The 60,948-nt window shown below is 47.6% G+C and overlaps 1 protein-coding gene across 1 annotated transcript; it reads left to right on the top strand.

Moving 5' to 3' along the window:
- The first annotated feature begins 12,597 nt into the window (after positions 1 to 12,597).
- slc1a5 (solute carrier family 1 member 5) lies at positions 12,598 to 59,981 on the top strand. Its single transcript, XM_080218345.1, has 8 exons — positions 12,598 to 13,345; positions 30,263 to 30,305; positions 32,650 to 32,736; positions 33,527 to 33,693; positions 47,038 to 47,271; positions 49,125 to 49,319; positions 49,828 to 49,962; positions 52,782 to 59,981. The coding sequence occupies exons 1-8, from the start codon at positions 12,792 to 12,794 to the stop codon at positions 53,017 to 53,019; spliced, it is 1,653 nt and encodes a 550-aa protein (XP_080074471.1). The 5' UTR covers positions 12,598 to 12,791; the 3' UTR covers positions 53,020 to 59,981.
- The last annotated feature ends 967 nt before the right edge of the window (positions 59,982 to 60,948 follow it).

The following is a 60,948-nucleotide window of genomic DNA, read 5'->3' on the forward strand; positions in this document are numbered from 1 at the left end:
GACCTCACTGCAGGAGGCGCGTGGCGTGAATGGTTGGTGGGATTGCAGCCTCGCTCTTTGACCAAGTTTTGGGTCACCTTTCTTCTCATCTGGCTTAGTGTCCCGATGTTGTCTGATTACTGTGAGTGTGAAGCGCCGTGCGTACTTTGTAGAACAATACAGCACCAGAATCAGCCGACTCAAGAACAGCTTCTTCCCTGCTGCTGTCAGACTTTTGAATGGACCCACCTTGCATTAAGTTGATCTTCCAGCTTCTTCCGTCGGGAGAAAGATACAAAAGTCTGAGGCCAATATCAACCGACTTGAGAACAGCTTCTTCCCTGCTGCTGTCAGACTTTTGAACCCTAGAAACTTTTGAATGGACTTATCTCGCATTAAGTTGATCTTTCTCTACACCCTAGCCATGACTGTAACACTACATTCTGCACTCTCGCCTTTCCTTCTCTATGAACGGTATGCTTTGTCTGCATAGCGCGCAAGAAGCAATACTTTTCACTGTAAGTACATGTGACAGTAATAAATCAAATCAAACAGGCCCTTTGGCCCATGAGGTTGTGCCAAACATGACCCCAAATTAAACTAATTCCTTCTGCCTGCCCCTGTTCCATATCCCTCTATTCCTCGCACATTCCTGTGCTTGTCTAAAAGCCCTCTTGTGTCTAAAGGTGCTGCAGAAATACAAGTTGTTAGTGTTTATGTTTGCTTGCAGCCTCAGCCGTTTTGCACACGTTCGGACCCACATGAGGTCCGTGGAAACCAAGCCTCAGAAAAATGTCAGAGACAAGAAAAACATTAATAAGACTTGCTGGAAGGGAAAAGAGAATTGGCCAATGCCGTACGTTCAGGCAACAACACCTCAATTATATTATTATTGGATCGGGTTTCTGTGCAGACTAGCTCTGTTCCTCAAACAGCTGTTTATAGAATGTATGACGCACAAAGGGTCAATCCTGTGGGTGTGTTCCTAGGTTGTGCCTGGGGAGGAAGTGGGGGTGATGAATTGCTCGAAATAGCCACCATGTTATGTCAGAAACAGAATATGAGACGTTATTGGCTGCAGTTCCGCATTACTCTGAGGATTATTGTCACATGTATCAACATATAGTGAAAAGTATTGTTCCTGGGTGTGCCTTACAGACATAGCATACCGTACATAGAGAAGGAAAGGAGAGGGTGCAAAATACAGTGTTACAGTCATGGCTAGGGTGTAGAGAAAGATCAACTTAATGCAAGATAAGCCTATTCAAAAGTCTGGCAGCAGCAGGGAAGAAGTTGTACTTGAGGTGGTTAGTACGTGGCCTCAGACTTTTGTATCTTTTCCCTGATGGAAGAAGGTGGAAGAGAGAATGTTCGGGGTGTGTGGGGTCCTTAATTATGTTGGCTGCTTTGCCGAGGCAGCGAGAAGTGTAGACAGAGTCAATGGATGGGAAGCTGGTTTGCCTGGTGGATTGGGCTACGTTCACAATCTTTTGTATTCTTTGCAGTCTTGGGCAGAGCAGGAGCCCAGACCAAGCTGTGATCCAACCAGAAAGAATGCTTTCTATGGTGCATCTGTAAAAGTTGGTGAGAGTCGTAGCTGACATGCCAGATTTCCTTAGTCTTCTTCTGGGCTTTCTTAACTATAATGTCGGTATGGGGGGACTAGGACAAGTTGTTGGTGATCTGGAGACCTAAAAATTTGAAGCTCTCAACCCTTTCTAGGCAATGGCTCAGTGGTATTATCCCTGGACTATTAATTGAGTAACTCAGCTAATGTTCTGGGGACCTGGGTTCAAATCCCACCATGACAGCTGGTGGAATTTGAATTCAATTATATACATCTGGAATTAAGAATCTACTGATGACATAAAACCAGATTTACCAGGATGTTGTCTGGTCTTGGGAGGTATTAACTATGAGAGAGAGGTTGGAGAAACTTGGTTTGTTCTCACTGGAATGACAGAGGCTGAGGGGTGACCTGATAGAAGTCTACAAGATTGAGGGACATGGACACAGTGGATGGTCTGAAGCTTTTTCCCAGGGTGGAAGAGTCAATCACTAGGGAGCAGAAGTTTAAGGTGCGAGGGGCAAGGTTTAAAGGAGATTTACGAGGCAGGTTTTTTGCACAGAGTGGTGGGTGCCTGGAACTCGCTGTCGGGGGAAGGTAGTGGAAGCAGATACAATAGTGACTTTTAAGGGGCATCTGGACAAATACATAAATAGGATGGGAATAGAGGGATATGATCCCTGGAAGGGTAGGGGGTTTTAGTTCAGACGGGCAACATGGTCGATGTAGGCTTGGATTTTCTTTGTTCTTTGTTCAGTGTCGATCGTTGGGAAAATCTACCTGGTTCACTAATGCCCTTCAGGGAAGAGGAATCTGCCGTCCTGACCCGGTCTGGTCTACATGTGACATCAGAGCCACCGCAAAGTGATTGACTCTCAACTGCCCTCCAAGGGCAGCTAGAGATGGGCGATAAATGCTGGCCCAGCCAGCGGGACCCATGTCCCACAAACAGAAAAGGAACAGAGGTCACGTGACAGGATTTAGGATTGGGACCTGAACTGATTCTTCTCTTTCTCCAAAACTCCCACACCCCAAACCTTGAGTCCGACCCCATAGCCATTCTGGCCCAGGAATACTATGCCACTTGTAGAATAACACAGGAGGAGGCAATTTAGCCTATTGTGCCTACACTATCTCTTTGAAAGGGCCATCCAATTGTGTTGTGTTAGGGGCGGCGTGGTGGCACAGTGTTAGCACTGCTGCCTCACAGCGCCAGGGACCTGGGTTCGATTCCCAGCTTGGGTCGCTGTCGGTGCAGATTTTGCACATTCTCCTTGTGTCTGTGTGGGTTTCCTCCGGGTGCTCCGGTTTCTCCCACAGTCCAAAGATGTGCAGGTTAGGTGGATTGCCGTGCTAAATTGCCCCTCAGAGTCTACAGATGTGCGGGTTATGTGGATTGGCCATGCTAAATTGCCCCTTAGAGTCTAAAGATGTGCGGGTTAGGTGGATTGGCCATGCTAAATTACCCCTTAGTGTCCAAAGATGTGCAGGTTAGGTGGATTGGCCATGCCAAATTGACCCTTAGTGTCCAAAGATGTGCGGGTTAGGTGGATTGGCCATGCCAAATTGACCCTTAGTGTCCAAAGATGTGCGGGTCAGGTGGATTGGCCATCTAATTGCCCTTTAGTGTCCAAAGATGTGTGGGTTAGGTGGATTGGCCATCTAATTGCCCTTTAGTGTCCAAAGATGTGTGGGTTAGGTGGATTGGCCATGCTAAATTGACCCTTAGTGTCCAAAGATGTGTGGGTTAGGTGGATTGGCCATCTAATTGCCCTTTAGTGTCCAAAGATGTGTGGGTTAGGTGGATTGGCCATGCCAAATTGACCCTTAGTGTCCAAAGATGTGCGGGTTAGGTGGATTGGCCAAGCTAAATTGTCTCTTAGTGTCAGGGGGACCAGCTAGGGTAAATACATGGGGTTATGGGGTCAGGACCTGGGTGGGATTGTGGCAGGTGCAGACTGGATGGGCCAAATGGCCTCCATCAGTACTGTAGGGATTCTATGATTCGATACCCCTGGCATACCCTAATTCATTAGGCCTCTGGGACAGAATCTGGGGCTGTCCTTCCTTGTTTGACAGGAAAAACTCCCCTGATATCAGAGCAGAAATATCATCTAGTTTCCTGGTCAGAATTCCAGCCTTAAATTCGTCACCAAAGTGCCCGATTAACTGGTTACTTGTGGTTGGAGGGACCTTGTAAACTGACTGCTGTGTTTGTCAGTTGACACTTCCTTCAGAAACAGCTTACTGGCAGGAAAACATCCTGTGGATGTTCTTATTCCGATCAGTGCAGACTCTGTCTTTCCACAGTGATGGAAAATTAAACAACGAAACAAGGAAAAGCAGCACGACTGGCCAGTTTGAGGAATCTGCGGAATGTTTTCACACTGGTATGTTCTTTCCGAACAGCTGTACCTCTGTGGTCTGTCCAGGAGTGAGCTCCATAACTGCTCTGCGCACATTCAGTGGGATAAATCTGAACCTGGACACATTGCTCTAACACAACTCCCTCCTCCTCCTCAAAGCCTCAGCCACAGCTCAGCCTGAGGCCTAGTGTGCCAGATGCCCAGACTGTCCCACAGCTACAAAACATTCCAGACCCCGTTCCCCCCAGAACATATCACAAACCCCAGAGTATACCAAATTCACTCCCAGAATATCCCAGACCCCCCTCCAGAATATCCCAGACCCCTCAGAATATCTCAACCCCCCCAAGATATCCCAGACCCCTCAGAATATCCCAACACCCCCAGAATATTGCAGACCCCTCAGAATATCTCAACCCCCCCAGAATATCGCAGACTCCTCAGAATATCCCAACCGCCCCCCCCCCCAGAATATCCCAGACCCGTCAGAATATCCCAGACACACCAGAATATCCCAGACTCTTCAGAATATCCCAAACCCCTCAGAATACCCCAGACCCCCCAGAATATCCCAAACCCCTCAGAATACCCCAGACCCCCCAGAATATCCCAGACCCCTCAGAATACCCCAGACCCCCCAGAATATCCCAGACCCCTCAGAATATCCCAAACCCCTCAGAATACCCCAGACCCCCCAGAATATCCCAGACCCCTCAGAATACCCCAGACCCCCCAGAATATCCCAGACCCCTCAGAATACCCCAGACCCCCCAGAATATCCCAGACCCCTCAGAATATCCCAAACCCCTCAGAATATCCCAGACCCCTCAGAATATCCCAAACCCCTCAGAATATCCCAAACCCCTCAGAATATCCCAGACCCCTCAGAATATCCCAGACCCCTCAGAATATCCCAGACCCCTCAGAATACCCCAGACCCCCCAGAATATCCCAGACCCCTCAGAATATCCCAAACCCCTCAGAATACCCCAGACCCCTCAGAATACCCCAGACCCCTCAGAATATCCCACACCCCTCAGAATATCTCAGACTCCCAGAGCAGCAAGGACCCCTGACATTGGAACACCATTGGAAACTGTTTTCCATTTGCAAAAACATCCATTGGCCTTTACCTTTTCTTTCCTCTTCACTGAACTAATTTTGGATCCAATCTGCCAACTTCCAACTTCTGCAAGGATGGCAGATTTCCTTCCCTAAAGGACATTGGTGGGTTTTTCCAACAATGGGTCATCAGTAGATTCTTAATTCCAGATATTTATTATTGAATTCAAATTCCACCAGCTGCTCTTGGCAGGATTTGAACCTGGGTCCCCTAGAACAGATACATGAGTTTCTGGATTAATAGTCCAGCGATAATACCACTAAGCCATCAGCCTCCCCACTCAACAGCTGGGGATACAATCCATCCAGCCCTCGTGATTTATCCACCTGTAAGGATGACAGTTCCTCCTACACCCTCTCTCACTCTGCGCACTGAAAGAGAGCTGATGTAATAAAAGGGCTGGGTTGCAGCATGATTGAGAAACCTGAACCAGTTGCATTTGTGTTCTAAAACATCAGCCTCTCTAGCATAACAAAACACCCTAAAGCGTTTCACAAAGAGGATTATCAAACTAAATTTGACCCAGAGCCACGTAAAGGAATATATTAGCACAGGTGACCTAAAGCAGATTAGTGGAGGAGGGGTGTGACCACAGTAAAAAGTCTGACAACACCAGGTTTAAGTCCATCCGATTTATTTGATAGTAAACTCACTAGGGGTTGGGCACAGTGATTAGTACTGCTGCCTCACAGCCCCAGGGACCTAGGTTCGATTCCCAGCTTGGGTCACTGTCTGTGTGTGGATTTCTCCCCGTGTCTGCATGGACTTCCTCCAGGTGCTCTGGTTTCCTTCCACAGTTGAAAGATGTGCAGATTAGGTGCATTGGCCGTGCTAAATTTTCCTTCAGTGTACCTGAATGTGCACCAGAGTGTGGTGACTAGGGGATTTTCACAGTAACTTCATTGCAGTGTTAATGTAAGCCAACTTGTGACTAATAAACTTTATTTTCTTTTAAAGAGAGTCTTAAGGGAGGAGATGTTTCTTTGGAAGGAACTCTTCAAATGCATACGATAAAAATATAACAAAATTTACTCCAACTTATAAATCAAAGAAAGGGTTTAATAAAGAAACTTCATTACTCCAAACTTGGGGCCTCTGATTTCCTCACAAGTCCCAACAGGTTCTTATTTATAGTGAGTCAGCTGACCATCACATCATTGGTTCCACGGTTACTGGGTCAGCTGAGCCTCATAGCTTGTTACCATTGGTCACATTACATCCACTCCAAGTTGTCACCGGTCACATTTTAACAGGAGAGGGAGGTGAAAGGTTTAGGGACACAATTCCAGAACTTGCAGCCCAGGATGCGAGGATGGAAACAAGGCCACCAGTGCTGGAGCCATAGGCATCAAGGATGCTCAAGTGGCCGGAATTGTAGGAGTGCAGAGTTCTCAGAGGGTTGTAGGGCTGGAAAAGGGTGACAGAGTTGTGGAGGGGCAAAGCCATGGAACTTGAACGCAGGGATGGTCATTTTACAATCGGGGCATTAGACGTGTTGACAATCACTGTTTCAGATGAAAGACATCCTCAGAGATGGATTGAATTCATCGATTGAGAACAAGAATTCCACGGTAGGAAATATTCACGGAATCATAGAATCCCTACACTGCAGAAGAGGCCATTCGGCCCATCAGGTCTGCACCCACACTCTGACAGAGTATCTTACCCAGGCCCTCTCCCTGAGCTTATCCCCCACTACCCCACACATTTACCCATGGGTAAATCATCTAACCTACACATTTTTGGACACTTTGGGCAGGGTTTTCCCGTCCCACCCCCCACGGGAATTGTAGCGAGCGGGGGACGGACCATGCAAAGATTTGTGGACCTCAGGTGGGATTTTCTGTTTTTGCGGCGAGTGTGGCCAGAAAATCCTGTCATACAGGATAATTTAGCTTGACTAATTCATCTAGCCAACACATCTTGGGACTCTTAAGGGGCAATTTAGCATGGCCAATCTACCTAACCTGTACATCTTCAGACACCAATGGGCAATTTAGTATGGCCAATCCACCTAACTTGCACATCTTTGGATACTAAGGGGCAATTTAGCATGGCCAATCCACCTAACCTACATATTTATGGACATAAAGGAGCAATTTAGCACGGCCAATGTACCTAACCAGCATGTCTTTCTGACTGTGGGAGGAAACTGGAGCACCCGGAGGAAACCCATGCAGACACGGGGAGAACGTGCAAACTCCAGACAGACTGTGGCCCGAGGCTGGAATTGAACCTGAGTACCTGGCGCTGTGAAACAGCAGTGCTAACCACTGGAAAGCTACTTTACTTCATGCTAAGTGTGATGCAGAAACAGGGTCTTTGACCCCACAACGAGTGGAGGTATCAGTCAGTGTTCATGTCTTGAGGGTGAACTTGGAGCGGGAGTGTGGCTGTAACCAGGATGCCCCTGGCAGAGAGTCTGTGGGGAGTCACTGTGGAATAATGCATGTAAAATGCTGACTGGCTGCCGGGCAGCGAATGAAAAGTTTATTTATTAGTCATAAGTGTGGCTTACATTAACACTGCAATGAAGCTACTGTGAAATTCCCCTAGTCGCCACACTCCGGCCCTTGTTCAGGTCAATGCACCTAACCAGCATGTCTTTCAGAATGTGGGAGGAAACCAGAGCAGCCGAAGGAAACCCACGCAGACACGGGGAGAATGTGCAATCTTCACACAGACAGTGACCCAAGCCGGGAATCAAACCTGAGTCCCTGGCGCTGTGAAGCAGCAGTGCTAACCACTGTGTCACCATGCCACCCCAGGAGAGGAGAGGAACCAAGTTCGGGAGTAACTCTTGCCTCACAAAGTCAGAAAGGAAGCAGCTGGATTTGCTACTGTGACCATGAAGCAGTGCCTGGCAAAATCAACCCAAATCCTTCCCATAAGGGAAAGTTGTGAAAGTTGTGTGAGTGTGTGTGAAAGGAAAATTATGAATTTATCTCACACCGAAGCATTTTCAAGGAGCGTGTGATGGGTTGCAATGGTGAGTTGATCAACTCTGCCTGCTTTCCCCAGGCACCAGACTCTAGACTGAGTAAACCTCCTGAAAGGGAAGTCGCAGTGTCAATTTATTTCCTTCTTCGCCACCTTCTTCCCTCCTCTGTTGCAGGTTCCGCCTCTTGCTGGGTCAATGTCTTTCAGGCTGTGGTTGGAAGCTGGAAGAAACCCACGCAGACATGGGGAGAACATGCAGACTCCACTCAAACAGTAACCCAAGCCGGGAGTCCGCAAGATGCCATTCACTACCTGTAAGTTTTAGTATCATTGAATCCCTACAGTACAGAAGGAGTGTGTTAGTGTGTGTTGAGTGTGTGAGTGTGTGTGAGTGTGTGAGAGTGTGTAAGAGTGTGTGAGTGGGTGAGAATGTGTGAGAGTGAGAGTGCATACGTGTGTAAGAGTGTGTGAGTTTGAGAGAGTGTGTGTATGTGTGTGTGAGTGTGTGTGAGTGTGAGCGTGAATGTGTGTGTGAGCATGTGTGTGTGTGTCTGTCTGTGTGAGTGTGTGTGTGCATGAGCATGTGAGTGTGTGTGTGTGTGTGTAAGTGTGTATGTGTGAGTGTGTGTATGTGTCTGTTTGTGAGTGTGTGTGAGCGTGTGACTGTGTGTGTGAGTGTGCATGAGCATGTGAGTGTGTGTAAGTGTGTGTGTGTGCGTGCGTGCGCATGTGTGTGTGAGAGTGTGTGTGTGTATGTGTGTGTGTGAGAGAGTGTGTGTGTGAGTGTGTGAGTGTTATATGTCTTTGTAGTGCCTCATGTTTCTCTTGCAGAGATTCACAGTGAAGGATGGTTGCGATGCTTGTTGCTTGCTCTGTAATCTACCTCACTGAATATAGAGTCTGTTACAGTCTCCAGATTAGAGTTAATAAAGTATTGTTATCCTCCGCTCCATTATTCAATCAGGCGACAGTGTTCAAGGCCAATCTGTAAAATTGTTTATCTTCAGCAAATATACATTCATGCAATTAGATAAGGAATTGAATGGATATTTTGTGGCACAGTGGGTTAGTGTCCCTACCCCTCAGCCCCAGAGATTCCCAGTTCGAGTCCCACCCCAGGGCTTGATGGCCAAGGAAGGTGTGCTCATAATGTGGCCAAACAAGTTGAGTCTCACCAAACTTTGCCTGAAGAAGGAAACCAGATGGTCAAGTGTGCCACAAAAACAGAGGAGACTGGGAAAACTCAATCATTTGGGCAGCGTGGTGGTTAGCACTGCTGCCTCACAGCACCAGCGACACGGGTTCGAATCCCGGCTTGGGGTCACTGTCTGTGCCGAGTCTGCACATTCTCCCCATGTCTGCATGGGTTTCCTCCGGTTTCCTCCCATAGTTTGAAACTAGATGGGATTGAGGTATGTAAGGAGGAGGTGTTAGCAATTCTTGAGAGTATGAAAATAGGTAAGTCCCCTGGGCCGGATGGGATTTACCCTAGGATTCTCTGGGAGGCTAGGGAGGAGATTGCAGAGCCTTTGGCTTTGATCTTCATGTTGTCATTGGCTACAGGTATAGTGCTGGAAGACTGGAGGATAGCAAATGTTGTCCTCTTGTTCAAGAAGGGGAGTAGAGACCATCCTGGGCATTACAGACCGGTGAGCCTTACTTCTGTTGTGGGCAAAGTTTTGGAAAGAATTATAAGGGATAGGATTTATCATCACCTAGAGAGAAATAAATTGATTAGGGATAGTCAACACGGTTTTGTGAAGGGTAGGTCGCGCCTCACATACCTTATCGAGTTTTTTGATAAGGTGATCAAAGTGGTGGATAAGGGTAAGGCAGTTGACGTGGTGTATGTGGATTTTAGCAAATTGTTTGATAAGGTTCCCCATGGTAGGCTACTGCAGAAAATGCAGATGCATGGAATTGAGGGTGATTTAGCAGTTTGGATCAGGCATTGGCTAGCTGATAGAAGGCAGAGGGTGGTGGTTGATGGGAAATATTCAACCTGGAGTTCAGTTACAAGTGGTGTACCTCAAGGATCTGTTTTGGGGCCACTGCTGTTTGTCATTTTTATAAATGGCCTAGATGAGGGTGTAGAAGGATGGATTAGTAAATTTGCTGACAACACCAAAGTTGGAGGATTTGTAGACAGTGAGGATGGATGTTACAGTTTGCAGAGGGACGTAGATAAGCTGCAGAGCTGGGCTGAGAGGTGGCAAATGGAGTTTAAAGCGGAAAAGTGTGAGGTGATTCACTTTGGTAAGAGTAACAGGAGTATAGAATATAGGGCTAATGGAAGGACGTATGGATAACATTGGCATAGTTTAGGTTAGACGGTCATTAGATTGGTTCCACTGGTCAGCGCAACATCGAGGGCTGAAGGGCCTGTACTGCGCTGTAATGTTTTTATGTTCTATGAAAGATGTGCTGGTCAGGGTGCATTGACCTGAACATGTGCCGGAGTGTGGCGACTTGGGGAATTTCACACTAACTTGATCACGGTGTTCATGTAAGTCTGACTAAGAAATAAACTTCAACTTTAGGTCTGGCAGAAACTGTAAGGAGAGAAAACAGAATTCAAAACAAAATGTTTTTGGGTCCTGGAGTCGAGGAGGGAGAGGAAGGTGTGTTGGATATCAAACAGTAGCTGGGAGGGATTCCAACAAGGTGTAGCAACATTAAGAACAAGAGGCAGACAGCCCATTGTGGGGGTGGGAGGACTGCATTGAGGGAATAAATGTTTGACAAAAGGGTTTAAGATGGAGGAGGCAGGAGATGCTGCTCGCCCAGTTTGCGATGAGCTTCACTGGAGCACTGATAGCTTGGTACGGCTCCTGCTCTGACCAAAACTGCAAGAAACTACAACGAGTTTTGAATGTAGCCCAATCCACCACGCAAACCAGCCTCCCATCCATTGATTCTGTCTACACTTCTCACTACCTTGGAAAAGCAGCCAGCATAATTAAGGACCCCACTCTTCCCGGACATTCTGTCTTCTACTTTATTCTGTCAGGAAAAGGACACAAAAGTCTGAGGTCACGCACCAACTGACTCAAGAACAGCTTCTTCCCTGCTGCCGTCAGACTTTTGAATGGACCTACCTTGCATTAAGTTGATCTTTCTCTGCACCCGAGCTATGACTGTAACACTACATTCTGCACTGTCTCCTTGCCTTCTCTATGAACGGTATGTTTTGTCTGTATAGCGCGCAAGAAACAATGCTTTTCACTGTATGCTAATACATGTGACAATAATAAATCAAATCAAATCACCTCCACAGCAGAGAAGCAAAGAGGCCCTGGTTTTAGTAACTCCTGCAAACTGCAGCGCTGGGTGTGTCAGCACTCAGAGTGCCTGAAGCCACAATCTTCTGACTTGGACAAGTATGTTACTCGGTAAACTGTGGCAACAGGCAAAGTTCAATTAAAGACTTAAGAACTCCTCATGACGCATTCATGACCTATTTATTTAAGAATCGATTGAAGTAGAGGAGAGATCCTGTTAGATTTGTTGACATCCGTGTAAGTCAGGACTTGCCACCATTAACTCTCACACACCTTCTCATACTTTAAATTCAATGTGTGGTTTTCAGTTCTCAGGGTAGGTTGGTTAAAAGTTTAAAGTTTATTTACTAGCTACAAGTAGCCTTATATTAAAACTGCAATGAAGTTACTGTGAAAATCCTCTAGTTGGCACACTCCAGTGCTTGTTCGGGTATGCTGAGGGAGACTTTAGCACGGCTAATCCACCTAATCAGCACGTCTTTTGGACTGTGGGAGGAAACCGAAGCACCCGGAGGAAACTCATGCAGACACGTGAGAACGTGCAAACTCTACACAGTGACCCGAGCCAGAAATCAAACCCAGGTCCCTGATGATGTGAGGCAGCAATGCTAAAACTACCCCCCGCACCATTCTCTCTGAATCAAGAAATCCCCACAACACCAGGTTAAAGTCCAACAGGTTTATTTGGTAGAACGAGCATTCGGAGCGCTGCCCCTTAAGGTCAGCACATCTGTTGGCCTGTGAGAAGAAACCGGAGCATGTGGCGGAAACCCACGCAGACATGGGGAGAATGTGCAAACTCCACTCAGTGACCCAAGCCGGGAATCGAACCCGGGTCCCTGGAGCTGTGAAGCTCTTGGACTTTAACCTGGTGTTGTGAGAGTTCTTACTGTGCTTATCCCAATGCTGGCATCTCCACATCATGTCTGTGAGGCAGCAGCGCTAACCACCGTGCTGCCCACAGTCTCCACACTTCAGCACCTGTTAGGGAGCACCGAGGGAGAATTTAGCACGGCCAATGCACCCAATCCTTAGGAGACAGCGCTCTGATTCCTTGTGCTACCAAGTAAACCTTGTTGGACTTTAACCTGGAGTTGTGAGACTTCTTACTGTGCTCCCCCCCCCCATCCAACCCCAGTCCAGCCACCTCCACATCAAGCCTGTGTAATCCTGTTGGAATTTTATGCGATTGTATCTTGTTGAGAACAGGCCTTTTGTGAAGCAAGAAACATGAAGCGTGTCTCTCAGGCTCCACCTCTGCTTTTGACTGATTGGGCTCCAGTACACACACACACACCTCCAAAGCGACGACATAAGGCGGTGTTATCGGCCAGCCCCACCTCCTCCCTTGAAATGTAACCCACGAGGCACAAGCCTGTGGATTTTATCCATGTATTTCCGACTCTTCAGTTACCACCTCTGGCTGTGGGATTTCACTCTGGACCGAGAAGAGGAAAGCGTGAAGAGTGAAATATATAAAAAAGAATCGTCTTGGTAATCAGCCGGTGGCCAGAAGAGAGTGGATCAAGGAAGTCATGGCCGCGTTAAGAGGTGATGATTTGAAAGCTACATCGAATGGCGATGTTCACCTGGCTACAAATGGCAAGAATGTATCCGGTTCCAGTAACAATGTATCCAGCCCCGGCAAGCAGCCCCTAGCCAAGATGCACAAGTTCCGGCGATGTGTCAGATCCAACCTGCTGGTCATCTTAACCGTGGCCGGGGTGATTACCGGCGTGGTGATGGGTCTCTCGGTCAGGAGCCTCCAGCTGAGCCGCCTCCAGATCCTCTACTTCTCTTTCCCGGGCGAGCTGCTGCTCCGGCTGCTGAAGATGATCATCATCCCCTTGGTGGTTTGCAGCCTGGTGTCGGGCGCTGCCAGCCTGGACCCCCGCGCCCTGGGCAAACTGGGCGGCTGGGCCATGCTCTTCTTCTTCCTCACCACCCTGCTGGCTTCGATCATCGGGGTGACCATGGCGTTCATCATCCAGCCCGGGGAAGGGGCCGAGGCCAACCCCACGCTGCCGGGCTTAGAAGAGGCGCTGCCCCCGCCCAAGGAAGTGACTGACTCATTTCTGGACCTGGTCAGGTAAGTAAAATCTGCAGCCAGATCACCGAGGGCAGAGGGGGGGGGGAAGCACATGCTGACCGCGGACGTTGTACCCAGCTCCGATTAGAAAAGGTTACCTAATTGAGTAGCAACTAATAAAAATATCTGCCGGGGTTTAGGTTGTAAATTTAAAAGCCAAAATCCTGTTAAGTTGTATCTCTTTAAGCGGCGTAAGGTGGGGAGAAGGGAGGGAGTTGAAAAAATTTCAATCTTGGAACTATTTGGTGCCCCCCCGGTGTGAAATTGACCACATGCTGGGCTGTGTGTTTTTTTGGGTCGGGGGGGGAGGAAGGTCCTTTGCTCTCCCACCTGAATTGTAAAGGGGAAACTGAGTGTCTGATGCAATCTTGTGTCACGTGATTCAGAGGATTGCCAATATCTTGCCTGCACCGTCACAGTGTGGTGGGAACATCACTATCCTAGAATTCCCTACAGTACAGGAGGAGGCCATTGAGTCTGCACCCACCACAATCCCACCCATCTCCTGTTCCCACAACCCTGCATATTTACCCTGCTAATCCCCCTGACACTAGGGTCAATTTAGCATGATCCATTGAGTCTGCACCGACCACAGTCCTACTCGGACTCTATCCCTGTAACTCTGCATATTTACCCTGCTAATCCCCCTGACACTAAGGGGCAGTTTAGCATGGCCAATCCACCTAACCTGCACATCTTTGGACTGGGAGGAAACTGGAGCACCCGGAGGAAATCCACACAGACACGGGGAGAACAGAAGTGACTCGAGGTCAGAATTGAACCCAGGTCCCCGGCACTGTGAGGCAGCAGTGCTAACCACTGTGCCACCCTTATTTTTCAGTTTATTTTAAGGAAAGTTCATTATTTATTAGTCACAAGTAGGCTTACATTCACACTGTAATGAAGTTACTGTGAAAATCCCCTAGTCACCACACTCCGGTGCCTGTTCAGGTACACTGAGGGTGAATTTAGCACGGCCAATACACCCTAACCCGCACGTCTTTGGACTTGGTAGGAAACCCACGCAGACACGGGGAGAATGTGCAAACTCCACACAGACAGTGACCCAAAGCCGGAATTGAACCTGGGTCCTCGGTGCTGTGGGGCTGACCACTGTGCCACCATGCTGCCCTCAGAACATCTGGCCCCTTGAGCCTGCTCCGCCATTCAATAAGATCATGGCTGATCTTTTCGTGAACTCAGCTCCACTTACCATAACCCTTAATTCCATTACTGTTTAAAAATTTATCTATCTTTGCCTTAAAAGCATTCAGTGAGGTAGCCTCAACTGCTTCACTGGGCAGGGATTTCCACAGATTCTTTGGGTGAAGAAGTCCCTCCTCAACTCTGTCCTAAATCTGCTCCCCTTATTTTGAGGCTATGCCCCCTAGTTCTACTTTCACCCACCAGTGGAAACAACTTCCCTGCTTCTATCATACCTACCCTAAAAGATCCTCCTTCATTCTTCTGAATCCCAATGAGTATAGTCCAAGTTTACTCCCATCTCTCCTCATAAGTCAACCCTCCCAACTCCAGAATCAGCCCAGTGAATCTCCTCTGCACCTCCTCCGCCAGTATATCCTTTGTCAAGTAAGGAGACCAAAACTATACATAGTACTCCAGGTGTGGTCTTATCAGCACCTTATAAAGCTGCAAGATAACCCCCCTATTTTTAAACTCTGTCCTTCTAGCAATGAAGGACAAATTTCCATTTGCCGCTTTAATTATCTGGTGCACTTGCCAATCTTTTGTGATTCTTGCACAAGAGGCACGCAGGTCCCTCTGCACAGCAGCCTGCTGCAATTTTTTACCATTTAAATAATAGTCCATTTTGTTGTTATTCCTACCAAAATAGATGACCTCACATTTACCAACATTGTACTCCATCTGCCAGACCCTCGCCCACTCACTTAGACTATCTATATCCCTTTGCAGATTTCCAGCGTCCTCTGCACACTTTGCTGTGCCACTCATCTTAATGTCATCTGTGAATTTCGACACACTATGCTTGGTCCCTAACTCCAAATCACTAATGTAAATGGTAAACAATTGCGCTCTCAACACAATCCCTGAGGCACACCACTAGTCATTGATCGCCAACCAGAAAAACACCCATTTACTCCCACTCTTTGATTTCTGTTAGTTAACCAATCTGCTACCCATGCTAATACAGTACCCGTACACCTTTATCTAATGTAGCAGTCTTTGGTGCGGCACCTTATCGAATGCCTTCTGGAAATCCAGATACACCAGATCCACAGGTTCTCCATTGTCCACCACGCGCTTAATGTCCGTAAACAATTCCACCAAATTAGTCAAACATGACCTGAAACTAGAGCACACACCGAAGATGGGCCATTCGGTCCATGGTGCCCATGCTAACCCTTTTTTTTTGAGAGAGCTATTTAATTTAGTCCCACTCTTGGTCATGGTCGGCCATATTATTGAATGGCAGAACAGGTGAAATAGAACTTCCTTGCTTGCTCTAATATGATCATGGCTGATCTGATGACATAGGAGCAGAGGCAGGCCATTCAGCCCACTGCGTCTGCTGCACCGTTTAATGAGATGATGACTGCTTCACTTTCCTGTATACCTTCTATACTTTGATCTTATGCCAATTAAGAATTTGACCAACTTAACAGTCATGATGTGGAAATGCTGGCGTTGGACTGGGGTAAACACAGTAAGAAGTCTCTCAACACCAGGTTAAAGTCTAATAGTTTTATTTGGTAGCAAACACCACTAGCTTTCATGGCTCTGCCCCTTCATCAGGTGAGTGGGGAGTTCTGATCACAAACTGGACATATAAAGGCACACACTCAGTTTACAGAATACTGATTTGAATGTGAGGCTTTACAGCTAATCAAGTCTTAAAGGTGCAGACAATGTGAGTGGAGATAGCATTAAGCATAGGTTAAAGAGATGTGTATTGTCTCCAGACAGGACAGTTAGTGAGATGTTACAAGCCCAGGCAAGTCATGGGGGTTACAGATAGCGTGACATGAACCGAAGATCCCGGTTGAGGCCATCCTTGTGTGCGGAAATTGGCTATCAGTCTCTGCTCAGCAACTCTGCGCTGTCTGCACGAGGAAATGCGTAGGTTAGAGGGATTAGTAGGTAAATGTGTAGGGATATAGGAGTAGGGCATGGGTGGGATTGTGGTCAGTGCTGACTCGATGGGCCAAATGGCCTCTTTCTGCACTGTAGGGTTTCTACGCTTCTATGGCCGAGCTAAACTCTCCCTCGGTGTACCTGAACAGGCACCAGACTGATGTCTAGGGGAATTTCACGGTAACTTCATTGCAGTGTTAATGTAAGCCTTACTTGTGACCAATAAATAAATAAACTTTATACACAGTCCAAAAGACGTGCTGGTTAGGTGCATTGACCTGAACAGGCGCAGAGTGTGGCGACAAGATTTTCACAGTAGCTTCATTACAATGTAAGCCTTACTTGTGACTAATAGATAAACTTTTAAGATTGAGGGATATGGACAGAGTGGATAAGGAGTAGCTGTTCCTCTTAGCTGAAGGGTCAGTCACGAGGGGACACAGGCTCAAGGGAAGGGGCAGGAGGTTTAGGTAGGAATGTGAGGAAAAACCTTTTTTACCCAGAGGGTGGTGATGGTCTGGAATTCATTGCCTGGGAGGGTGATAGAGGCGGGTTCCCTCATATATCCTTTAATGAGCACTTGGCACAGTGGTTAGCACTGCTGCTTCACGGTGCCAGGGACCCAGGTTCAATTCCTGGCTCGGGTCAGTGTGTGGAGTCTGCACATTCTCCCCGTGTCTGTGTGGGTTTCCTCCAGGTGCTCCAGTTCCCCCCCCCCCCACCCACACTCCAAAGATATGCAGGTTAGGTCGATTGGCCATGCTAAAATTGTCCCTTAATATCAGGAAGGCTAGCTAGGGTAAATGTTTGGGGATTGAGGCTGGGTGGGATTGTGACTGGTGCAGATTCGATGGGCCGAATGGCTTCCTGCTGCACTGTAGGCATTCTATAATGATTCAGGGCAATGGGCCAAGTGCTGGGAAATGGGGTTAGGTGGGAGTTTAGGTGTTTCTATCGTGTCAGTACAGACTTGATGGGCCAAAGGGCCTCTTCTGCAGTGTGTGATTCCACAAAGCACTTCAAGTATTTGCTTAGTTATAGGAGTGTTATGTCAACAGCTTTGGGGTGTTTTGAAAGTTGCATTTTTTTTCTTACCCACATAATTCTCTTCCAAATGTTACTGAATGAGTAACTGTATCCACAAGCATGTTCCAGATCGTAACAACTGTCTCCATTAATATAAATTCATCTCATTGTCCTTTGCCGATTGTCTTATAACTTATTCATTGGCCACACTAAACCAACCCAGTGTGGGGGTGGTAAAGGAGAATTTACAGTCTGATTTGTGAGCAGGCAGGTGACTGTTAGAACTAGTCTCTGTCACGAGGTTCCTGGTGCAAGTACCATTATAGATACCTGACCTCAACCGAGGCAGGCTGAGGGAATGCTGCTCTGTTGGAGATGCTGCCTTTTGAATGGGGTGTTAATCTGGTTAATCTGTCACCCACCCTCCACCCCCTCCCCTACCCCCTCCCCCCTCCCCACCTCCCACCCCCACCTCCCCACCAACCAACTGCTTTGAGTGGTTGAAAATGCACAATGGTTAGTCTGTGTGGAGTCTCCCCGTGTTTGCGTGGGTTTCTTCCGGGTGCTCCGGTTTCTTCCCACAGTCCAAAGATACTCAGGTTAAGTCCTACAGAGGAGTGCAGCTAAGCTGGATTGGCCATGTTAAATTGCCCCTTAGTATCAAAGATGTGCAGCTAAGCTGGATTGGCCGTGCTAAATTGCTCGAGTGTCAGGGAGAATTAGCTGGGTCAATACACGGGGTTATGGGATAGACTCTGTGTGGGATTGTTGTCAGTGCAAACCCGATGGGCTGAATGGCCATTTTCTACACTGTACAGCTTCTGTTCTATGATCCTAAGTTCCCCTCTGAGCCACTCGCCATCCTGACTTGGAAATATATTGGCCGTTCCTCCACTGTTGCTGGGTCAAAATCTTGGGAATTCCCTGCTGAACAGAATACTGGGTGTACCTACACCACAGAGATTGCAGCGGTTCAGGAATGCATCTCTCTGCTACTGCGGCAACATGTGAAGAAGAGCAGGGGAGTTTGCTTGCGTGCCCTCTCCTATATCAGCCTCTCAACCAAAGTTTAAAAAGAATTATCACTTTGCTGTTTCATGGAATAGAATCCCCACCATGTAGAAGGCAGGTCATTCAGCCCATCAAGCTGATAATCCCATCAGGCCCTATCTCTGTAACCCCCATGTATTGATCAGCTAATTCCCCTGATGCTAAAGGGGCAATTTAGCCAGTCCACCTAACCTAATCTTTGGGCACTAAGGGGCAATTTAGCATGGCCAATCAATCTAACCCACACGTACTTGGACACTAATGGGCTCAAGGTTATCCTGTAACCCCATGTATTTACCCTGCTAATCCCCTGACACCAAGGAGCAATTTAGCGTGGCCAATCCACCTTTGGAGTCTGGGAGGAAACCGGAGCACCGGTGGTGAACGTGCAAACTCCACATTGACAGTGACCTGAGGCTGGAATCGAACCCGGGTCCCTGGCGCCGTGAGGTAACAGTGCTAACCCACTGTGCCACTTGTGGGATCTTGCTTGTGGGAATTGGCTGTTGTGTTTCCGGCATTGCAGCAGGAATTGAGAAGTATTCCGTTGGCTGTTAAAGCACCTTGTGCTGTGAGAGGCGCTATATCAATGCAAGCTGTTTGTTTTAAAACATATATAGGAGGCTGAAATTTTCCAGCGGTTCCCATCCCTGACGGCAAACTCCGGCATGGGTTTCTGGAATGCGCCCCTGAAAATTCTGGCTGTAGTTTTAGTGGAGGAACTTGTTCTCTGTTGTGCTTGCGTGATTTAATCAGGCAGGGCTTATGTGAGCTGACTGAGTTTCCTTCTCTTTCTGGGGAGGGGCGGGGGGTGTTGCTGATAGGTGTCTAATATGTGAATGGTGTCCAGCAGAAGTCCAGGCTTTAAAAATAAAACGCTACTTCTCACTTGCCAATCTCTGTGCCAACAGGAGCTACTAGGATCCCTGATTCGATAATCATACAGGAAACTTCATTTTTGGGAAGTTGCAGGTGGTGGTGTTCCCATGTGTCTGCTGCCCTTTCCCTTCTAGATGGTAGCAGTCACAGGTTTGGAAGGTGCTGTCTTCAGGAGCCTTGGTGAACTCCTTCAGTGCATCTCATAGTTTGTACACAAGGCTGCCACTGTATGTTAGAATCACAGAATCCTACAATGTAGAAAGAGGCCATTTGGCCCATCGTCTCTGCAGTGACCACAATCCCACCCAGGCCCTATTGCCATAACCCCATGCACTTTTTCTCTAGTTAGTCCCCCTGACACTAAGGGGCAATGTAGCACGGCCAATCTGCCTAACCCGCGCATCTTTAGACTGTGGGAGGAAATTGGAGCACTTGGAGGAAACCCACGCAGACATGGCGGGGAGAGCGTGCAGACTCTGCGCAGACAGCGACCCAAGCCGGGAATCGAACCCAGGTTGCTGGCACTATGAGGCAGCAGTGCTAACCACAGTGCCACTGTGCTGCCCTTGTTGCCGTGTTGGCAGTGGAAGGATGGATGTTTGTGCATGGGGTGCCAATCGTGCTGGTTGCTTTGTCCTGGATGGTGTTGAGCTTTTAGAGTGTTGTTGGGAGCCGCACCCATCCGGGTGAGTGGAGAGAATTCCATCACACTCCTGACTTGTGCCTTGCAAATGATGGACAGGTTTCGGGGAGTCAGGAGGTGAGTTACTCGCCGCAGGGTTCCCAGCCTCTTTTAGCCACAATGTGGCCAGTCCATTTCAGGTTCTGGTCAATGGTAGCCCTCCATCCCCAAGGGTGTTAGGCATGTGGGTGACAGTGACACATGATCACATGATCTGATGGTTGGCGGGTGAAGCAGAACAAGGGGCTGAATGGCCTACAATACCAACAGTGATGACACTTCATTGGTGTGAGAGGGCGTTGGGGTATTTTGAGGTTCTGGAGGTGAGTGTACAAATGCAACCCCATGCCTGTATTACATCAGCAGCAAGATCATTCAAAGCTGTTCCTGTCTGTGTGATTTAAGAGTGGGATTTACTAGTGAAAACTAATATAAATAATGAGTGACATTACATTGTTTGCATAGTGGCAAGCACTGCTGTCTCACCGTGTCAGGGATTCTGCTTCAGTTCCCAGCTTGGGATCACTGTCTGCGGGAAGTCTGCATGTTCTCTCTCTGTTACAGAATCACACAGTGCAGCAGAGGCCCTTCAGCCCATTACCGACCTAGTAGCAGCACCTGAACTCCCACCTAATCCCATCTGCCAGCACTCCTAGCCCTGAATGTTATGATGTGCCAAATGCTCATCAGATACTTTTTACAGGATTGGGGCAACCTGCCTCCACCACCCTCCCAGGCAGCTGTCACAGACAGTCACCACCCTCTGGGTACAAAGGTTTCCCTCACATCCCACCCCCCAACCTCCCGCCACTTAGCCTGAACCTATATCCCCTTGTGACTGACCCTTCAACTAAAGGGAACACTGCTCCCTATCTACCCCATCCGTGCCCCTCATCGTGTCTGCATGGGCTTTTTCTGGATGTTCCGGTTTCCTCCCACAGTCTGAAAGACGTGCTGGTTAAGGTGCATTGGCCGTGCTAAATCCTCCCTCAGTGAACCCGAACAGGCGCCGGAGTGTGGCGACTAGGGGATTTTCACAGTAACTTCATTGCAGTGTTAATGTAAGCTGACTTGTGACACTAAGTTCAATAAATAAATTGAGTAAACAGTCAAATGAGCGTTAATACATTTCAGAAGTTTAGCATTAGTTCTTAGAGATTAACCAATCACTTCTGTGACATCCGTGTCACTTAATCGCTCCTGAACACCTGTCGCACGTACACACACACACACACACACACACACACACACACACACACACACACACACACACACACACACCTCCCCTCCATAGCATGAGACCGTAAACAAGAAGATTACAGCATAGGAACAGGCCCTCTGGCCCTCCAAACCTGCACTGACCATGCTGCCCCACTGAACTAAAACCCCCTCCCCTTTCGAGGACCGTATCCCTCTATTCCCATCCCATTCATGTATTTGTCACTATTGCATCAGCTTCCACTACCTCCCCCGGCAGTGAGTTCCAGGCACCTTTATGTAAACTTGCCTCGTACATCTCCTTTAAACCTTGCCCCTTGCACTTTAAACCTGTCCCTGCTCCACCCCCAGTAATTGACTCTTCCACTCTGTTGTCCATGCCCCTCATAATCTTGTAGACCTAAAATGTCAACCCTGTTTCTCTGCCTGACCTGCCGAGCTTTTCCAGCAGTCTGTGATTTTTAATCTAGGGGTCGCTACATCTGCAGTGTTGCAGTTTCCCTTTGCGTGGCCCAATTCTTTCTCTGGGGTAAGAAAGATTCACTACCCCAGCCTCCCCACTGTCCAGTGTGGCATCTTTAACCTCTCCCACTAGAAGCTGCCGCATCTGTGTTGCAGTAACCTTTACAGTCCCTCACCCCTGAAGTATCAAAACTCTTGTGGTTGGCTATCTTGTTTCACCGTCTATTATTAGTCGGGGTGTGTGTGTGTGCTGCCTGTTTTCTGACTTGACTGCGTGACCACGTTGTAGTTGATGTTTAGAAACCGTTACGCTATGCCAGCTCCAATTCATCCCACCTTCTCCATTCCAGCGCACCGCAACCACCCCCCCACCCCCACCCCCACCCCCACCCCCGCCGCCCCAAGAGTCCCAGGAATGGGCGGCACGATGGTACAGTAGTTAGCACTGCTACCTCACAGCACCAGGGACCCGGGTTCGATTCCCGGCTTGGGTCACTGTCTGTGTGGAGTGTGCACGTTCTCCCCGTGGGTTTCCTCCAGGTGTTCCGGTTTCCTCCCAGAGTCAGAAACACAAGCCGAACAGGCGTCAGAGTGTGGTGACTAGGAGAATTTCAGAATAACTTAATTGCAGTGTTAACGTAAGCCTACTTGTGACAAGAATAAATAAACTTTAGAGAAACTTTATTCAAGTAATTATCCAATTCTCTTAAATTTTTGAATTTGCGTCACCCACCTATATAGGTCATATTTAAAAATAAACTCTTCTCCTGTCCCCTAAATGAAAGTTAGCTCATTTCCTTTGCTTTTCTTTGGGCAGGGATAGTTAAGTAATGCATTTGGTATGTGTACTGGAATACTATTGTTGTTTCTACATTCATGGAACGTGGGTGTTGCTGGCTGGGCCAGCATTTATTGCTCATCCCTGAGAGCAGTTAAGAGTGAACCACATCGCTGTGGTTCTGGAGTCACATGTAGGCCAGACCGGGTAAGGAAGGGAGATTTCCTTCCCTAAAGGACATTAGTGAGCCAGACGACTTTTTACAACAATCAACAATGGTTTCATGGTCATCAGTAGACAATGGTTATCATTCATTCCAGGTTAATGAATCCAAATTTTCACCAGCTGCTGTGATGGGATTTGAACCCAGCTCCTCCTGGGTCTCTGGATTACTGGTCCAGTGACAATTCCACTACAGCACCACCTCGCTGTGAATGGTCAGCCACGTGGGGTGGCACAGTGGTTAGCACTGCTGCCTGTCATCACCAGGTACCCGGGTTCGAATCCCGGCTTGAGTCACTGTCTGTGTGGAGTCTGCACATTCTCCCCGTATCTGCGTGGGTTTCCTCTGGGTGCTCCGGTTTCCTTCCATAGTCCAAAAGATGTGCAGGTTAGGCCACGCTATGTTGCCCCTTTAGTGTCAGGGAGAGTAGTGGGGTCAATACATGGGGTTATGGGGATAGGGCCTGGGTTGGATTGTTGCCAGTGCAGGCTCAATGGGCTGAAAGGCCTCCTTCAGCACCTTAGGATTCTATGACCATGAATTGTCAATTGTCATAAAAACCCATCTGGTTCACTAATTTCCTGTATGGGGAAGGAAATCTGTTGTCCTTACCTGGTCTGGCCTACACGTGTGTCTCCAGATCCACAGCAATGTGGTTGGTTCCACAAGGACAATTCGGGAAGGGCAATAAATGCTGGCCCAACCAGCGATGCCCACATCCCATGAAAATATTAAGTAAAGACTGGAATGCATCTGGATTATCCCTTACACAAACTAAGTATGACCTAAAGTGCTTTACAGCCAATGGAGTAAGTTTTGAAGTGAAGTTGTGGGACTCGACCAAATCTGCCAGCCAATTTGCACACAGTAAGATCCCACAATCAACACTGCACTAATGACCACATAATCTTTGAGATAGGCTGACTGAGAGATAAAGATTGGCTTTGGCGTTGCCATTGGCAACTTCCCTGGTCTTTGGGTGCCATGAGGGTCTTATCACATCCATTTAAGGGTTCAGTGTAATGTTTTGACTTTATGATACAGAAACCTGTCCCTTCAGTATTGTACATGGATTTTCAACTGAAACTATGTGCTGCGGGCAGGAGGAGAGATGGCAGGTGTGCGTGTGGAAAAACTTGTTTTTCTTACATGGGAAGGTCTGATGCTGATGGCACAGTTAGATTTCTGCTTCTGTGAGGTGAGATGTCCATGAGGCAAAGGGCAGGGCTGGAGATCTTTGGCTTTTCTGTTGTAATAGAATCAGAATCCAATTTTGAAAGAGTCTAGCGAAGGAGAGTGGCCAAACTGAAACAAGAACTGGCCATCACTGGATCGTATCTGACGTGCATCTACAGACAATAAAGAACTTTTTAGTTTAGTTTATTCATTGATGTCAGAAGTTAGCTTGCATTAACACTGCAATGAAGTTACTGTGGTAATCCCCTCGTCGCCACACTTCTGTTCAGGCACATTGAGGGATGATCTAGCGTGGCCAATGCACACTAGCCAGCACGTCTTTCGGAGAAAACCCACGCAGACACGGGGAGAATGTGCAAGCTCCGCACAGACAGTGACCCAAGCCGGGAATCGAATCTGAGTCCCTGGCGCTGTGAGGCAGCAGTGCTAACTACTGTGCCATCGTACCGCCCCATTCTCCCTGTATTTGTGTGGATTTCCTCCAGGTGCTCTGGTTTTCTCCCACACTCCAAAGATCATAGAATCCCCACAATGGAGGAGGCCATTCAACCCATTGAGTCTGCACTGACCACAATCCCACCCAGGCCCTATTCCCACAACCCCACATGTTTACCCTAGCTAATCCTCCTGACACACTAGGGTCAATTTAATATGGCCAATCAATCTATCCTGCCCATCTTTGGATTGTGGGAGGAAACAGGAGCACCCGGAGGAAACCCATGCAGACACGGGGAGAACGTGCAGACTCCACACAGACGGTGACCCAAGCTGGAAATCGAACCTGCCTCACAGCGCCAGGGTTCAATTCCCAGCTTGGGTCACTGTCTGTGCGGAGTCTGTGTGTTCTCCCCATGTCTGTCTGGGTTTCCTCTCATAGTCCAAAAATGTGCGGGTTTGGTGGATTGGCCATGCTAAATTGCGCCTTAGTGTCAAGGGGACTAGCTAGGATAAGTACATGGGGATAGGGCCCGGGTGGGATTGTGGTCGGTGCAGACTTGATGGGCTGAATGGCCTCCTTCTGCACTGTAGGGATTCTACGAACGTGCAGACTGGCAGCTGTGCTAACCACCATGACGCCCGCGCTATGATACTGTCGCAGCTGGCACCGGCAGTGTCAGAAGATGTAAAAGGAAGAGAAACCGGAGAGTAAGAGCTGTAATAAATAAATACTTCTGCAAAGGAAAGGATGGCCTCCGACTGTTTAAAAGATTGTTTTGGGCTATAAACAGAAGCTGCAGGTGTTTGAATATTGATGCAGCGGGTTGTGTGTTGTGCCCACAGGCAACAAGGAGCAGTGGGCATCAGGTTAGGATTGCCAACGCTTCAAGGAACTAAAACTAAAAAATCTTACACTTGAATCTAAGCATTTTCAGTCTACACAGCGCAGAATGGGGTCATGGAGTCCAACTGATACTCTACACCAGCCCCGTTCCTGTCCTCCTTCATCTCAACACATCCTTCTATGTTTCTGAAGGCTGATTGAGGCACATAGAGTATTTACCTAACTCCTCTTGTCTTGCATCACTGGGGCGGCACGGGGGCACAGTGGTTAGCATTGCTGCCTCGCATCGCCAGGGACCCGGTTCGAATCCCGGCTTGGGGTCACTGTCTGTGCAGAGTTTGCACGTTCTCCCCGTGTCTGCGTGGGCTTCTTCCGGGTGCTCCGGTTTCCTCCCACAACTTGAAAGACGTGCTGGTTAGGGTGCATTGGCCCTGCTAAATTCTCCCTCCAGTGTACCCGAACAGGTGCCGGAGTGCGGCGACTAGGGGAGTTTCACAGTAACTTCATTGCAGTGTTAATATAACCTTACTTGTGACACTTGTAAATAAACTTTAACTTTCAAAAAAAACAAACCTGAAAACGTGGTTGTATGCAGGGAAATAACATGAGGGGTGTTCAGAGTTCACTACCGTAAGCGGGAGACTGAGCGGCACGGTGGCACAGTGGTTAACACTGCTTCCTCCCAGCGCCAGGGACCCGGGTCCGATTCCAGCCTCGGGTTACTGTCTGCGGAGTCTGCACATTCTGTCCGTGTCTGGGTTTTGGGTTTCCTGCGGGGGTGACCCAGTTTCCTCCCACAGCCTGAATGTTTAAGTGGGGAAGCAATGTACAACCCTTGCCAATCTGTTCCTCGCAATGTTTTACAATGTAAGAAACTTCACAAGGTTCCACGGCCCTCTTGGCAGCTCTCCCGGTAGCTCAGCACCAAACTCCGGTTCCGAGGCGAGACCATGACCCTGCAGATTTGTCGGGAACTGAGTGGGCTGCTTCTCATGCCATTCGTTCCTCATCAGGCAACAAATCTGAGCAATGAGTCAGCACTTTATTAACGAAGTGAATACGCTGTGTTGTGTATAGTCAGGTATGTCACATCGTGGGTGCGTCTTTTTGTCTTTAACAATTCCCATGTCCCCACCCTGGACAAGAATGTTTTAACTGTTGCTGAAGAGAACTTCCCAGGCTTCAGCGACACAGGTGGGACTGGCAAATAAAACTCTGCACCCTACACCAGGATATGTTCTCGTGTCTCTCTTGAATGCCAACTATTTCACCCAAATCTTTCAGCTGGGTGACACCCCTCCCCACTTTCTGGCTGGCTGGGGTGCATGTCCACCCCCCCCCTCCCCCCATGCCCCCTTTGACTGGCTGGGGCGCGTGTCCCCCCACTTTCGGCTGGCTAGGGTGCGCACCACCCCCCCCCCCCACCTTCTGGCTGCCTGGCACGCACATCCCTGCCCCCCACTTTCAGCTGGCTAGGGCACGCGCCCCCTTCCCCACTTGCCCCCTTTGACTCGCTGGTGCCCTCTTTCTTCATTCCATTTTGGTTCCATGTCCCCTCTTTCACCGCTCCTATCCCTGCTTTGCTTTGTTCCTCTCCCTCTCTCTCTCCCCCTCTCTCTCTCTTCTTCTCCGCCCTCTCTTCTCCTGCACCCCCCCACCACTCAAACTCATGCACTCTTGAACTTAGTTTATCTGAAAACTGGTTCTGGCTCCTTGACTGCTTTGTTCTCCTCGGTCTCGCTGTCTCTCCCTGGCCTTTGTGCGATGCCTGAGGTTGCTGACGATGGAGTTGTAAATGTTAATGAGTGTCAGGTGAAGGGCTGTTTGTCAATGGGGGCTTGAAAAAAACACCTCTTAGGAACATTCCAGCCACCCACATTAGTCTGAAATGCAGCGAACACATTTTTCTGCCACCGTTTCGCAAACTTTTCCAGAACTCTCTGACAAGCAGAGTCGGCCCAACTTGTCCATGCTACTCTTTTGTTTCAAAACCCCTAAACTAATCCCAATTGCCTGCACTTGACCCATATCCCTCTATACCCATCATACCCATGTAACTATCTAAATGCTTCTTAAAAGATAAAATTGTACCTGTAACTTGCAGCGAGTCCTGTTCCCTTATCATCCCTGTGCTCGCTGAATGAAATTGGCTCCCACTTCACCAGCTTGAATTCCAATTTCTCATCCTTGTTTTTGGATCTTTCCTTGGAGTCTCCGTCTTTGTTTTTACCAGTGCCATGCAGGTGTCGCTGGATAGGTCCAGAATTCATTGCCCTTGCCCAATGGCCTTTGAGAAGATGGTGGTGAGCTGCCCTCCTGAACCACTGTAGTTCCTGTCCTATCTCTGTTACCTCCTCCATGGCAACCCACCTCGAACTCTGTGCTCATCAAATCAAACTCTTTTGTGTGTTTCCAGTTCCAGTTGTTCTGCCAATGGCAGCCGTGCCTTCAGCTGCCTGAAGAATCATAGAATCCCTACAGCGCAGAAGGAGGCCATTCGGCCCATCGAGTCTGCAGTGACCACAATCCCACCCAGGCCTTATCCCTGTAACCCCAGTGTATTTCGTAGAATCATAGAATCCCTACAGTGCAGAAAGAAACCATTCAGCCCAACGAGTCTGCACCAGCAACAATTCAGCCCAGGCTCCATCCCCACAACCCTACACATTTACCCCGCTTATCCCTCTAACCTACACATCCCCTGACACTGAGGGGCAATTCTTCATGATTAATCCCCTGAACCAGCACATCTCTGGACTGTGGGAGGAAACCGGAGCACCCAGAGGAACCCCATGCAGACACAGGGAGAATGTGCAAACTCCACACAGTGACCCAAGCTGAGAATTGAACCTGGGTCCCTGGCACTGTGAGGCAGCAGTGCTAACCAGTGTGTCACCTAACAGCTCTGAAATTTCCTCCCTAAGTCGCTCTACCTCTCTTTCTAAAAAGTTTTAAAGATTATTTATTAGTTACAAGTAAGGCTTACATTAACACTGCAATGAAGTTACTGTGAAATTCCCCTAGTCACCACAGTCCGGTGCCTGTTTGAGTCAATGCACCTAACCAGCACATCCTTCAGGCTGTGGGAGGAAACCAGAGCACCCGGAGAAAACTCACGCAGACACGGGGAGAATGTGCAGACTCTGCACAGACAGTAAACCAAGCCGGGAATCGAATCCGGGTCCCTGGTGCTGTGAGGCAGCAGTGCTAGCCATTGTGCTATCTTGTCATCTTAAGATTTCCTCTTAAAGCCTACCTCTTTGATCAAACTGTTATAATATCTGTGTGGTTCGATGTCAAATCTTGGTTCATAACAAAGCTCCTGTGTGGTGTATTAGGAATTTTGGGTGTGTGAAAGATGCTATGCAAATCCAAGGTGTTGTTGTTTCGCTTTCACCCATCGCCCCAGTTTTGGTCTCTGCCTGGGTGTGGTTCTATTGGCCCATGTCTGGGTAAAAATAGACTATTGTGCCATTACACCTGCCACTGGCATCTGCTGATACCTATACACACTCACCAAGGGGCTGCCTGTTGGGACAGGAGTTTAAACTGTTTTCTTTCCCCTTAACTTATCCCTTTCTAACCCTATCCCACCGACCCAAAAATGTTGCCTGGAAGGATGTTCGAAGAGGAGAGATTGTAACAGAATAATTTGGATGCTGTAGTAAATGGAGACAGGCTGCCAAAGTTTTTTGTCTTGCACTCATCAGGCACATGGTGTCACGGTGGCACCGATCCACTGGAGTGCTTCATCAGCCCTTGGAAACATTTGCATTTAATTACATTAAGAAGTCTCACAACACCAGGTTAAAGTCCAACAGGTTTATTTGGAATCACGAGCTTTCGGAGCGCTGCTCCTTCCCCGGGGACTTGAACTCAATAAAAATGTAGAATTAAAAGTCGAATGGTGACCATCAAACCATTGTTGATTGTAGTAAAAACTCACCTGGTTCTTTAATGTGGGTGGCACAGTGGTTAGCATTAGCTGCCTCACAGTGCCAAGGACCCACGTTCGAATCCTGGCTCGGGTCACCATGCGGAGTCCGCACATTCTCCCTGTGTCTACGTGGGTTTCCTCCCACAGTCCAAAAGACATGCTGGTCAGGCGCATTGGCTGTGCTAAATTCTCCCTCGGTGTACCTGAACAGATGCCGGAGTGTGGCGGCTAGGGGATTTTCACAGTAACTTCATTGCATTGTCAATTTAAGCCTACTTGTGACACGAATAAATAAACTTTTAAGCCATAAAGCTTCTGTTTTGTATTTAAGGTGAGACTGGCCAGTCAAAAAGGTACAGGAGGCAACTGGGCCCATAGAATTCAAGCTAAATCTCTATAGAATAATCCAGTCAGTCCCATTTCCCTGCAGGGGGATTAGCAGTGTAAATGCATGGGGTGACGGGGATAAGACCTGGGTGGGTTATGCTTTCGGAGAGTCAGTGCAGGCTCGAAGGGCTGAATGGCCTCCTTCTGCACTGTAGAGATTCTATGAATTGGCCCAAAAATGTGCCTTGGCTCAGCACCTCCTTCTGTAAAGTGGTACCTCTGGCAGTGCAGCACTCCCTCAGTGGCAAGTGACACTTTTTGTTTTAAACTGAGAATCTATAGTACAGAAGGAGGCCGTTTGGTCCATCGAGTCCGTACTGACCACAATCTCACCCTATTCCCACAACCCTCATTTTTAACCTGCTAATCCTCCTGACATTAGGATCAATTTAGCACGGCCAATCAACCTAACCCACATACCTTCGGACTGTGGGAGGAAAACCAGAGCACCCGGAGGAAACCCACACAGACATGGGGAGAACGTGCAGACTCCACACAAACAGTGACCCGAGGCTGGAATTGAACCCGGATCCCTGTGCCACCGTGTGATTAGGTACAGGCGTGCTGCTTGAATCCACACTCTTTTGTGTCTTGAGGAGAGTGGTTACTGTAACTGTTAGACCGCGTGGTACATAACTTTTGGTGGTGTGGATTATTTATGCTGTCTATTTTTTTTCTTCAGAAACATCTTTCCATCCAACCTTGTCTCGGCTGCCTTTGAATCGGTGAGTTTTATTACTTGGTGACGGATTATGTGAAATGCTCTTGATAGTGCGCATATTGTCTTAGAACCATAGAACACTAGAGCGCAGCCCTTCTTGGCTGTGCCGAGATGACAGTTCAGACAGAGGACAGAGCATTTTACTGAAGTTATGTTACTGGACTCGTGGCACTAATTGCAGAATTTGATGAATACGTTTTCAAGGAAAACTAGTGTGAAAAATGATCATGAAACTGTAGGAATGTCATTTAAAAAATCAATCTAGGCCTCTCATGTCCTTTAGGGAAGGAAAGCAGTGGTTAGCACTGCTGCCTCACAGCAAGAAGTCTCACAACACCAGGTTAAAGTCCAACAGGTTTGTTTGGTAGCAGATGCCACTAGCTTTCGGAGCGCTGCCCCTTCGTCAGCTAAGTAGGAGTTCTGTTCACAAGCAGGGCATATAAAGACACAAGCACAATTTACAAAAAAAGCGCCAGGGACCCAGATTCAATTCCCGGCTTGGGTCACTGTCTGTGTGGAGTTTGCATGTTCTTCTCGTGTCCGTGTGGGTATCCTCCGGGTGCTCCGGTTTCCTCCCACAGTCTGAAAGACGTGCTGGTTAGGATGCACTGGCTGTGCTAAATTCTCCCTCAGGGTACCTGAACAGGCACCAGAGTGTGGCGACGAGGGGCTTTTCACAGTAACTTCATTGCAGTGTTAGTGTCACAAGTAGGCTTACATTAAATAAATAAATGTAAACTATAAGTGACTCCAGCCTCGCATCACTGCAGTTTACATTCAACTCACCTATTTTTAAATTTTTTTAATGCATCTTTGCAGCCGCACTGCTTTTCCATTTGAGAAATAAGTAAATTAAAGTTAAAAGTAAAGTTTATTTATTAATCACAAATAAGGCTTATATTAATGCTGCAATGAAGTTACTGTGAAATTCCCCTAGTCGCCACACTCCGGCCCCTGTTCAGATCAATGCACCCTAACCAGCACTTCTTTCGGACTGTAGGAGGAAACCCACAGAGCACCCAGAGTAAACCCACACAGACACAGGGAGAATGTGCAAACTCCACATATACAGTGAGCCGAGCTGGGAGTCGAACCCGGGTCCCTGGCACTGTGAGGCGGCAGAGCTAACCAATGTGCTATCCAAATAGTGCAGGAAGGAACCCCTGAGTTGATTATTAGCCTGTTGAACCACCAACAAGTACTGGTGTTGGACTTGCACCCAGAGGTTCTGGTCCAGAGGTAGGGATACTGCCGACTGTGCCACCCAGCCTGCTAGGGAACCCCTCACTGAAATGGGTCACCAAACTATTTAATTCTAGCAAGCTCGCTACCTCATGGCGATTCAAGAAGAAGGCCCTTCACATTAGCAATCAATGATGAGCAATGTGTTGCGGTGGTGTAGTGATATTGTCACTGGACAAATGACCCAGGGTAATGATCTGGGGGCCTGTGTTCGAATCTCACCATAGCAGATGGTGACATTTGAATGCATAGGGTCATAGAGACATTTAGAATTCAGTAAGTATCTCGAATTAAAAGTCTATCGATGACTGTGAAATCATTGTCGATTGTTGGAAAAGCCCATCTGGTTCACTAGTGTCCCTTTAGGGACGGAAACCTGCCGTCCTTACCTGGTCTGGCCTACATGTGACTCCAGAGCCACAGCAATGTGTTTCTCTGAAATGGCCGAGTGATACTCCCAGTTCAAGGGGTAATTAGGTTTGGGTAATAGATGCTGGCCCAGCCAGCGATACCACGTCCCATAAATGAATAAAAAGAAAAATAAATGTTGCCCTTGCCATTTTATGTCCACGGCCTTGGAATGGGGAAACATAGGACTGTTAAGGAACTTCAGAGATGGATCAACCCACTCCCCCCCCGCCAACCCAACCAAGACTCTGGCTTTAGATTCCTCAGCCTTGTATGCCTTGGCATCACGGGTGCATATCTAAACACTTTTTAAACATTATGAGGGCCTCTGCCTCCACCACCCTTTTCAGGCAGAGAATTCCAGACTCCCACTCCCTTCTGCGTGAAAAGGTTTTTCCCCGCATCCCCTCCAAACCTTCTGCATCTTGACTTTAAAATCTGTCGGCTAGTCATTGATCCCTTCACCAAGGGGAAAAGCTTTGGTTTTGATAGAAAGCTCCGTGAATTAGAGAGATGGACTTTCAGAATTAAGAGAAATGTCATTTCTTCACTCTGCCTACACCTGAATAAATCCACTGCGTCAATGGTTAGAATGATTTTGTTTTCCTGAAGAAGTTGTTGTATGTTTGATGAAGGTTATTGTGTTGTTGAGGCATTTTCTTTCAAAGACTCATGAATATACGGTATTTTCTCTCCAGTACGCTACAAATTACAAGATCATCAAAATCACAAAGAATATCACTGACCAGTTTGGAAACGTCAGCGAGGCCATTGAAGAATTAAAAGTGAGTGCAAAAGACAGGGCAAATGACACAGATTCCATACACTTGTAAAGGTTTGATTTGATATTTTTGATTTGATTCATTATTGTCACATGTATTAACACACAGTAAAAGTATTGTTTCTTACATACAGTACAAAGCATACCGTTCATAGAGAAGAAAATGAGAGAGTGCAGAATGTAGTATTACGGTCATAGCTAGGGTATAGAGAAAGATCAACTTCATGTGAGGTAGGTTTATTCAGAAGTCTGACAGCAGGGAAGAAGCTGTTTAGTCCCACAGTGCTGTGGGATTAAAATCTCACTTCCTCGAGTGTGCAGTTTGCACAACACAACTGTGTTTTCACGAGCAGAGCCAAAGATTGGAGAACCTTGAGTGTCCTTGAGTCGGTTGGTATGTGATTTCAGGCTTTTGTATCTTTTTCCTGATGGAACAAAGTGGAAGAGAGAATGTCCAGGGTGAGTGGGGTCCTTTTATTATGCTGGCTGCTTTGCTGAGGCAGTGGGAAGTGTAGACAGAGTCAGTGGATGGGAGGCTGGTTTGCGTGATGGACTGGGCTACATTCATGACCTTTTGTAGTTTCTTGCAGTCTTGGGTAGAGCAGGAGGCATGACAAGCTGTGATACAACCAGAAAGAATGCTTTCTATGGTGCATCTGTAAAAGTTGATGTGTGTAGGAGCCTGCTCTGCACAAATTGGCTACTGCGTTTCCTACATTTCAGCAGCAATGACACTTCATTGGCTGTAAATTCTAATCTTTTTCTATCTTTTTGTGGACTCTGTTCTTCTCCAGATACCTGTCGGAAGCAACGTGGATGGAATGAACATCTTGGGGCTGGTTGTCTTCGCTATTGTCTTTGGAATCGCTCTGCGGAAGCTCGGGCCAGAGGGGGACAACCTGATCCGATTCTTCAGCTCTTTCAATGAGGCCACCATGGTCCTGGTCTCCTGGATCATGTGGTAAGTGGCTCGCTCTGTATCTTGGGTTTTATCAAGCGCTCGTGTAGGACGGTGCTGTGGGACTAAAATCTTAACTTCCTCGGGAGTGTGTAGCTTGCACGACACAGCTGTGTTTTCATGAGCAGAGCCAAGGATTGGAGAGCCTCAAGTAGCAGGAAGATCAGACCAATCCAGACAACTCTTTCCACTGCACTAGACCACCAGCATTCCCTATGTAGGCATGGTTTTGGAGGCCCTTTTGTTTGCTCAATCTCAGCACTGTGGTCAGAGGAAATTAGAGTATATATTCTTTTGAATTCAGCTAGGGGAAATGGACGTTAATGTTAAGACCAGCATATATTGTCTTCAACAAGGTGGTAGTGAGTTGCCTTAGAATCATAGAATCCGTACAGTGCAGAAGGAAGCCATTCGGCCCATCCAGTCTGCAATCCCACCCAGGCCCTGTTGCCATAACCCCACGTGTTTACTCGCTAATCCCATAGCCATGGCTAATCCACCTAATCAGCATATCTTTGGTGTGTGGGAGGAAACCGGAGGAAACCCATGCAGACATGGGGAGAACGTGCAGACTCCACGCACGTGCACAGTGACCCGAGCCGGGAACTGAACCAGGGTCCCTGGCGTTGTGAGGCAGCAGAGCCAGCCACTGTGCCACCGTGCCTCCTTGGAACTGTTGCAGCATGGTGAAGGTGTACCCGCAGCACTGTTAGGAAGACCGTTCCTGCAATTTGTCCCAAGCTGGCTTGGGCTGTGTGACTTGGAGGTGTTCCCACTGGCGGGGTCTGTATTGCAACTGCTGCCCTTAGGTTGATGAGGTTACAGGGGTGGGATGTGCTTGGGGAGAAGCCTTGGTGAGTTGCCTCATCATGTCTTGTAGGTGGTACACACTACTGCCATGCTGTGCTGCTGTTGAGAGTTAGAACATAAGAACATAAGAAATAGGAGCAGGAGTAGGCCATCTAGCCCTTCGAGCCTGCCCCACCATTCAATAAGATCATGGCTGATCTGTCGTGGCTCAGTTCCACATTCCCACCCTCTCCCCATAACCCTTAATCCCCTCGCTTATCAAAACCCATCAACCCGCGTCTTAAAAATATTTAGCGAGGCAGCCTCCACCACTTCAACGGGCAGAGAATTCCAGAGATTCACCACCCTTTGAGTGAAGAAGTTCCTCCTCAACTCTGTTCTAAACCGCCCCCCCTTTATCTTGAGGCTGTGCCCTCTAGTCCTACTGTCCTTTCTGAGCAGGAAGAGTCTCTCCACCTCTATCCTATCCATCCCATTCATCATCTTGTACGTCTCAATGAGATCTCCCCTCATTCTTCTAAACTCTAACGAGTACAAGCCTAGTTTATTCAGCCTCTCCTCACAGCTCAACCCCCTCAACTCCGGTATCAGCTTAGTAAACCTCCTCTGCACTCCCTCCAAGGCCAAAATATCCTTGCGTAAGTGCGGCAACCAAAACTGCACACAGTACTCCAGTTGTGGCCTCACCAATGCCCTATACAGCTGCAGCAAGACCTCCCTACTTTTATATTCAATCCCCCTCGCTATGAAGGCCAGCATCCCATTAGCCTTCCTGACCACCTGCTGCACCTGCAAGCTGGGTTTTTGCGACTCATGCACAAGGACCCCGAGGTCCCTCTGCACCATCGCCTGCTGCAGTTTTTCGCCACCTAAGTAATAGTCCTTCCTACCATTATTCCTACCAAAGTGAACCACCTCGCACTTGCCAACATTAAATTCCATTTGCCAGCTCCTGGCCCATTCGCCCAGCCTATCTAGATCCTTCTGCAGACTCTCCACACCCTCCGTGCAATTTGCCGTTCCACCAATCTTGGTGTCATCAGCAAATTTCGACACCATACACTTGGTTCCCTCCTCCAGATCATCTATATAAATGGTAAATAGCTGAGACCCCAGCACCGACCCCTGGGGCACTCCACTAGTCACCAACCGCCAATCCGAATAGCACCCATTAACCCCCACTCTCTGCCTCCTATTTGACAACCAATCCTCTATCCACGCTAACACCCTACCCCCAACTCCATGCCCCCTTACCTTCTGCAATAACCTCTTGTGAGGTACCTTGTGAAACGCCTTCTGAAAATCAAGAAAGACCACATCCACCAGCTCTCCTCTATCCACCGCCCTAGACACATCCTCATAGAACTCCAATAAATTTGTCAGACACAACTTCCCCTTAATGAAACCGTGCTGCGTCTGCTCTATCAAGCAATTCCCCTCAAGATGCCTCGCTATTTCCTCCTTGATGACGGATTCTAACATTTTATCTACAACAGACGTTAAACTAACCGGCCTATAATTCCCCGCCATTTGCCTGCCACCCTTCTTAAACAACGGCGTAACATTAGCCGTTTTCCAATCTTCCGGCACTTCCCCAGAATCCAGCGACGTCTGGAAAATAACCACCAAGGCATCCACTATCACCTCCGCTATTTCTTTCAGAATCCTCAGATGCATTCCATCCGGTCCTGGGGACTTGTCCACAATCAGTCCCTCCAGTCTGTCGAGCACCGCCTCTCTAGTAACAATAATGTCATTCAGGCCCTCCAGTCCTACCACCTTTCCATCGCTAACGCCCGGCAAATTATTCACCTTCTCCTCCGTGAAGACCGAAACAAAAAAGTTATTCAAGACCTCAGCCATTTCCCCATCCCCTACCACTAAGTCCCCCCTCTCATCCTCTAAGGGTCCAACGTTCACCCTAGCCAGCCTCTTCCTTTTTATATATTTATAAAAACTCTTGCTATCCTTTTTTATATTAAGTGCTAGCCCAGCTTCATAGTTTCTCCTACCCTTCTTTATCAACTTCTTTATCTGGAGGAGGGAACTGAGTGTATGGTGTCGAAATTTGCTGATGACACCAAGATTGGTGGAACGGCAAATTGCGCGGAGGGTGTGGAGAGTCTGCAGAAGGATCTAGATAGGCTGGGCGAATGGGCCAGGAAATGGCAAATGGAATTTAATGTTGGCAAGTGCGAGGTGGTCCACTTTGGTAGGAATAATGGTAGGAAGGACTATTACTTACGGGGCAAAAAACTGCAGCAGGCGATGGGGTCCTTGTGCATGAGTCGCAAAAACCCAGCCTGCAGGTGCAGCAGGTGGTCAGGAAGGCGAATGGGATGCTGGCCTTCATAGCGAGGGGGATTGAATATAAAAGTAGGGAGGTCTTGCTGCAGCTGTATAGGGCATTGGTGAGGCTGCAACTGGAGTACTGTGTGCAGTTTTGGTCGCTGTACTTACGCAAGGATATTTTGGCCTTGGAGGGAGTGCAGAGGAGGTTTACTAAGCTGATACCAGAGTTGAGGGGATTGAGCCATGAGGAGAGGCTGAATAGATTAGGCTTGTACTCGTTAGAGTTTAGAAGAATGAGGGGAGATCTCATTGAGACATATAAGATGATGAATGGGATGGATAGGATAGAGGTGGAGAGACTCTTCCCGCTCAGAAAGGACAGTAGGACCAGGGGGCACAGCCTCAAGATAAAGGGGAGGCGGTTTAGAACGGAGTTGAGGAGGAACTTCTTCACTCAAAGGGTGGTGAATCTCTGGAATTCTCTGCCCGTTGAGGTGGTGGAGGCTGCCTCGCTAAATATTTTTAAGACGCGGGTTGATGGGTTTTGGATAAGCGAGGGGATTAAGGGTTATGGGGAGAGGGCGGTAATGTGGAACTGAGCCACGACAGATCAGCCATGATTTTATTGAATGGCGGGGCAGGCTCGAAGGGCTGGATGGTCTACTCCTGCTCCTATTTCTTATGTTCTTATGTTTATGTTCAATCTTTGTTGACATTTAAACCTCTCCCAATCCTCTTCTTGCCCACTACTCTTAGCTACTCTAAACACCTCTGCTTTTAATTTAACACTTTCCTTCACCTCCTTCATTATCCACAGCTTATTACCTCTCCTCCTACGGTCCTTTTTAACCATCGGAATAAATTTCTGCTGAGCACCAAGAAAGATCTCCTTAAAGATCCTCCACTGCTCCTCAGCAGACCTACCTTCCAACGCGCTCCCCCAGTCATAAGAACATAAGAACATAAGAAATAGGAGCAGGAGTAGGCCATCTAGCCCTTCGAGCCTGCCCCGCCATTCAATAAGATCATGGCTGATCTGTCGTGGCTCAGTTCCACTTTCCCGCCCTCTCCCCATAACCCTTAATCCCCTCTCTTATCAAGAACCCATCAACCTGCTTCTTAAAAATATTTAGCGAGGCAGCCTCCACCACTTCAACGGGCAGAGAATTCCAGAGATTCACCACCCTTTGAGTGAAGAAGTTCCTCCTCAACTCCGTTCTAAACCGCCTCCCCTTTATCTTGAGGCTGTGCCCCCTAGTCCTACTGTCTTTTTTGAGCGGGAAGAGTCTCTCCACCTCTATCCTATCCATCCCATTCATCATCTTATACGTCTCAATGAGATCTCCCCTCATTCTTCTAAACTCTAACGAGTACAAGCCTAGTTTATTCAGCCTCTCCTCATAGCTCAATCCCCTCAACTCCGGTATCAGCCTAGTAAACCTCCTCTGCACTCCCTCCAAGGCCAAAATATCCTTGCGCAGGTGCGGTGCCCAAAACTGCACACAGTACTCCAGCTGCGGCCTCACCAATGCCCTATACAGCTGCAGCAAGACCTCCCTACTTTTATATTCAATCCCCCTCGCTATGAAGGCCAGCATCCCATTCGCCTTCCTGACCACCTGCTGCACCTGCAAGCTGGGTTTTTGCGACTCATGCACAAGGACCCCGAGGTCCCTCTGCACCGTCGCCTGCTGCAGTTTTTCGCCACGTAAGTAATAGTCCTTCCTACCATTCTTCCTACCAAAGTGGACCACCTCACACTTGCCAACATTAAATTCCATTTGCCATTTCCTGGCCCATTCGCCCAGCCTATCTAGATCCTTCTGCAGACTCTCCACACCCTCTGCACAATTTGCCTTTCCCCCAATCTTGGTGTCATCAGCAAATTTCGACACCCTGCACTCGGTTCCCTCCTCCAGATCATCTATATAAATGGTAAATAGCTGAGGCCCCAGCACCGACCCCTGGGGCACCCCACTAGTCACCAACCGCCAATCCGAATAGCACCCATTGACCCCCACTCTCTGCCTCCTATTTGACAACCAATCCTCTATCCACGCTAACACCCTACCCCCAACTCCATGTCCCCTGACCTTCTGCAATAACCTCTTGTGAGGTACCTTGTCAAACGCCTTCTGAAAATCCAGAAAGACCACATCCACCGGCTCTCCTCTATCCACTGCCCTAGACACATCCTCATAGAACTCCAGTAAATTTGTCAGACACGACTTCCCTTTAATGAAACCGTGTTGCGTCTGCCCTATCAAGCAATTCCCTTCAAGATGCCTCGCAATTTCCTCCTTAATGACGGATTCCAACATTTTACCTACCACAGACGTTAAACTAACCGGCCTATAATTCCCTGCCTTTTGCCTGGCACCCTTCTTAAACAACGGCGTAACATTAGCCGTTTTCCAATCTTCCGGCACTTCCCCGGAATCCAGCGACGTCTGGAAAATAACCACCAAGGCATCCACTATAACCTCCGCCATTTCTTTCAGAACCCTCGGATGCATTCCATCCGGTCCTGGGGACTTGTCCACAATCAGCCCCTCCAGTCTGTCGAGCACCACCTCTCTAGTAACAGTAATGTCATTAAGACCCTCCAGTCCTACCACCTTTCCATCGCTAACACCCGGCAAATTATTCACGTCCTCCTCCGTGAAGACAGAAACAAAAAAGTTATTCAATACCTTAGCCATATCCCCATCCCCTACCACTAGCTCCCCTTTCTCATCCTCTAAAGGACCAATGTTCACCCTAGCCAGCCTCTTCCTTTTTATATATTTATAAAAACTCTTGCTATCCTTTTTTATATTAAGCACTAGCCCAGCTTCATAGCTTCTCCTACCCTCCTTTATCAACTTCTTTGTCAATCTTTGTTGACATTTAAACCTTTCCCAATCCTCTTCTCGCCCACTGCTCTTAGCTACTCTAAATTCCTCCGCTTTTAATTTAACACTTTCCTTCACCTCCTTTGTTATCCACGGCTTATTACCTCTCCTCCTACTGTCCTTTTTAACCATCGGAATAAATTTCTGCTGAGCACCAAGAAAGATCTCCTTAAAGATCCTCCACTGCTCCTCAGCAGACCTACCTTCCAACGCACTCCCCCAGTCCACATTCGCCAATTCTTCTCTCATCCTACCATACTCCCCTCTATTCAAACAAAGGACGCGTGTCCGGGAACCCACTTTCTCCTCCTCCATCTGCAACAGAAACTCCACCATGCAATGATCACTCTCTCCAAGAGGATCCTTCACCGCAAGGTCCCTAATTCTACCCGCCTCATTACATAGCACCAGATCCAAGATAGCTCGCTCCCTCGTCGGCTCCAACACACACTGTTCAAGGAAATTATCCCGGCAGCATTCCAAGAACTCCTCCTCGAGCCCACCTCGTCCAACATGGGTCGACCAATCAATATGCAGATTGAAATCTCCCATAACTACTGCCGTCCCATTCCTGCACGCCGCACTTATTTGCGCGTTAACAGCCCGCCCCACCTCCAGATCATTATTTGGGGGCCTATAGACGACACCCACCAGCGTCTTCCTCCCTTTGCTGTTCCTAATCTCCACCCACAACGATTCCACTTTCTGCTCTTTGGCTCCGATATCATCCCTTGCTACCACCTTGATACTATCCTTAATCAGCAGAGCTACGCCACCCCCTCTTTCCTCCTGCCTATCCTTCCTAAACACTTGATAGCCCTGTACATTCATCTCCCAGTCCCTGTCACCTTGCAGCCACGTCTCTGTAATGGCCACCAGATCGTATCCATTTGTGTCGATCTGCGCCACCAGCTCATCCACTTTATTCCGAATGCTTCGTGCATTCAGATAAAGCGCTTTCATCCCAGCCTTCACCTGGACCCTATTTGCCGTAACGCCACCAATTGGGACATCCTCGGCCTCTTCCCTTACCTGTACCCTATCCTTAACTTTAGACCTCGTAGCGTCACCTACCCTCGCACCCTCCCCCCCCCTAATTAGTTTAAAGCCCTGTCTACAGTCCTCTTTACTCGATTCGCCAACACTCTGGTCCCAGCACGGTTCAGACCCACCCCATCCCGCCCGAACAAGTCCCACCTACCCCAATACTGGTGCCAATGCCCCATAAATTCGAACCCATTCCTCCCACACCAATCCCTGAGCCACCCATTCACTTCCTTTATCCTGTCAACCCTACGCCCGTCTGCACTCAGTTCAGGCAGTAGCCCAGAGACGACCACCTTGTCGGTTCTACTTTTTAATTCCATTCAACATTCGCCAATTCTTCTCTCATCCTACCGTACTCCCCTCTATTCAAACAAAGGACGCGTGTCCGGGAACCCACTTTCTCCTCCTCCATTTGCACCAGAAACTCCACCATACAATGATCACTCCCCAAGAGGATCCTTCACCACAAGTGGCATACTATTGGATGCCAGTACTTTTGCCATATTGTTAATTTTTAATGTATGTGCTGTGTTAACTAGGTCTTCACATGAGCGGTTGTAGACACTCGTTGAACTTGTGACTGAGTTCAGAAAATGTAATATTTTAACTCCATAAATAAATGTATAACTGACTAACAGGTCGGTTCCAGTTCTTCAACTGGTGTTCTGGGATATAATACAGTATGGTTATTATTCAAAGGTGGAGGGAGTGATATATGGACCTGCTTACTGTCGAGAGTTGTGATTCCGAATTTTATTCCTCAAAGATCTTCAGCATGCTCCCCTTTTGATTGTTTGAGATTAATTCACTTGGAGAAGGCCAGGGGCTGTATGTACCCTGCAACCGTCCCGCTGCCAATACTGCTCATGTGCTTTTACTCTGATTGTAAACACATTCTACAAAGAGTGGAAAGGCTCTTGGAGCCATGTGCCAACCAATTGGATTGTTCTCTGTGGGCACTCCACCCACACAAATGCCTACTCTTCGCTAGGACTTTCAGATACTCCAACGTGAGCACGGTGGCACAATGGTTAGCACTGCTGCCTCACAGTGCTAGGGACCTGGGTTCGATTCCCGGCTTGGGTCACTGTCTGTGTTGGAGTTTGCATGTTCTCCCCGTGTCTGTGTGGGTTTCCTCCGGGTGCGCCAGTTTCCTCCCACAGTCTGAAAGACGTGCTGGTTAGGAGCGTAGGCTCAATTCTCCCTCGGTGTACCCGAACAGGAGTGTGGCGACTAGAGGATTTTCAGTGATTTCATTGCGGTGTTGATGTAAGCCTACTTGTGACACTAATAAATAAACTTTGTAATAGATTCTACTATTTGCCCTATGACCCAGTGTCAGCGAGGGAATGGTAATATAGTTCCATTGCAGTGTTAATGGACGCCTACTTGTAAAAATAATAAATAAACTTTGAACTTTAAATTTGTGCCTCATCCAAGTTAACCAATGGCTAGCCTTAATAACATTTCGACTAGAAAGGGAAAACTTGGCGTAATATTTGCCAGAAATTCAGCTGTTTTATTTTACTAAAAAGTGTCATCTTTCTTCTGATGTCATAGGCCAAGTTGTTTAAAAATGAGTTTGCTACCGATATCACTAAAAAGACTCTGTTTTTGTCCATCCGTAGTTGTTCTGGGAAGGAATTAATGGGTGTCATTCTATATTCGTAGCGACTATACAACTGAGCGCCTTGAAACCATTGAGAGTCTATTAATTAATGTACAAACATTCAGGCCCCTCAAGCCTGCTCCGCCATTCAGTAAGACGATGGCTGATCTGATAGTTGCCTCATATTTATGCCTATTCCCCCCCAGTAATCTTTCACCCCCTTGTAATCAAGAATCTATCTTGCGCTGCCTTAAAAATATTCAAAAACCCTGCTTCTACCTTTTTGAGGAAGAGAGTCCCAGAAACTCTCAACTTCACAAGAGAAAATCAAATTCCCATCTCTGTCCTAAAGGAACACACTGGTGCAGTGGTTAGCATCGCTGCCTCTCAGCACCAGGGACCCCGGGTTACAGCCTTTGTGGAGTTTGCGCGTTCTCCCCATGTCTGCATGGGTTTCCTCCGGGAGCTCTGGCTTCCTCCCAGAGTCCAAAGATCTGTAGGTTAGGTGGACTGGCGGTGTTGGGGGCAGAAAACAGAGGAATCGGGGAGTCAGTGTAGACTCAATGGGCCAAATGGCCTCCTTCAGGACTGTAGGGGTTCTATGGAAATGAACAGCTCTTTTATTTTGAAGCATTGAGCCCCCCTCTCAATTAAGAGTTTATTTATTAGTCACAAGTAGGCTTACATTAACACTGCAATGAAGTTAGTGTGAAATTCTCCTAGTTGCCACACTCCGGCACCTGTTCGGGTACATTGAAGGAGAATTTAGCACGGCCAATGCACCCTAACCAGCACGATGGGCAACAAAGCCTGGCTTAGCCAGCAATGCCAAATCACATTAGTGAAAGATGCAGGGAATGTGGTAGCCAATTTGTGCACATCAAGCTCCCACAGTCGGCCAAGTGATCATAATTGAACACTCCCCTTATGATAATTAATTATAGAATCCCTACAGTGCAGAAGGAAGCCATTCAGCCCATTGACGACAATCCCACCCAGGCCCTATCCCCGTAACCCCACATATTTACCCTGCTAATCCCCCTGATACTAAGAGGCAATTTAGCATAGCCAATTAACCTAACCCACACGTCTTTTGGACTGTGGGAGGAAACCGCAGCACCCAGAGGAAACCCATGCAGACATGGGGAGAAAGTGCAGAGTCCACACAGACAGCGACCCAAGCCAGGAATCGAACTGGGGTTCCTGGCGCTGTGAGGCAGTAGTGCTAACCATTGCGTCACCTAGTCCTAGATTCTCTGACATTTACTCTGTCCAAGACCCCTCAAGATCTTAAAGGTTTCAATCACGTCACCTCTTCTATTCTGCAGTGCATTCAACCATAACCCAATATGAGACCGAGTCACGTAGGCCCAGACTGGGGAAAAGTTGCAGCTTCTTGGCTCGGAAGGATGTTTGTGAACCAGTAGGCTTTTCACAACACTCTTCCTGGGCTGCAAGTGTGGAATGTGTAAGGGTGTTTACGGAAGTGGTGAGTGGATGGCACCTCCAGGGTTTTTTTTAATGTTCTGCACGTGGAGTTTATTTTCAGAAACAGTGACACTGCCTGGGTAAAGTTACAGCTCAGAAAGAGCAAAGCTAGGAAGCGAGTGTGGCTGAGAGAGCTTCAGAACAGTGCGGCCTTGCCAAGGGAACCAGGCTGATTAATTTTGGAAATATAGATTGGATTAGAAAGGTCACATTAAACCCAGCATGAGTGAGGGTGGGGATATCAACTTGTTAAAATGTTCATGGGGCTGCACAATGGCTAGTACTGCTGCTTCTCAGCGCCAGGGACCCAGGTTCAATTCCAGCCTCATATCACTGCTTGTATGGAGTCTGCACGTTTCTCCCCGTGTCTGTGTGGGCTTCCTCCAGTTTCCACCCATAGTCCAAAGACGTGCTGGTTAGGGTGTATTGGCTGCGCTAAATTCTCCCTCGGTGTACCCGATCAGGCACCGGAATGTGGCGACTAGGGGATTTTTCACAGTAATTTCATTGCATTGTTAATTAAACCTACTTGTCACTAATAAATAACAAGCTGTTTGAAAAAATAAGGGCAGCATGGTGGCACAATGGTTAACACTGCTGCAATAGTGCCAGGGGCCCAAGTTCAATTCTGCCCTCAGATTTGCACTGTCTCTGTGGGTTTGATTCCTGGCTTGGGTGATTGTCTGCGCGGAGTCTGAATGTTCTCCCCGTGCCTGTGTGGGTTTCCTCCGGGTTCTCCGGTTTCCTCCCACAGTCCAAAGAGGTGCAGCTTAGGTTGATTGGCCCATGGTAAATTGCCCGTTAGTATCAGGGAGATTAGCAGGGTAAATATGTGGGGCTACAGTGATATGGCCTGGGTGGTCGGTACAGGCTCGATGGGCCAAATGACCGCCTCCTGTACTGTACTGTAGGGATTCTATGGAAGGGTGTGTGTTGTCCTGATCTTGTATGGAATGTGCAGAATAAAAATGGGTCCCTCCTACCTTGTTTCATTCCACTTTATCAGAAGAACCTGCTACTCTGTCCCCCATCTGCTTCCGTTTAAGTACCTCAACTAACTCATTCACCTCAACTAAACCCTGTGGTAGCAAGTTCCACATTCTCACTGTTCTCTGGTTTAAGTTGTTCTGAATTCCTCATTGTGAATAAAATCCTACCCCTTGTGAGTTGGATTCATTAGTGCCTTGTTTTTGACCCACAGTTTTAGACAACAAAAAACTGTGAGTAATGTCTGGCTTGGTTACATTAAGGCATTGCAGGAAATAACAGAAGAAGCAGTCACTAGAACAAAGAGGAGGCGATGGCCCAGTGGTATTATCGCTAGACTATTAATCCAGAAGCTCAGCTCATGTTCTGGGGACTCGGGTTCGAATCCCGCCATGGCAAGTGGTGGAATTTGAATTCAATAAAAAATATCTAGAATTAAGAATCTACTGGTAACTGTGAAATGGCCTACATGTGACTCCAGAGCCACAGAAATGTGGTTGACTCTCAACTGCCCTCTGAAATGGCTCCTAGCTAGTCAAGTAGTTGTATCAATTGCTCAAGAAGGCAGCTTACCACCACCTTCTCAACTGGGGAAGGGCAATAAATGCTGGCCAGCCAGCAACGCCCATGTCCGACAAATGAATAATTTTACAAAAACACATCACAGAAACAGGCCCTTCGGCCCACCAAGCCTGAGCTGAGACATATCCCTTTCTAAACTAAAGATACAGTAAGAAGTCTCACAACACCAGTTTAAAGTCCAACAGGTTATTTGGTATCACAAGCTTTCGGAGCGCTGCTCCTTCATCAGGTGACTGGAGAGTTGGGTTCACAAACAGGGCGTATATAGATACAAACTCAATTGCAAGATAATGGTTGGAATGTGAGTCTTAACAGGTAATCAAGTCTTTACAGGTACAAACAATGCGAGTGGAGAGAGGGTTAATCACTGGTCAAAGAGATGTGAATTGAATCAAGCCAGGACAGTTAGTGAGATTTTGCAAGCCCAGGCGAGGTGCGGGGGAGGGGGGGGGGGGTGTGTGTGTGTGTGTGTGTGTGTGTGACATGAACCAAATAAACCTGTTGGACTTTAACCTGGTGTTGTGAGACTTCTCCTTTAAACGCTTCTCCCTCTTATCTTAAATCTATGTCCCTCTACTAATTGACATTTCTACCCTGGGGGAAAAAGACTTCTATCCACGCTTCTCATCATTTTGCACATTTCTGTCAGGCTGCCCCACAGTCTCTGATGTTCAGGTGAAAATAAACCAGGTTTGCTTAATCTCTCTTCCTAGCACTCATCAATTATTTTTCAGAACTGTTTATTATTTTGGTGCCTTTATATCTGACCATTTTTATTATTGTTTGTTTATTTATTAGTGGGCTTACATTGACACTGTAATGAAGTTACTGTGAAAATCCTCTCATTGCCACACTCCAGCGCCTGCTCGGATACACTGAGGGAGAATTTAACACGGCCAATGCACCTTAACCAGGGCATCTTTGCACTGTGGGAGGAAACCGGAGCACCCAGAGGAAACCCACACAGACAGGGGGAGAACATGTAAACTCCACACGGACAGTGGCCTGAGCCGGGAATTGAACCCGGGTCCCTGGAGCTGTGAAGCAGCAGTGCTAACCACTGTGCCAGCGCGCCATGGCTCAATCAGTGATCTCATAGCAGAACTTTCTTAGAAACCCTACAGTGCAGAAGGCCATTCGGCCTATCGAGTCTGCACTCACAACAACCCCACCCAGGCCCTATCTACATCACCCCACATACTTACCCTGCTTATCCCTCTAACGTACACAATCCCAGGGCATTAAGGGGCAATTTAGCTTGACCAATCAACCTAACTTGCACATCTTTGGAGTATGGGAGGAAACTGGAGCATCTGGAGGAAACCCATGCAGACACGGGGAGAATGTGTACTCCATACATAGTGACTCAAACTGGGAATCGAACCCAGGTCCCTGGAGCTGTGAGGCAACAGTGCTAACCACTGTGCCAGCGCGCCGTGGCTCGATCAGTGATTTCGTGGAAGAACTCTCATAGAAAACCCATTTTGAGTGGTTAAGTAAAGATCATTTAACTCTGTCTCTTGTCTGTGTTAATGATGGTGTTGGAATTCAAAGAGAGGGGCTGAGCTTGAAGGCAGTTCCGAGCACCGACCTAGCCCCGGTAGCTGTTTGAGTAATGTGATGTCCTTTCCTCGTCAGGTATGCACCTTTCGGTATCATGTTCCTAGTTGCTGGGAAGATTGTGGAGATGGAAAATGTCCTCCTGCTCTTCACCAGCCTCGGGAAGTACATCTGTTGCTGCATCGTGGGGCACCTCATCCACGGGTTAATCGTCCTACCTCTCATCTACTTAGTCTTCACTCGTAAAAACCCTTATCGCTTCCTGTGGGGCATTTTCACAGCCCTGGCTACTGCCTTCGGAACTGCGTCCAGGTAAGTTGGATGGAGCGAGTGATGGATTCTTTCTTTCTTTTCCTTTCTTTTGTCCAGGTTTAAAAGTGTCCTGACGTGCGAGGCAACCAGTGGTATTTACTTGAAATGCAAATGCTGTTAGGATGTAGGAAACACAGCAACCAATTTGCATACACCAGCAAAGCGATAAAGGACAGATAATCTGTTAATGGCGTTGGTTGAGGGATAAATATTGGGCGCTGTTCTTTTGAATTGGTTCTTTTTAGTCCATTGAAGAGAATAGGTACGTGCATATACTTTAGGAGCAGGAGTAGGCCACTCTGCCCCTCTAGTCTGCTCCGCCATTCACTAAAGTCATGGTTAATCTGGTTATAACCTCAAACCCCCCCCCACCCACCAGCCTACCCTTGATAACCTTTCACCCTTTGCTTGTCAAGAATCTATCTATCTCTGCCTTAAAAAAATAATTATTCAAAGACTCTGCTTTCATTACCCTTTGAGGAAAAGAGTTCCAAAGGTTCACAATCTTAAAGAGAAAAAAAAAATCCCAATCTCTGGGTGACCCCCTATTTTTGAACCCGCGAGTTTCCGTGTGTCTGCGTGGGTTTCCTCCGGGTACTTGGGTCTCCTCCCACTGTCCGAAAGGTGTGTTGATTAGGTGCATTGGCTGTGCTAAATTGCCCCTTAATGTCCTGGTAGGTTAGAGGGAGTAGGGTCATGGGGATAGGGCCTAGGTGGGATTGTTGTCGGTGCAGACTTGGTGGGGCAAATGCCCTCCTTCTGCACTGTAGGGATTCTATGCAGACGTAGCAAAGACAGGCGAACTCCACACAGTCACCCAAGGCTGGAATTGAACCTGGCTCCCTGGTGCTGTGACGCAGCAGTTCTAACCACTGTGCCACCGTGCCGCACCTTCTCGGGAGTGGATTTGAGCCCATAACCTTCTGACTCAGAGAATGCAACACATTGAGCCTGGGGAACGCTTGAGGAGTCTGGATCTGTACTCAGAGTTTAGAGGGATGAGGGGGGGATCTTATTGAAATTTACAGGATGCTGCGAGGCCCTGGATAGAGCGGACATGGACAGGATGTTTCCGCTAGTAGGAAAAACCAGAACCAGAGGGTACAACCTCAGGCAAAAGGGACGATCCTTTCAAAACAGATGAGGAATTTCTTCAGCCAGAGAGTGGGGAATCTGTGGAACTCTTTGCTGCAGAATGATGTGGAGGCCAGGGTCATTGAGTGCCTTTAAGACAGAGATAGAATCATAGAATCCCTACAGTACAGAAAGAGGCCCTTCGGCTCATTGAGTCTGCACCGACCACAATCCCACCCAGGCCCTACCCCCATATCCCTACGCATTTACCCACTAATCCCTCTAACCTACGCATCTCAGGACACTATGGGGCAATTTTTAACATGGCCAATCGATCTAACCTGCACATCTTTCGGACTGTGGGAGGAAACCAAAGCACCTGGAGGAAACCCATGCAGACATGAGGAGAATGTACAAACTCCACACAGACAGTGACCCAAGCAGGGAATCGAACCCAGGTCCCTGGAGCTGTGAAGCAGCAGTGCTAACCACTGTGCTAACGTGCCACCCTTGATTAATAAGGGGATTCAGGGGTGATGACGAAAAGGCAGGAGAATGGGGAAGGGAAAAATATCAGCCATGTTTGAATGGTGGAGCAGACTCGATGGGCCGAGTGGCCTAATTCTGCTCCTATGTCTCATGTCTGGTGTTGTGCTGTGGTTAAGATGGAGTTTCATCGTTTGATGGTTTTGTTTTTAATGGAATTTTCTGTTTCTTTCACCCTCTTCCCTCCCCACCTCCCTATCTCTCGCTTTCTTGCACTCCTCTTCCCCCCCCAGCTCTGCCACACTCCCCCTCATGATGAAGTGCGTGGAGGAAAATAATGGCGTCAGTAAACAAATCAGCCGCTTCATTCTGCCCATTGGCGCAACGGTGAACATGGATGGTGCTGCTCTCTTCCAGTGTGTCGCTGCGGTGTTCATCGCCCAGCTCAACAGTGTCTCACTCAACTTTGTCCAGATCATCACCATACTGTGAGTATTCACTTTTCAGAAAATTTCTCGAGGTGAATTGTTACAATTTGCAATGCACCGCCTGAAAGGGCCAATTCCTTACTAGCATTCAGAAGGATAAATAATTGAGCAGCATTTCTGGGGGCTTTGAGGGAAAGAACAGTGGAATGGGAATAATTGGATAGCTCCTTCAAAGAGGTGCGATGGGCTGAATGGCCTCCTTTTTTGCCATCCTCAACTGATCTGGCCTACATGAACTCCAGAGCCACACAGCAATGTGGTTGACTCTCAATCGCCCTTGGGCAATTTGGGATGGGCAATAAATGCTGGCCCAGCCAGCGATGCCCATGTCCCACGAATAAATAAAAGAAATATTAGTTTAACCAATATCCCAATCGGGAGAAGGCAGCTCACTTTCCCATATCCTCCCCATCCAGGATGGGAAACGCATTTGGTTTGGGACTGGAGGTCCCAGTTCCCTTGCATTTATCGTCCTCTCATTCTAAACTTGCCGATCTTTGTTTGACAGAGTAACTGCCACTGCTTCGAGTGTTGGAGCTGCTGGAATTCCTGCGGGAGGTGTGCTGACGCTCGCCATCATCTTGGAGGCTGTGGGACTGCCCACACAAGAGATCTCCCTAGTCCTTGCTGTTGATTGGCTAGTGTAAGTAGCCTTTCTTTGTTGAAAAGTTCTTTTGTGCTGTGTTTCACTGGCTAGACATATTGGATAGACTTTTATTAAATCATTCAATTATGGGATGTGGGTATCATTGGTTATTTATTGTCCATCCCTAGTTACCCTTGAAAATCATAGCATACCTACAGTGCAGAAGAAGGCCATTTGGCCCATTGAGTCTACACTGACCACCATCCCACCCAGGCCCCTTCCCCATAACTCCACATATTCTCCTTGCTAATACCCCAATTTAGCATGGCCAATCCACCTAACCCACACATCTTTGGACTGGTCATATTTGGAGAAGATGGTAGTGAGCTCCTGTCTTGAACCACTGCAATCCTTGAGGACTGGTACATCCATGGTGCTGTTAGAGAGGGAGCTCCAGCATTCTGACCCAGCCACAGTGAGGGAACGGTGATACAGTTTCAACTTGGGATGGTGTGTGGCTTGGAGGGGGATTTGCAAGTGGTGGTGTTCCCCTTGCATCTGCTGCCCTTGTCCTTCTAGTTGCTACAGATCGTAGGGTTTGGAAGCCGCTACTGTAGGAAGCTTGACAAGTTGCTGCAGTGCATTTTTATAGATGGTACACACTGCTGCCACTGCGTCGTCTGGTGGTGGAAGGGTGAATGTTGAAGGTGGTAGATGGGGTGCCGATCTAGTGGGGCTGCTTGTCCTGGGTGGTGTCGAGCTCCTTGAGTGTTGTTGGGGCTGCACCCATCTAGGCAAGCGGGCAGTATTCCATCACACTCCTGACTTGCACTTTGTAGATGGCAAAAATGTTTTGGGAAGTCAGGTGATGCGTTACTCACTGCAGGATCCCTAGTCTTTGACTTGCTTTTGTAGCCACAGTATTTATATGGCTGGGTCTGGTTCAATTTCTGGTCAATGGTAACCCTTAGGACGTTGATATGGGGGATTCAGTGATAGAAATGGTATTGAATGTCAAGGGATGATTGTTAGATTCTCTCTGTTGGAGATGAGCACTGCCTGGCACTTGTGTGGAGGAATTGTTATTTACCACATTAGCCCAAGCCTGGATAGTGCACAGGGGTTGTTGTATTTGGGCATGGACAGAATTCCCAGCCTCTGATCTGCTCTTGTAGCCATGATATGGAGATGCTGGCGTTGGACTGGGGTAAGCACAGGGGACCCCAGGTTAAAGTCTAACAAGTTTATTTGGTAGCACAACCTCTCGGGGTGTCACTCCTCCTTCAGGTGAGTGAAGAGTTGTGTTCACAAACAGGGCATATATAGACACAAACTCCATTTACATGATAATGTTGGAATGTGAATCTTTACAGCTAATCAAGTCTTAAAAGTGCAGACAGTGTGAGTGGAGAGTGGGTTAAGCACAGGTTAAGGAGGTTTGTATTGTCTCCAACCAGGACAATTAGTGAGATCTTCCCAGCCCAGGCAAGTCTTGGGGGTTACAGATAGTGTGACATGAGCTCAAAATCCCGGTTGAGACTGTCCGCATGTTGCGGAACTTGGCTATATAGCACTGAGTCCTGCTTCCCCCCGCTGTGACTGACATGGCATAGGGGCCAGCAATGAGAAGGGGTGGATCGGCCAGAATTCCTGCTGTTGGAAGCTAACCAGCGTCCCCACCCCGGCTAAGCTGAAAGTGAACTTTGAACTTTCAGCAAGTATTTGGAGTAGTTTGTGATAGAACCATAAAAGATATGAGCAGGAGAAGGCCATCCAGCCCTTCAAGCCCACTCTATGGCTCATCATCCAACTCGGTAACATGTTCCTTTTCCAACTCATCATATCATTTGATCCCTTTGGCCCCAAGAGCTATATCTAACTCTGCTGTCTTGAAAACATGCAAAGTTTTGGTCTTGACTGCTTTCTATGGTAGATAATTCCACAGGCTCATCATTCCCCGAGTGAAGAAATTTTCCCTCAGCTCAGTTTAAATGGTCTACCTTATATCCTCAGATATCTGGATCCTTCAGCATCTTATTAACATCTCAGCGTGTAGATAATATGCCTTTTTTTTATTCGTCCTGCCAAAAGGGAAGCTTGATGGCACAGTGGTCAGCACTGCTGCCTCACAACGCCAGAGACCCGCGTTCAATTCCCGGCTTGGGTCACTGTCTGTGTGGAGTTTGTACATTCTCCCATGTCTGCGTGGGTTTCCTCCAGGAGCTCTGGTTTCTTCCCACAGTCCAAAAGATATATTGGTTAGGTGCATTGGCCACACTAAATTCTCCTTCAGTGTACCCAAACAGGTGGCGACTAGGAGAATTTTCACAGTAACTTAATTGCAGTGTTAATGTAAGCCTATTTGTGACACTAATAAATAAATTTTAAATAGGCTAACTCAGATTTTCCCACATGGGATCATTAGAAACCCTACTGTGCAGAAGGAGGCCATTCGGCCCATTGAGTCTGCGCTGACAACAATCCCACCCTATACCTGTAACCCTAGCTAGTCCCCCGATACAAAGGGGCAATTTAGTGTGGCAAATCCACCTAACCCACACATCTTTGGAGTGTGGAAGGAAACTGGAGCACCCGGAGGAAACCCAAGCAGACAGGGAGAGAACATCCAGACTCAGCACAGACAGTGCCCTGAGGCTGGAATTGAACCCGGGTCTCTGTGAGGCAGCAGCACTAACCACTGTGCCACCATGCTGCCCTAGATGCACCGCTAGAGCTAAATAGCTGGCCAGCATCCTTATTGGACACTCATCAATCCTTGTGGGGGTGCAATGGAAATTGCAAGCTAGTGTCTACGACTTGAGGAGAATCTAGCCATGTCTGACGTTTGAGGTTGTGTGTTTTTCCTTCTGTTGCAGGGATCGCACCTGCACGGTCCTCAACGTGGAAGGCGACGCCTTTGGAGCTGGGCTCCTCCAGAGTTACGCTGAGAAGCACCATTTGGACCAGCAGGTGGAAGAGCTCACAGAAGTAAAAACGGAAACCATGACGCTAGAGAAGACCGAGGAGGAGGAGGGGTCACCGCTCATCAAGGGAGACGTGAAGGTGACCTTAGACACAGGGAACAGCTCCCTGGAGAAGGAATCAGTGATGTGAGGCCTAGCTGTATGGAGCATCCACACTTGGACAATTTACTTCAGAACCTCTTGCTCGGAAAAACGTTGGAAAATCCTCTTGCCTCTTACCGTCCCCTTGGGAAAGTTTGAAAGTGTGACGGGGGAGAAAGAGGTTTTGGTTTTATTTTGTGAAAGTCAGTGACATTATTTTTCCCTTCACTGCCGCATCTACCCAGCTCTGGGCCTAGAAACCTTATGTGCCTAAGGCCTGGTGGTTTGAGTTCCAAAATTTCACAATGAACCGTGTAGTGGGGGGATTCTGACAAAAGCATCTGCCTTGACATCTTCGAACAGTTTGTCTCCAAAATGAAGTGTAACCAACAGCGTATTGACACTGCCATCTTCGTCTTGGTTTTATAACGTCTCTGGTATTCCCTTTCTCTTGTATGTGCTGTCACAGCTGTGCTGTTGATTAGTGTCGTACGCTTTACCTAGTGTTGCTGGTGTCTTGGCTTCTCTTTAGTTACTGTAGAAAGTAGGGTAGTGGGGCGGGGGGGGGGAGAGGTGAAGAAATAAAACTTAGAATGACCAATCTGTATTTTTCCCCCTATTTTTCCTCTTGCTTTTAATGGTGGAGGATGGGGAAGGAAGTAGAGGATGATAAAGAAAGAAGGGAGGAAGTCAAGCAAACACTTGCGTTTATACAGTGACAATAGTATGACATCTTTTGAAGTGTTGCACTCTAACCTCTTCTGGAAACTGGTGGACTGTCATGTGTGTATAGGGAGGGTGGTGGTGGGTGGGGGGATGGATGGTTGGTGTATATGTTACTGGGCAGCTTTTGGCAACCAAACAGCTGAAACATTATGTATTTGTCATTGCTCTGAGTCCAGGGTTGTGGGTTTAAGTCCCACACGTGAGCACAATGTGCAGGCTGATATGCCAGTTCCAGGACTACTGTGTCCATCAAAGTTTTGTTCTTTTCATAAGGCGGTTAAAACCAGACCCTGTCCGTACCCTCAAGTGGATGGCAAATACTCTTAAGTCACTACCTCAATGGCACGGTGGCACTGTGGTTAGCAGTACTGCCTCACAGCGCCAGGGACCTGGCTTGGTCACTGTCTGTGTGGAGTCTGCATGTTCTCCCCATGTCCGAAAGATGTGCTGGTTAGGGTGCATTGGCCATGCTAAACTCTCCCTTGGTGTACCTGAACAGGAGTGTGGTAGGGGATTTTCACAGTGACTTCATTGCAGCGTGAACATAGGCCTACTTGTGACACTGATAAATAAATATGCCAAAGGCCTGAGGAGTTCTCCTCAGATCAATTAAAATTGCTTTTATTTACCCCTGAACTGAGATCTTTAAAAAAAAATGTTATGATCATGCTGTTTGTGGGAGCTTGCTGTGCAGAGTGGGCTGCTAGATTCGCTACAGTACATTTGTGACGACACATCAAAAGTGTTCCATTGGCTGTGAACATCCTTGAGGTGGCAAGAGATGTGATATAAATGCAGGTTTCTTTCTTTCCCCAGGTTATGGGTGTGGAGAGGGATGGGGTAGATGCGGAGGGTGGGTGGGGTTTGGACAGAGGGTATTTATTATTCTTTTAACATCACATCATCAACTTGGGAATTTAGTTGGGGGAACATCTTTAAGAGCCATAGCTGTTACAGGGACGCTGAAGGATGGGGGAAGCACCACGAAAATGGGAAGTAAGGGTAGAGAAGCAAGAAACTATAAAACTTGAAAAATCAGAATTCTTGACAAACGGATTACAACTGTTTATTAATAGTGTTTTCCTGACTTCTTGTGCTTTACTTTTTAACTGTAATATATGGGGTCTTCACATTAACTTGGGCTGACAGGATACTCTCTCCGAATCCCGCGCGATCAGTCTTGAAACACAATGTGTTAAAGGTACGGAGGGAGGTTATTTCAGGGGCCTTTTGGCATTCAGGCAGGATTGCCAATTCCTCCAGGATTGCCTTGAAGATTCCAGGAACTGCAGATTTAATCTCCCGGACCCCTGCCGTGAATAAAACCTAGGACGAAGATCGGGGCGGATGTGGGTTCTTCTTATTAATTCTGTTTTCCTCTTGAGTTTTTTTTTATTTGAGAGTTGTATTGAAAAGAATCGAGAGATTGGTAAGAGGAGTGATTGAGCAAGCGCGTGTGGTGGGATTAGCAGTGAAGCATCACGTAGAATTCATATAGAATTCTATTTGGAGCCAAAGCTTTTGTTGGTCGGTGGGGAGATAATTTGGTGCACATTTTTGCACATGTTCATCTCAGCATGTGCACAAGTCTGGTCACTGTGCTGGAGATTGGATGGGGGAAGAGGTTGGAACTATGAACTGGAGATCCCAGACCAATTGATATATACCAGAGACAGGCAAGATGCACATGTTTAAGGTTTGTCAGTCTCTGGTACTGGGGCCTATTAACCCTCTCTTTCAGTTGTTGACTTGCCCAATTTTCAGAAACTTTTAAGTTTTTAGTTTCTCGGGGAGTGAGGTGTGGAGAAATGACCATCTGCCCTCCTCCCAGCTCGCAATATTTTTAAGGTAAGTTACCTCAGATACTAGAATCTGGAACAAAAGCAGAAAATGCTGCAAAATCTCAGCTGGCCTGACAGTATCTGTGGAGAGAGAATAGAGCCAACGTTTCGAGTCTTCATCTAGATCTGCTGAGATTTTCCAGCGTTTTCTATTTTTATTACATTTCCAGTAATAAACCCCCCCTTACTCCCCCTCTTGGACCTTCATTAGGACTTGGAACTTCCTTCATTTTACAACTGACCACGCCCCTCCTGGAAATTTCCTCCACATTTTGGGAGACTGGGAAAAGGCTACAAACTTTTTGAGCCATTTTCTCCTTTTAACTGGTGTATACCATAAGACACAGGAGCAGAATGAAGCTATTTGGCCCATCGAGTCTGCTCCGCCATCTAATCATGGCTGATATTTTTCTCATCCCCTATTCTCCTTCCTTTTCCCCATAACCCCAATCCCCTTATTAATCAAGAACCTATCCATCTCCGTCTTAAAGTCACTCGATGACCTGGCCTCCACAGCTTTCTGTGGCAAAGAGTTCCACAGATTCACCACTCTCTGGCTGAAGAAATTCTTTCTCTTCTCTGTTTTAAAGGACCGTCCCTTTAGCCTGAGGTTATGCCTTCTGGTTCTAGTTTTTTCTTCTCATGGAAACATCCTCTCCATGTCCACTTTATCCAGGTCTCGCAGTATCCTGTAAGTTTCAGTAAGATCCCCTTCATCCTTCTAAACTCCAACGTGTACAGACCCAGAGTCCTCAACCATTCCTCATAACGACGAGCTCTTCATTCCAGGGATCATTCTTGTGAACCTCTTTTGGACCCTTTCCCAAGGCCAGCACATCCTTCCTTAGATTATGGGGCCCAAAACTGCTCACATATTCCAAATGGGATCTGACCAGAACCTTATACAGCCTCAGAAGTAACATCCCTGCTCTTGTATTCGAAGACACAAGCAAGGAGGAAAATGAGGATCTATTGAAAGAATGAATGTTATGTTGCAGAATGCGGGCACGTGTGAGAATCGGGTGGTCAGATTAATATTGTGTATGTTGTCGAAATATTAGGGTTTTTTGCATTACTTGTAAATGAAATACCTCAAGCACAAAATAAAACAAAATTGACACTGTTGATTCGTGGTTTTGGCTAAAAAATGGACCAATCAGAATTAGTTAATCAAGAGGGTTAGAGGAATGTAATTCTTTATGTTTAAAGGACTAGAACACAAGGGTGAGTGGTTAGCTCGGCTGCCTCACAGCGTCAGGGACCAGGGTTCGGTTCCAGCCTTGGGTGACTGACAATGTGGAGTTTGCACGTTCTCCCCGTGTCTGCGTGGGTTTCCTCCTGGATACTCTGGTTTCCTCCCGCAGTGCAAAGGAAGCCACCTGGCCCATTGAGTCTGCATCAGCTCTCCAACAAAGCATCCTACCAAGGCCATTTCCCGTAACCCCACCCTGCTAATCCCCCTAACCTACGTTTCTGGATGGCATGGTGCCACAGAGGTTAGCACTGCTGCCTCACAGCGCCAGGGTCCCCAGTTCAATTCCAGCCTCGGGTTACTGTCTGTGTGGAGTCTACACGTTCTTCCCGTGTCTGCGTGGGTTTCCTCGGGGTGCTCCAGTTTCCTCCCACAGTCCAAAGTGTGCAGGTTAGGTTGATTGGCCACACTAAATTGCCCCTTAGTGTCAGGGGGACTAGCTAGGGTAAATACATGGGGTTACAGGTATAGGGTGGGATTGTTGTCAGTGCAGACTCAGTGGGCTGAATGGCCTCCTTCTGCACTGTAGGGTTTCAATGATTCCATGTGAGAAAATCTGAGTCAGACTCGGCTGAATGGCTTCCTTCTGTACTGTAGGGATTCTACAATTCCTGGGATACCAAGGGACATTTTAACATGGCCAATCCATCTAAGCTACACATCTTTTGACTGCGGAAGGAAACCAGAAGAAACCCACATGGATATGTGGCGGTCATGCCAACTCCATGCAGAAAGTAACCCAAAGCCGGAATTGAACCCAAGTCCTTGAAACAGTGCTAGCCACTGTAGGTTCGGTGGATTAACAATGGTGGATCCACGGGGATGGAAGGGATGTTGTCCTGGGTGGGATGCTCTTTTGAAGAGTCCGTGCAGACTTTGTGGGCTCTTTCACAACCATAAGGACTCAATGGTTTTACGGTTATACTAGTTTGATGAAGCCTTAGTTAGACCAGACCTGGAGATACTGTAAGCAGTTCTAGGCACCCACACATTAGGAGATGTAAATTAGTGCTGGGAGTGCAGCCTAGAGATAACAGAATCTGTGAAAAGAAGAATGGTCGAGATTTCAGATGTGCAAGCTGCACGTCAGGTCGGAATGAATAAAGTGACGTTTATTTATTAGCGTCACAAATAAGACTTACGTGAACACCGAAATGAAGTTACTGTGAAATTCTCCTAGTCGTCACAGTCCGGCACCTGTTTGGGTCAATCCACCCTAACCAGCATGTCCTTCTGACTGTGGGAGGAAACTGGAGCACCCGAAAGAAACACACAGACAGTGACCCAAGCCAGGAATCAAACACAGGTCCCCGGTGCTGTGAAGGAGCAGTGCTAACCACTGTGCTACTTATGATGAAAGGCAACAAACCTGAAACATGAACTCTCTTTCTCTGTCCATTGACGCTGCCTGACCTGCTGAGTATTTTTGGCCTTTCCTGGTAGGTTGCCCAAACTTTTCACTCTCATTTTTACCAGAATGATATCTGGATGCCAAGGCTTAAATTAAGAGGCCCGATTATGCGCGGCTTATAGGATTTAGGAGATTGCAGAGGTGGTTTTATCAAAGTTTTTTATGGTATGGGAGGGGGGACAAAAAGTTTCTCCTTATTTGGCTTATTCCCACTGGTTGGGGAGGCAAATCTGAGCGAGATTATAATCTAGAGATTAGAGCTAGACATTTTAGGGGTAAAATTGGGTTTCCAAATAAAAGGTGATGGAAGTTTGGAATTCTGTTCTGCAAACAGCAATTGATAGATCAATTATTAATTTTAAATCTTAAGATAGTTTTTGTTTTAAACCAAAGGTATTAAGGAATTTGGGGGCAATAGTTACACGGGGTTCTGTCACAGACCAGCCATTGTCTCATTAGATGACCCACACCCATTCCTATAGACTTACTCCACACCTTAAAACAGTGGGACAATCTTACATGGTCATAAAGAAGACAATTTGGCCCATGGTTTGTGTGCCAACTTTTCCAATTACTCCCACACCTCTTGTTTTCCCTTTTCCATCCGATATCCACTTCCCTTCTGAAATAAAATGTCTTCATGTTCTGGAATTCAACAAGCTGACTCATCATGGTTGCGTTTTTTTTCAAATATGGGTTGTCCCTGGCACAAACACATTGAGCTACATAACTGGACTGTCGCTGTGTAATTCAAGTACGCGACATGTGGGGATGGGTCTGTCACTGTATAACACTGGGGTAAAATACTGGTGGGGGAATGGGTCTGTCACGGTATAACACTGGGGTACAGTACTGGTGGGGATGGGTCTGTTGCTGTATAACACTGGGGTACAGTACTGGTGGGGATGGGTCTGTCACTGTATAACACTGGGGTACAGTACTGGTGGGGATGGGTCTGTTGCTGTATAACACTGGGGTACAGTACTGGTGGGGGAACGGGGCTGTCACTGTATAACACTGGGGTACAGTACTGGTGGGGACTGCCCATCCCTTGAACCGATGTGGTCCACATGGTGTAGGTACATCCACAGTCCACCGCGGCCTCTGATTTTCACACTCACCTATCTGTCGCGTTTGAATTTTGGACAGCCTTGGGGGAGGAGGGGGAAGTTTCCTCCTTACATTTTCTCTTGCTTTTATTTTTGACTTTACAATAACAGCTTGATTTGAGGAATTATGGGGAGCAGGGATTCTGGCCCTTGGGGTCTTGATGGTACAAATGTTTTAATCTATGTAGACCAAAGGCTTTGTTTGCTCTGTGTTTAGGTCGAAGGTGCTGGTGCATTGATTCCATTAGGGAACATGTATCCATCCCTGCTGGGTATAAAAATGAGGTTCAGTGCTTTTGTGTTTTGCGTTTTTCAAAATGTGGTTGTATTCCTGTTTCGTTTTTGTATTTTGTCTATTTTGTGACTGTATAGCAACTCCGTGTATCTGTGGGCATCTTTTTTAAAAAAAGTGTGTATATGTGTGTGTGAGTGCATTAACTGTGTGGTGTACGTATGTGTAGTGTTTGTGTGTGTGTGGTGTATGTGTTTTTAAATGTCATAATTGTACAAAGTAAAGTATAATTGGGCAGCCATTTCTGCCTCCCTCCCATTTGAGCACAAAAGTGGACAGGAGGCTGGAATGGAGTCCAGGGTTAGGCTCTGAGATCTGGCTCAACAATGTGGACAATTCGCCAAAAGATTTGGATAATAAAAGCACCTGAACGAGTCAAACCCTTTGGGAGGAATTGTCTTTCTTTAAAAAACTTGTGTTTCTTCTCTGAGACAGAACTAACGTCAAAAACTGCCCCAAGCCAATAGTATCCAAGGTATTGTGCAGGATCAAGACAAATGCGTTGCTTGGATTGTCAAAAAGACCCGGCAGGTTTTGGAACAAAATGTTGATGTTTCTCTCCCTGTACTTCCTCTTGATGAGACTACGTTTGCCCAAATGCTTCCAAATCTGGTGCCCTTCTATAATGGGATCTTGGCTTCCTTTTTCATCTTTTTGTTTTAACTTGAGGGGGACTTTCTTTCCAAATATGATGCCAGCTGAGATGCTGTTGTACCTAATCCAATTGACATGCTTATTTCCAATGGTTTTTTTTGTTCTTAAATCTTTAGTTGTCTTCACAATCAGAAGGTGAGCGGCATCCTTGTCATCTGCTGGATTGGTTCCTGAAGGAAAGGAACATTCCAGAAAATGCACCCACCTCCGCCTCCCCACCCCTGCCCCCCCACCCCCCTACCCCAAATCCCACCAGCGATTGTCTCTGCTTTCTGCCTCTGTCAGAGGTTTGTGTGGCTGGGGCTGGGTGGAGGGGATTTGGGAAATGGGGTGATTGGGTAGGGAAGCACAAATTTCAGAAACAGTTTCTCTGAGCGTGCTTTCCAACCCTCAGCAAAAACCCACGAAAAACTCATTAGTTGGTTCCTTTTGTCTCACTTGTCTGATCTTTCTGCTGATTATGTTTCTTTAACAATGCAAGCCTCTATATTTTGGTGTGTCCTTAGACTACTCCAGTGGAAATCATTTTCTCTTTTTTAGCACTAGAAGATGCCCAGCTTATTGATTGGCTCAAGGCTCCTAATCGCCAGTCTAAACTAGCCATTTTACAATGGGTTTCAGTTTCAGGACATTATTCAGAATCACAGAAGGAGGCCATTTGACCCATCATTGTCTGCACCGGCTCTCCAAATA

The sequence above is a fragment of the Carcharhinus amblyrhynchos genome, unplaced genomic scaffold (genome assembly GCF_965287045.1).
Source record: "Carcharhinus amblyrhynchos unplaced genomic scaffold, sCarAmb.v2.hapA scaffold_37, whole genome shotgun sequence".
Taxonomy (NCBI): domain Eukaryota; kingdom Metazoa; phylum Chordata; class Chondrichthyes; order Carcharhiniformes; family Carcharhinidae; genus Carcharhinus; species Carcharhinus amblyrhynchos.

Excerpts from the sequence above, each read along its gene's own strand:
- slc1a5 (XM_080218345.1), top strand. The coding sequence starts at position 12,792 with ATGGCCGCGTTAAGAGGTGATGATTTGAAAGCTACATCGAATGGCGAT. Across the intron at positions 13,346-30,262 it reads TCATTTCTGGACCTGGTCAG|AAACATCTTTCCATCCAACC; the intron begins GTAAGTAAAATC and ends TTTTTTCTTCAG. Across the intron at positions 33,694-47,037 it reads CTGGTCTCCTGGATCATGTG|GTATGCACCTTTCGGTATCA; the intron begins GTAAGTGGCTCG and ends TTTCCTCGTCAG.